This window comes from Coregonus lavaretus, assembly GCF_964263955.1.
Source record: "Coregonus lavaretus genome assembly, chromosome: 14".
Taxonomy (NCBI): domain Eukaryota; kingdom Metazoa; phylum Chordata; class Actinopteri; order Salmoniformes; family Salmonidae; genus Coregonus; species Coregonus lavaretus.
The window spans coordinates 36968968-37036009 of NC_140001.1; the positions used below are offsets into that span (position 1 = coordinate 36968968).

Below are 67042 nucleotides of genomic sequence, written 5' to 3' on the forward strand. Positions count from 1 at the left end.
GCTGGCTATGTCCCTTCCATCTTCAAGAAAGCGAGAGTTGCACCCCTCCTCAAAAAACCTACACTCGATCCCTCCGATGTCAACAACTACAGACCAGTATCCCTTCTTTCTTTTCTCTCCAAAACTCTTGAGCGTGCCGTCTTTAGCCAACTCTCCTGCTATCTCTCTCAGAATGACCTTCTTGATCCAAACCAGTCAGATTTCAAGACTGATCATTCAACTGAGACTGCTCTTCTCTGTGTCACGGAGGCTCTCCGCACTGCTAAAGCTAACTCTCTCTCCTCTGCTCTCCTCCTTCTAGACCTATCTGCTGCCTTTGATACTGTGAACCATCAGATCCTCCTCTCCACCCTCTCCGAGTTGGGCATCTCCGGCGTGGCTCACTCTTGGATTGCGTCCTACCTGACAGGTCGCTCCTACCAGGTGGCGTGGCGAGAATCTGTCTCCGCACCACGTGCTCTCACCACTGGTGTTGCCCAGGGCTCAGTTCTAGGCCCTCTCCTATTCTCACTATACACCAAGTCACTTGGCTCTGTCATATCCTCACATGGTCTCTCCTATGATTGACAGGGATGTAGCTCAGTTGGTAGAGCATGGTGTTTGCAACGCCAGGGTTGTGGGTTCGATTCCCACGGGGGGCCAGTATGCACTCACTAACTGTAAGTCGCTCTGGATAAGAGCGTCTGCTAAATGACGTAAATGTAAATGATTGCTACGCAGACGACACACAATTAATCTTCTCCTTTCCCCCTTCTGATAACCAAGTGGCGAATCGCATCTCTGCATGTCTGGCAGACATATCAGTGTGGATGTCGGATCACCACCTCGGCAAGACGGAGCTGCTCTTCCTCCTGGGGAAGGACTGCCCGCTCCATGATCTTGCCATCACGGTTGACAACTCTGTTGTGTCCTCCTCCCAGAGTGCAAATAACCTTGGCGTGACCCTGGACAACACCCTGTCGTTCTCCGCTAACATCAAAGCGGTGACCCGATCCTGTAGGTTCATGCTCTACAAGAGCAAGACGGAGCTGCTCTTCCTCCCGGGGAAGGACTGCCCGTTCCATGATCTCGCCATCACGGTTGACAACTCCGCTGTGTCCTCCTCCCAGAGTGCGAAGAGCCTAGGCGTGACCCTGGACAACACCCTGTCGTTCTCCGCCAACATCAAGGCGGTGACCCGCTCCTGCAGGTTCATGCTCTACAACATTCGGAGAGTACGACCCTGCCTTACACAGGAAGCGGCACAGGTCCTAATCCAGGCACTTGTCATCTCCCGGCTGGACTACTGCAACTCGCTGTTGGCTGGCCTCCCTGCCTGTGCCATTAAACCCCTACAACTCATCCAGAATGCCGCAGCCCGTCTGGTGTTCAACCTTCCCAAGTTCTCTCACGTCACCCCCCTCCTCCGCACACTCCACTGGCTTCCAGTTGAAGCTCGCATCCGCTACAAGACCATGGTGCTTGCCTATGGAGCTGTGAGGGGAACGGCACCTCCGTACCTTCAGGCTCTGATCAGTCCCTACACCCAAACGAGGGCATTGCGTTCATCCACCTCTGGCCTGCTGGCTCCCCTTCCTCTGCGGAAGCATAGTTCCCGCTCAGCCCAGTCAAAACTGTTCGCTGCTCTGGCACCCCAATGGTGGAACAAGCTCCCTCACGACGCCAGGACAGCGGAGTCACTCACCACCTTCCGGAGACATTTGAAACCCCACCTCTTTAAGGAATACCTGGGATAGGATAAAGTAATCCTTCTACCCCCCCCCCAAATTGTAAAGTGGTTATCCCACTGGCTATAGGGTGAACGCACCAATTTGTGAGTCGCTCTGGCTAAGAGCGTCTGCTAAATGACGTTAATGTGCCCTTGAGCAAGGCACTTAACCGTAATTGCTCCTGTAAGTCGCTCTGGATAAGAGCGTCTGCTAAATGACTAAAATGTAAAATGTAAATGTAATTCGCAGAGTACGACCCTACCTTACACAGGAAGCGGCACAGGTCCTAATCCAGGCACTTGTCATCTCCCGTCTGGATTACTGCAACTCGCTGTTGGCTGGGCTCCCTGCCTGTGCCATTAAACCCCTACAACTCATCCAGAACGCTGCAGCCCGTCTGGTGTTCAACCTTCCCAAGTTCTCTCACGTCACCCCGCTCCACCGCACACTCCACTGGCTTCCAGTTGAAGCTCGCATCTGCTACAAGACCATGGTGCTTGCCTACGGAGCTGTGAGGGAAACGGCACCTCCTTACCTTCAGGCTCTGATCAGTCCCTACACCCAAACGAGGGCATTGCGTTCTTCCACCTCTGGCCTGCTGGTCCCCCTACCTCTGCGGAAGCACAGTTCCCGCTCAGCCCAGTCAAAACTGTTCGCTGCTCTGGCATCCCAATGGTGGAACAAGCTCCCTCACGACGCCAGGACAGCGGACTCACTGACCACCTTCCGGAGACACTTGAAACCTTACCTCTTTAAGGAATACCTGGAATAGTATAAAAGTAATCCTTCTACCCCCCCCACCACCCCACCCCCACATTTTTTTTTTTAAAATAATAATAATAATAATAATAATTAATAATAATAATAATAATAATAAAAAAAATTAAACACATAAATAAATAAAAAATACAAATAAAATACAAATATATATATATAAAAGAAATGAACATTAAAAACATACTCTAAAAAAAATATATATATATAAAAAAAATTGGAAAGTGCTTGTCCCACTGGCTATCATAAGGTGAATGCACCAATTTGTAAGTCGCTCTGGATAAGAGCGTCTGCTAAATGACGTAAATGTAAATGTAATAATCAGGACATTCAGAGAAGAGAACAGGTAATTGTGTCACGATCGTCAGGGAGAGAAGTAGACCAATGCGCAGCGTGTTGAACGAACATGTTTAGACTTTATTTAATTAAAGCACGAACAAAACAATAAACGACTCGTAACGTCCAACGGTAACAAAGACCGACACGGAACAAAAACCCACAAACACAAAGGGAAAACAGACAGTTTAAATATGGCTCCCAATCAGAGACAACTAGCCAACAGCTGACACTCATTGCCTCTGATTGGGAGTCACTCAGGCAAAACATAGAAATAGACGAACTAGAACCCCCAACATAGAAACACACCACATAGAACAAACACACCCTGGCTCAACAACTAGAGTCCCATAGCCAGGGTGTGACAGTACCCCCCCCTAAAGGCGCGGACTGCGACCGCGCCTCAAAAAGAGCAAAACAGGGGAGGGCTGGGTGGGCATACCTCCTCGGCGGCGGTTCTGGCTCCGGGCTTGACCCCCACTCCTTCTCTAACCCCCCAAAGTACCCCTGGTCCGGTCTGGCCCTGCTGACCAGAGCTGAACTGAACACTGGTGGAGCGGATTGCTCTAGCTCCGGCGTGACGCAGCACCTGACCGGTGCCGGACCCGCCACCGGTGGAACAGGCACGGGCCGTGCCGGACTGACGACGCACACCACTGGCTTGGTGTGGGGAGCAGGAGCGGGCCGAGCCGGGCTGACGAAACGCACCACTGACTTGGTGCGGGGAGCAGGAGCGGGCCGAACCGGGCTGACGAAGCGCACCACTGACTTGGTGCGGGGAGCAGGAACGGGCCGTGCCGGGCTGACGACGCGCACCACTGACTTGGTGCGGGGAGCAGGAACGGGCCGGACAGGACTGACGAAACGCACCACTGACTTGGTGCGGGGAGCAGGAATGGGCCGGACTGGGCTGGCGACGCGCACCACAGACTTGGTGCGGAGAGCAGGAACGGGCCGCACAGGGCTGACGAAACGCACCACAGACTTGGTGCGGGGAGCAGGAATGGGCCGGACTGGGCTGGCGACGCGCACCACAGACTTGGTGCGGAGAGCAGGAACGGGCCGGACAGGGCTGACGAAACGCACCACAGACTTGGTGCGGGGAGCAGGAACGGGCCGGGCCGAGCTGGCGATGCGCACCGTAGACTTGGTGCGAGTGGCAGGAACAGGCCGGACCGTACTGGGAACACACACCACTGGCCCTACGTGGGGATCAGGAACAGGCCGGACCGGACTGGCAACACACGCCAGTACCTCTCGCCGTGCCTCTACATCTTCCACCCCCTCTTCGACCAGTGGCCCCCGTAACCTGGCGGCCTCCTCTGCCAATCCGCTGGGCCGCTCTGCCGCGGTCTCCTGCTGGCCCGTCGTCCACGGCGTTAGCCCCCCCCTAAAAATTTTCTGGGGGTCTCTCTTCCCCGTGGGCCAGGCCTCTATATTTCTCGCCCAACTCTCGCTCTCCTGCTTCCAACTCCAGCCATTCTGCTCCTCCTTTGGCTTGACCCAGTCGAGACTCTTCCTCCACTGTTCCCAAGTCCACCCTCTCTGCTCCTCACTAGGCTTGACCCAGTCGAGGTTGCCACGGAGATCTGCTAGCGATCTCCCTGGTGATGGCTCCTGGACACGCTGCTTGGTCCAGTCTTGGTGGGTTTTTCTGTCACGATCGTCAGGGAGAGAAGTAGACCAATGCACAGCGTGTTGAACGAACATGTTTAGACTTTATTTAATTAAAGCACGAACAAAACAATAAACGACTCGTAACGTCCAACGGTAACAAAGACCGACACGGAACAAAAACCCACAAACACAAAGGGAAAACAGACAGTTTAAATATGGCTCCCAATCAGAGACAACCAGCCAACAGCTGACACTCGTTGCCTCTGATTGGGAGTCACTCAGGCAAAACATAGAAATAGACGAACTAGAACCCCCAACATAGAAACACACCACATAGAACAAACACACCCTGGCTCAACAACTAGAGTCCCATAGCCAGGGTGTGACAAATTGTTTCTTTTTATTTTGGTCATTGAATGTTTACTGTATACATTTGATTCAGTACATCACTTTTTCAATAGAAAGGGGACTGGGGAAAAAAAGAATAATATTCTTACCATACAATATTTTACGTATAGAAGTAATGTCCATTCCTATTTTTACTGTATGTATACGTTTGTAAGTGCATTTTTACATTTTGTAGAATTGCAAGACTACCACATGAGGGTGGAAGGCCTGCTATGTTCTCCCAACAGCAAGAGGCTCTCATTGTTGATATGGTCCTTCAAAACAATGCCATCCGACTGCGTGAAATACAGCAAAGAGTTGTTGAACACAATGTAAACTTAGAAGGAATCAACAGTGTCAGCCTTTCTACCATTGACCGTGTCCTCCAGTGCAACAGGGTACGCATGAAGCAAGTGTACAGAATACCCTTTGAGCGCAACTCAGAAAGGGTCAAAGATCTATGATTTCAATATGTGCAAGTAAGTGAACACTCAGACACTTTCAGTGCTGATGCTTACAGTACAATGCTATGCTACTAGCCTACTGTTACTGTAAACTGCACTATATTGTAGTGCATGTAAATCAGGAGTGCATACAAATGCACTATTGCAGAAGTCTGTCTTTCTGTATCACTTACTAAACTACTTATCTATCTATTCTTATATATAGAGAGTGTTTGAATTGGATTCCATGGAAAGGCCCCATGAATACATGTGTGTAGATGAAGCAGGGTTCAATCTGGCGAAGAGGAGAAGGAGAGACAGGAACATAATTGGCCAACGTGCCATTGTGGAAGTCCCTGGCCAGCGTGGTGGCAATGTCACCCTTTGTGCAGCCATAAGTAATCGTGGGGTTCTCCACCGTCATGCAACCCTGGGCCATATAACACTGAACATCTTCTTACATTTCTGGGATGTTTTGTTTGAGCGTGAGCAGCAGGATCATCAGCAGGCAGTGCATCCTGTCTATGTCGTGGTTTGGGACAAAGTCAGCTTTCACCGTGGTGTCCGGATACGCGAGTGGTTCAACATCAACCAGCGATTCATAAATGTTTGCCTTCCACCATACACCCCTTTCCTCAACCCAATAGAATAGTTTTTCTCTGCGTGGCGGTGGAAGGTCTATGACCGAAACCCATATACCAGGGAAAATATCTTACAGGCAATGGAATTGGCCTGTGGTGACATAGGTGTGGAGTGTTGTCAAGGCTGGATCCGGCACACCAGAGGTTTTTTTCCCCCGTTGCCTGGCAAGGGACAACGTTGCCTGTGATGTGGACGAAGTCCTCTGGCCGGAACCAGCACGAAGACGTGATGCTGAGGCAGAATGAATCTCTCATTGACTTTGATTTCGCAGTTGCACAACATTTTTTAATGTACTGTAATGTGCTTTTCATTTAGAGTTTTCTTTGTTCTTTGGGCTTTTGCAGTTGGACTACTGTATTTTTATGCAAGTGCTGAATATACAGACATTCAATACTGTATTACTTGCAGTACTTACAGTATACAATATATTCACTGTACTAAGTTGTGATTACTATACTTTTTGTTTTAATTGCAAAATGTATTTACTATATACAATAAATAAATAAAATCTGTAACTACATGCCCTGGACGCTGTGTTCTCCATTCTTTGATGTAGTGTCTAATGAACGCTCTGTAGTGTTTATATATTGACTGGCTGTGTGTATGATCTGAAAGCATTGTTTGATTTTGAGCACAGATTAAATGGTGTTGAGGCAATTGTATGATTTGCCAGAAGAGTCAGGGGTTTTGTGAATGTTGTTTGAAGATTTGGTTTAGTGTTTAAAGTTTTGAGAATATGGGTGAAGGTTTCAAGAAATGTGTCTTAGCAATCGAGAAAAACTGTAATACCGGGTGTTACAGCTAGGGCTGTGACTATTATGGAATTTTGGGTAACGATTAATTGTCATGCAAAAAGCTTTGGTTATAATTGTCATTTTTGTTGAAAAATGTTTTGCGCTTGTAATGCATCTTTGAAAATGAGCTATTACATACCTAATGAATACAACACAGCTTTGGTGACAACCCTGTCTCAAAAACGAATGGTTCTGACCATTTGGAAATGACGCGTCTCCTCCCGACCATGCTGTTCTGCTTGTAAAATTGTTACCAACTTTAACCACTTCATGTAAAAATGAAAAACTGCTATTGGGTAAACTATATCTACTTGAATATAAAGTTGGATCCCCCTACTCCTAAAATGTGTATTAAGGCTATTATGATTATGCATTTTTTTGTTTGCGGTTATTGTCCATAATTGTAGATTACGCAATAATTGTGCGAGCCCTAATCATGGTGAGAGAGAGAGAGAGAGAGAGAGAGAGAGAGAGAACAACATGGACTACTTCTGCACTCTACTGGTGACTGGTAGCTTGAGACAACAATTTACCTGATGAGCCAGAGGGGTGAGCAGATTCTATGAGTTAGGCAGATAACTTTGATAAACACCCCAAAATAACTACTGATTTTCAGGTTAATTAAGAAAGCTAAAGTTCGATATGTGTTTTTGGTTGTTGAGTCAATTAGACCATACCCATTTCAAGATTATCTTTCGAAAAAATAAAACGTTATTTCAGAATATTTACGCAAGTTAACTGGCTAAATCATTGATGTTACTTTGTAGTATACCCCTCTGGGCTGAGTCTGAAGCAATGGCAACAACACAGGATAATCAAATAGGGCCAACAGGATGCAGCTATGTATTAAACATATTATTCTGGGAAAAAGGCTTGCATGATAACTGTACAGCAGAGCTGTGTAACATACCAAATGCATTATGAAAAAGGTTTTGTAACTGACAACCATGGACCCCAGGAAGAGTAGCTGCTGCTTCTGCAAAAGATGATGGGGATCCAAATAAACAAATAATTAACAAATAAACCGGCTACTCAAAGTCACTTTAAAAGTCAAAGTACTTCAGCAGAAGAAAGATAAAAACTTATTTCAAACTGTTCTTGACTTTTAAAACTAGGCCACATTTGATCAGGAAATTGCATTTCAAAGGCCTCTTACAACTTTTAATTCACAACCTCCGTAATGAGCTTATGAATTATGAGTTTCCAGAGGAAATAATGGATTTGTATGCAGAACGAGCAGGCGCAATGACAGCAGCTATAAATGAAAAAAATGACTTATGCAGTCACACTCAACCATTATGGAAATGTCAGGTCATTTCTTTCCTCTCAGACGTTAATGTTCTTAACTGTAAGATGTTAAATGGGTCGTTCCACCAATTTGAGAAGTGTAACTTGGTTAAAAAAATATATTATGATTTCACATAATTTTGACGTTCTGTCATAAAGAGCACATGTTTAACTTAATAAATAACACGTTTTCTCATCCCAAGAGGTTACATTTAAAAAAAAGACTATAGTAAGTGCCTATTTATTGTGAACTCTGAGCAGTTGTTTTGGACCCAGTTCCGGGTCTGGCGAGTTTTGGGGGTACATATCAGCTACAGACCCTGTCTTTTTGGAAATCAAACTAAAATCTTACTGCTGGCAATGTCATAAGAATCTCCCCACCCTGATGGTCATTGTAAAGCAATGGATATCCTTATCCATCCACATTACCTTGTATGCATTCTCCTCATGTGCCGTTGATATATCTCACTCGTTTACAATAGGAAAAGTGAATGGAAAAAGACGTTTGAAGTTTCCTCACCTGTTTGTGTCATATTTCATTTTAAGATGTCAGGCTTGAAAAACCCAAACCAGACCAAGTGTCCAAGAGATGTCATGTGATCTCCTACTGCTGTCTAGTGGACCAACTGGGAATCAGACAGGGGATATATTTACATCAATGGATAGGTGGAGACGTCAGCTTTCTCCTCATATTTCTATTATTCCTGTAAGACAAAAAAAATATTCCTGTAAGACGAAAAATGACATTGCACAAGACCTGTGCTTTTAAAATGGCTGTGTTCCCATGGGAATTTTCACATGTTTAGAGTGACACCATTATGTAAAATATGGCTTTTGTTCCTTAAGAAAAATAAAATAATTTGGGAACAGTAATTGTTGGCATATTTTATGTAAAACCTAGATTTTCAAATCTATTATTCCCCAACACTTGACAATTTATACTTAAAATATCAATAGGACACAAAAGGCACTCTTCGTGGAACGATCCAAATGCAATCCATTTCCGGTGTGGGCATACACTAGTTATAATAATAACAAAATAATCATTACATTTTACTTAAGCAGTATGCTTTTTGGCTTTCCAATAAGCATAAGGATAATGTGCAGTATAAGCTTTCAAACCCGTGTTAGTTTGTATTTATAAACCGTGGATGTAGAACAGTGAAATTACTCGGCTATAGTGCACCTGACTACATCCATGGATGTATTTAAGTGCATAGAAAATCATCCAGTCAGGTCACACTGACTTTAAATAAAGTACAATCTGTCAACTCCATTCCATTCAATTCAAACTACTTTATTTGTCCCCTTGGGGCGATTCCATTAGGGGTATAGTGGTTCTTCAGACGCATACAAAAGAGACAGTGTCTGTTGCATTTAATATTTCATGGACTTATTTAGTATTCACTTCCTTAGCCAATGCAGGCCTATCTCAGTGTTTTGCCCAACAGTCTATTTTTGAGATGCAAAGTGAGAGCACTCAACAAGACCACAATCAAAGGACTCTCCTGTTAGACGAATTAGAACCGGAGGAAGATAAGACTGTTCTGTTCTGTCCATCTGGTGTTGCCTAATAAAGAGGATATCTAAGTTCTCAATAGAGGACGTTGGAAGCCTTTTAGCACATCAATGTCATTAAAAACTAGCTCAGAATAAAACTCTTCCTGCCAGAATCACTATCAGCTACCTGTGTAGTCTATAGCTTTCATCAAACAACAATATGTTTCACCATAAATTGTCTTAGGTCACTATTGTAAAAGCGAATGTGTTCTCAATGACTTTCCTTGTTAAATAAAGGCAATATGTTTTTTTTCTTAACGTTAATTATACCAGGATTTCAACAATATAATGTCAAATATAATGCATACAAACATGCAATTTCCAATGAACTGATATACTAACAACAAACCTTTTTCAAAGGTAAACACAAAGGTCAATGTGAAATTGACCAAAAGCAAGCAAAGACATGAGAAACATTGAAGCATATTTTACGCTAATGGGTTCACTGTCTGCACAGTACATGCCAGTGCTTCTATGAAAAATAGACTGTGTTCGTCAAATAACACTCCTCAAAGTTTGAGGGACAAGGACAAAGCTTGCAGACATTAGTCTGGTGCAGTGTTATGGAAGTGTTAAGGGTGCCATATTTAGGCTGCATAAAGTCTGAGAACTGGGTAAAAAATATTGAGGTTGTGTTATAATGAGTAATTTCTTTTTAAAAGACGTGGGAAGGTCTGAAATGAACAGAGAGGTGGAGGACAATGATGGGTAACTAACTATACAAATGGACATTCCATGTCTTTTTCAATCAGACAAATAATCTGATCATTGAAAACCATTGTGTGATTGCTTTCTGTTGTTAAATCACATGCCTGCCATCACACATATCATATATTATGCTGACTTTAAAAGTTGAGTAGCAACTTTCTGAGGTGAAATTCAACTTTAGCTTCTGTACTTCAAAGGTGTACCTGGAATAGTATAAAGTAATCCTTCTAACCCCCCTCCCCCACCCTCCCACCACATAAAAATAAAAACAAAAGGTGGTTGTCCCACTGGCTATCATAAGTTGAATGCACCAATTTGTAAGTCGCTCTGGATAAGAGCGTCTGCTAAATGATGTAAATGTAAATGTACTGCTGAAGTAAAGCATATCATAATCAGTGGCGACCCGTCATTCAGGGCAGGTGGGATAGAGCCCCATCTGTTTTGAGCCCCACTTTCTAGCCTGTTTTGCATGTTCTTTGGGCAATAATACGTGTCCAATATAAGTTTGCAAACAATGTAAAAAAAAATCATTTGAGTTACTAAAGCCGCATACAAACTTGGTGTCTTTTTTGCTTTCTTGAGTAAGCGGCTCCAAAATGCAGGTGTTTCAGCCTAGCTCAGTGCTTTCTGTGGTGGTGGGGCAGCCAGTGGAAAATACGGAGCGTAGTGGTTGGTAATGTTCTATAGTTGGGCCGTGATTGGCTCAGTGTTCTGTCACTCATGGGGACACTACGTCACCGCCAAATCTAAGGGTAGAGCTCGAAAATTAAAGCCCCTTGGGTGCTGCCATAGAGTTACATTAGAAGTGCCCATCCAAGAAGGCTCAAGGACATTGTCCACAGATAAAATGACGTCAAATCACGTTATATCTACAGCAGCTTTGATTGGACTGATCATGTCAACATCATACTTTCAAAATCTTAGCTAGCAAGCTAGCAGTCATCATCATGAATCAAGTCGACAATCTACTGGCAAATCCTTTTTAATCCTTGTCATATGAAGTGAAATAATGAAGAGAAATTATAGATAAAACATATAGGTGCTCATGGCCATTGGACATAAACATTACACAAGAAGTTGGAAATCGCAAATTCAACAATGACTGGTTTGGAAGGAATCAGTGGCTAACTGCAAGCATTGCAAAGCAATCACTTGCCTGCTATTCAGTGGAGTGGGTGTGTGGTCCCAAGTCTGGGTTTAAGGGTCTCTTTTCAAAGCTTAAAAGGATAAACATTCAACATTGGCCATGACTTTTGCCGCGCTCAAAACAACTGGAAACTCAGAACTGGGAAATCTGATTTCAGCGAGTTCAAGACAACTGGGAACTCGGGAATAAACGAGCTCCGACTGGGAAAATATGTTTTGAACGGTCATCCAACTCGGAATTGCAAGTCGGGAACTCTGGCCTCTTTCTAGAGCTCCGACCTGAAGATCACCGACGTTATCATGATTCGACGTTGTTTTTTTCCGAGTTCCCAGTTGTCTTGAAAGCACTATAAATCCAGAGAATGCCAGACTTTGATTTACATGTACATTTTTAAAAAACATTTTAGTCATTTAGCAGACGCTCTTATCCAGAGCGACTTACAGTTAGTGAGTGCATACATTTTCACATTTTGATGACAAAGTTTGATGACAAAATTTGCCCACGAAGGACCGCCGCGCCACCTTTCTGTTCAAGTGAGCACAGCACAACAAGGTGAGTCCAAAAATGTATTGTATGCTGCTGCATAAATGATGTAATATTGTAACTGTAGCTAAGAAAGTAATGCTAAGTGTATGTTGTGTAGTAAGCTGTTAGTAGCTCATGTCCTCACTCTAATAATTTGGTCCCATTTCCCCTCCTAATTTTGCCTACTGTTCTGACTTGGTGGTGCACATGTAGCCTATAGCCTGTTTTAGAGAAATGTAATCATTGAATATTGTAAGAGCTTTCATTGTCTGCTTATATACCCCATTTATTTATCCTATGGTTCTGAATTGGTGTACAGGGAAAATACTGTAAGAACGGCCCATGTTCTGAATTCTGTCGCTGTACATTTCAAAAGTGCTGAACAAATCGTTATATTGACTACATCTGTCCTAGCTCGCTCATTAATATCTTAATCGAAATTATGGATTGCCTCTTATCCGCCGTTATCCCCTTATGCCATAGTTTGTACATCTCAATTGTCAGTAGAAACCACATTTGTTTAAGCAAGTCAGCCATATCAGCTATGTTCTTTTTAAAGACATTAAATGAGACTGAATTAACTGTTTCGCTGCCAGATAAGGCTCCGCTGATAGCCAGGTGTAGCAGTGGTAAGGTGTTGGGACTGCTGTTGGGACTCTGCTGTTGGGACAGCTTTATGTAGGCCCTAACAGTTTGTGGGCACCGTTTGTCACCGTTATAGTGTAATTAATGTGTTGTTTAGTGTTGTGTTGTGTTGTGTAGTGGGTTTGCTGGCATGCATCAAAGAAAATAAAAAATGTGTTTGCCCCACCAAGATTTACATGCTAAAATCACCACTGATAAGGATTGTCCACAATATCAAAGATGGTTCTCAACAAATACTGAATCTTTCATATAAAAAGGACTTATTTGATCTTAGTTGTAATTGATTTATCCGAGATTTGAAGATGATATTCATTATTTTGATATCTTGCTAGCCAGGAAAATTAAAATCAAGTCCAATGAGTGAGTGCACTGTAGCAGTGTATTTAGGAACTGTATGACTCACACACACAATTGTAAGGTGAATTGAGAAATTCACTCAATAAACATGACAAAGAATGAATGAACTGTACAATGTATTTTCTTACGTAATGCATCCACCGCTTACTGTTGTACATACAAGTTAGAGGATTCTAAATTAGTTGTGGCAAAGTGAATTTGAAGGGCATTGTGACAGGTTGTGTTGCCCCATGTCTCAAACACAGGAGGCTGCTGAGGGGAGGACGGCGCAAATGGAATGACATCAAACACCTGGAAACCATGTGTTTGATGTATTTGATACCATTCCACTGATTCTGTTCCAGCCATCACTACGAGCCTGTCCTCCCCAATTAAGGTGCCACCAAACTCCTGTGGTCTCAATAGAACCTTTTCATGTTCTTAGCTTTACATGTCTCCCCTTTTAACCACCATCAGGGCACGTTTGGCCCTTTAAAGTGGAGCTCCTCAAAGATCATGGGGATTTGACTGTCCATATTAGTGTCAACATACTTTTTTTTTTAAAGTAAGTTAACATTGTTTAATCTTTCGTCATCATTGCTGACGAAGTAAGTAAGCCTACTTTGTGTACTACATCACTTGATTCAGAGCTAGCTAAACCTGGCTGATGGTAACTGTCTGTTTTGGCTTCATTTGTTGACAAAGCAGGCCCTGCTATGGTGTATTGCCACTGAAACAATTTAATTAAACTATCCCTATGTGAGCGCTCAGCCTTGAACATGACCAACGTGCCAGTGCCATGACTAAGCCATTTATCTCCTGCTCACAGCACAGTCACTGTAGATAGTAATAGGAGCCAAATTCACCTCAGATCAGCTCTGTCTGGGCCCTCATATCTCTCACTCACACACACACCTATAATTATGCTATTGCATAATCATACCTACACTATCAGAAAAAAAGGTTCCTTGTAGAACCAAAAGGGCTCCATCGCCTGCTTCATATACAGTGTGGGAAAAAAGTATTTGATCCCCTGCTGATTTTGTACGTTTGCCCACTGACAAAGAAATGATCAGTCTATAATTTTAATGGTAGGTTTATTTGAACAGTGAGAGACAGAATAACAACCAAAAATCCAGAAAAACGAATGTCAAAAATGTTATAAATTGATTTGCATTTTAATGAGGGAAATAAGTATTTGACCCCCTCTCAATCAGAAAGATTTCTGGCTCCCAGTTGTCTTTTATACAGGTAACGAGCTGAGATTAGGAGCACACTCTTAAAGGGAGTGCTCCTAATCTCAGTTTGTTACCTGTATAAAAGACACCTGTCCACAGAAGCAATCAATCAATCAGATTCCAAACTCTCCACCATGGCCAAGACCAAAGAGCTCTCCAAGGATGTCAAGGACAAGATTGTAGACCTACACATTTTACATTTTTGTCATTTAGCAGACGCTCTTATCCAGAGCGACTTACATGAGCAATTAGGGTTAAGTGCCTTGCTTAAGGGTACATCAACAGATTTTTCACCTAGTCAGCTCTGGGATTAGAACCAGTGACCTTTCGGTTACTGGCACAACGCTCTTACCCACTAAGCTACCTGACGCCCAGGCTGGAATGGGCTACAAGACCATCGCCAAGCAGCTTGGTGAGAAGGTGACATTCGGAAACGGAAGAAACACAAAAGAACTGTCAATCTTCCTCGGCCTGGGGCTCCATGCAAGATCTCACCTCGTGGAGTTGCAATGATCATGAGAACGGTGAGGAATCAGCCCAGAACTACACGGGAGGATCTTGTCAATGATCTCAAGGCAGCTGGGACCATAGTCACCAAGAAAACAATTGGTAACACACTACGCCGTGAAGGACTGAAATCCTGCAGCGCCCGCAAGGTCCTCCTGCTCAAGAAAGCACATATACATGCCCGTCTGATGTTTGCCAATGAACATCTGAATGATTCAGAGGAGAACTGGGTGAAAGTGTTGAGGTCAGATGAGACCAAAATTGAGCTCTTTGGCATCAACTCAACTCGCGATGTTTGGAGGAGGAGGAATGCTGCCTATGACCCCAAGAACACCATCCCCACCGTCAAACATGGAGGTGGAAACATTATGCTTTGGGGGTGTTTTTCTGCTAAGGGGACAAGACAACTTCACCGCATCAAAGGGACGATGGAAGGGGCCATGTACTGTCAAATCTTGGGTGAGAACCTCCTTCCCTCAGCCAGGGCATTGAAAATGGGTCGTGGATGGGTATTCCAGCATGACAATGACCCAAAACACACGACCAAGGCAACAAAGGAGTGGCTCAAGAAGAAGCACATTAAGGTCCTGGAGTGGCCTAGCCAGTCTCCAGACCTTAATCCCATAGAACATCTGTGGAGGGAGCTGAAGGTTCGAGTTGCCAAACGTCAGCCTCGAAACCTTAATGACTTGGAGAAGATCTGCAAAGAGGAGTGGGACAAAATTCCTCCTGAGATGTGTGCAAACCTGGTGGCCAACTACAAGAAACGTCTGACCTCTGTGATTGCCAACAAGGGTTTTGCCACCAAGTACTAAGTCATGTTTTGCAGAGGGGTCAAATACTTTTTTCCTTATTAAAATGCAAATCAATTTATAACATTTTTGACATGCGTTTTTCTGGATTTTGTTGTTGTTATTCTGTCTCTCACTGTTCAAATAAACCTATCATTAAAATTATAGACTGATCATTTCTTTGTCAGTGGGCAAACGTACAAAATCAGCAGGGGATTTCCCTCACTGTATAGAATCCTTTTACAGGGTTATTTAACCAGAACCCTAGAGGTTCTTCTTCACTGAACCAAAATGGTTCCATATAGAACCCTGCATGGTGCCATTTATGAATTATGGCTACTACTAAATAGTAATATTTTTTGCTAAGAAAATGTAGTGTATTGAGATTATGAAGGTGTTCAATGTTTTTAAATGGAACTGAAAGAATGTTGATTTTAGTATCAAGAGGGAATGTTTTAGTGTAACGCCACATACAACAGACAGGAAGTGTGTTGCAGACAGGGGATTGGACCGTAGAGGGAGCCACCCACATCTTGGGAATTTATATATATTAGGGGAAAAACGAAGGAGGGTCAGAAAGCATTGACATTCATTTGGGACTGCTTCTCCAGACTTCGCGTGTCTGTAACTTATGTTGTAACCTCGTGATTTTAATAAAAGCCTTTGAACACGGTGCAGCTTAAGCAGACTCTTTGGTTGACAGCAATAGCCACCAGCAGCCGACGCGACACGACAAATATAATTTAATAAACAATTAAATAATGGCCAAAATAATACTAGCATCGTTTTTTGAATTTGTTATTATATGCAAACATAGTTTGGAAATGTGCACTGGTGTCCAGGGAGGTTTCTCTTTGTTTGAATGATGGCCCACATCAACTCTTGCTGACTTCTTTGTCCATTAGTTACAGCGATAACAAACATGTGGCTTCTGCTCTGTTCTCAACCCCTCCCCTCCTCCAAACACCAGTACTCACACATACAGTTGGGAAGAGCACAAGTTCAAGCTAAAGTGCAGCGCCCCTGGATGGAGAGCATGTTGTAGGATTAAGGGCCTTGCACAAGGGCCCATTGATAGGGGAATGTTTTCAAGATGTGAACCCAGCAGCCCTCCAGTTGGCAGATCAATTTTGCCTGTTTTTTCCAGCGCCCGGCCCATGATTCGAACCGGCCACAGGTCCAACTCCTGCCAAAGGTCCAACTCCTTAGCCGCTGGGCTACCTAGCGCCAGCACAGTATGGGTTGTTGCCTGACTGGTTCCAGAGAAGAAAAAACATGAGTTAATCTTTAGAAATAAGCATGAGTTAATCTGCCAAAATTAAGACAAAATACTATGCAGACATATAATTATTATGATGTAGAATAACAACTTACATTCAGTTATTGTCAGCAGCAGCCCAAAGAGATATCCTCTGCCTCTGATAGTTCTGGGTTACTGCCAGACTGAGCAAAACATAGAGATAGTGTGTTAAAAGTCATGTAATGATTAACTACGCTATTGAATCACCAATATTTATTATACATAATTTATTATAAAGAATTTATACATACCTCCTCTTAGTCAGCAATAGTCATCTAATGGCTTCATGAAACATATCCCCCTCAATTGACTCCACACTGAAATACTGAAATAAAAGTAACAATGAGCTAATTGCTAGGCTGGGTCTGTAGCTCTATTTGGCATATCCCATAATAATAATAACAAATGTTTCATTAAAAGAGTTCACTGGCTAGCTTGTAAAGTGGCAAATTAAAGTAGCCTAGCTTTTTCTGTTTAACATTAGCTATCTAACTTACAAACATACTAAAATTCTAATAACATTTCTACTTTATTTATGTAGCCTGTAGTTTATCATATGACTTTGGCTTTATATATGGTTTGGGATGAGTCAAACCGCAGAGCGAAGGAAAAGCAGCCAACAAGTGCTTAGCATATGTGGGAACTCCTTCAAGACTGTTGGAAAAGCATTCCAGATGAAGCTGGTTGAGAGAATGGCAAGAATGTGCAAAGCTGTCATCAAGGCAAAGGGTGGCTATTTGAAGAATCTCAAATATAAAATATATTTTGATTTGTTTAACACTTTTCTGGTTACTACATGATTCCATATGTCTTATTTCATAGTTTTGATGTCTTCACTATTATTCTACAATGTAAAATAAAGAAAAACCCTTGAATGAGTAGATGTGTCCAAACTTTTGACTGGTACTGTAAGTATTCAGACCCATTACTCAGTACTTTGTTGAAGCACCTTTGGCAGCAATTACAGCCACGAGTCTTCTTGGGTATGACGCTACAAGCTTGGCACACCTGTATTTGGGGAGTTTCTCCCATTCTTCTCTGCAGATCCTCTCAAGCTCTGTCAGGTTGGATGGGGAGAGTCACTGCAAAGCTATTTTCAGGTCTCTCCAGAGATGTTCGATCGGGTTCACGTCCAGGCTCTGGTTGGGCCACTCAAGGACATTCAGAGACTTGTCCTGAAGCCACTCCTGCATTGTCTTGGCTGTGTGCTTAGGGTCGCTGTACTGTTGGAAGGTGAACCTTCGCTCCAGTCTGAGGTCCTGAGCGCTCTGGAGCAGGTTTTCATCAAGGATCTCTCTGTACTTTACTCCGTTCATCTTTCCCTCGATCCTGACTAGTCTGCCATTGACTCTGAAAAACATCCCCACAGCATGATGTGGCGGCAGGTAGCTTAGTGGTTAAGAGCGTTGTGCCAGTAACCGAAAGGTCGCTGGTTCTAATCCCCGAGCCGACTAGGTGAAAAATCTGTCGATGTGCCCTTGAGCAAGGCACTTAACCCTAATTGCTCATGTAAGTCGCTCTGGATAAGAGCGTCTGCTAAATGATTAAAATATAAAATATAAAATATATGATGCTACCACCACCATGCTTCACCTTAGGGATGGTTCCTGGTTTCTTCCAGATGTGACGCTTGGCATTCAGGCCAAAGAGTTCAATCTTGGATTCATCAGACCAGAGAATCTTGTTTCTCATGGTCTGAGAGTCCTTTAGGTGCCTTTTGGCAAACTCCAAGCGGGCTGTCATGTGCCTTTTACTGAGGAGTGGCTTCCGTCTGACCACTACCATAAAGGTTTGATTGGTGGAGTGCTGCAGAGATGGTTCTCCCATCTCCACAGAGGAACTCTGGAGCTCTGTCAGAGTGACCATCGGGTTCTTGGTCACCTCCCTGACCAAGGTCCTTCTCCCCCGATTGCTCAGTTTTGCCGGGCGGCCAGCTCTACAAAGAGTGATGGTGGTTCCAAACTTCTTCCATTTAAGAATGCTGCAGAAATAATTTGTACCCTTTCCCAGGTCTCTGCCTCGACACAATCCTGTCTCGGAGCTCTACGGACAATTCCTTTGACCTCATGTCTTGGTTTTTGCTCTGACATGCACTGTCAACTGTGGGACCTTATATAGATAGTTGTGTGCCTTTCCAAATCATGTCCAATCAATAGAATTTACCACAGGTTTGTGCAAACAGTTCTAAAAACCAGTTTTCACTTCATCATTATGGGGTATTGTGTGTAGATTGATTAGAACAATTTTTTATTTGATCCATTTTAGAATAAGGCTGTAACATAAATAAATGTGGAAAAAGTCAAGGGGTCTGAATACTTTCCGAATGCTATGTAGAACCCCAAAGAACCCTGTTTTCTGAGAGTGTACAGTATATGGTCACCATGTGGAAATGCAAAACCTCTACTCATCCATAAGCCAAATTGTAAGACGGAAAACTGTGATGTTTCTATGTTGAAATAAGCTTCACTCTATTTGTCAACATTTTACATTATCTGCCAATGCACACATGGAATTTATACAGAACGTTATGTATGAGAAATGCAAAAATAATCACCCAGATCATAAAAAGTTTAAGGAAAGGTTCACCCATTTTGAATGTTATAGTGTTTTTGTGTATCTGTGAATTATGTTCTATCGATTCCCTGGGTCATTTCATGCTTTCATGTGTATCAGAGTTATTGGCATTCAAGCAGGCAAAAATCCAGCCGGTATGACATAGCACTGTGATAAAGTCACTCTCACTACACTGGAAATTAATAGGAATACAACTTTTAGATCACAAAAACGTCTATCATACATGTCAGATTTCAATAGTGGCTGATGCCATAACTCGGGAAGATGTCTTCTCTCAAATGAGCCATTGATCATATTTTTGCGATATTCCTATCTCAAGAAATGTGTAATTTAACGGATGGTCTAGCACATTTTTCCTATTTGTCTGCCTCTTCAGTCCAGGGTGCGTTGCATGGTGCCGTTGCCAGAGATCTTAGAGAAAGGAGATAGGAATCCAATGAATGAAGGAACGAATAACGCCCCACCCAGCAGACTGTCGACCAATCACGTTGATGTTGTCATGCTGTGTCACGCAGATGCTAAGCTAATCGTCACGCAATCCCTTCTCGAAGTCAGTGTATATTTTACATTTACATTTTAGTCATTTAGCAGACGCTCTTATCCAGAGCGACTTACATTATCAAAAAAATTTTTTCATACTGGCCCCCCGTGGGAATCGAACCCACAACCCTGGCGTTGCAAACGCCATGCTCTACATCCCTGCCGGCCATTCCCTCCCCTACCCTGGACGACTCTGGGCCAATTGTGCGCCGCCCCAATATATGTCGAGAAACGTGCATATTTTCCTCAAAAGTACGTAATGTCACAAATCCAAAGCTATACGATATTACAGATAGCAAGTTAATTATCTCACATCTCAGAAAATATTTGTAATGTTGTACTTCTTGTTGACAAAATGTGTGCTAATGTTGAGTATTTCAGCTAGCGCACAAAATAATCACATTCACTCCTTGAAGGAGAGCGTTCTTTGTCCCAGAATCGCCAGAATGCACCACGCGGCCCATTGACGTAGCATGGGTAACGTTTCCCATCTCCTCAAAAGAATATCTGCCGTTGCGAATGTCAGACTCCACTCTGTGAGGCACATCGATCTGGAGGTTGAACATGGTGAGATTGTAGACTCCTACATTGATAGTGCAGTTTGTTTAGGCGATTTTACAGCTAAGTAGCTACTTCACATGCTGATATTGTCTTTGGTATTGTTATGTGTAGCTACGTTTGCTAGCTAGCTACCTAGCTAGATAGCTATCCAGCCAGCCCATTGAGAGAGCATTGCATTGTGGATTTTGTAGTAGACTTCATCTGCAACAGATTTCCACAATGATTTTCCATGTTGCTACCAACCTTATTATGATACCAAATTGAAGCATTTATTCACACTGTAAATTAAAGGAATTAGTGGTTTTGGGTGGATTTTTCCTTTTAATGTATAATTTTTTCAAATAAAATATGCACATTCTGTTGATGTGCAGAAAGATACAGTAGCCTACTGTACATGGTGTGTGTAATTGAGGGCCATAAATCCAGGTCACCTCTGACTCGTCCCAATCCTAAATCAATCTTCAACAGTTTATGTACATATGGGAATAGCATCACATGTTTGGAAACATTCTGGACCAAGCTGGCCATTTCCCTACAGTGCCATTTGGGTCAGCATGATTTCTAGCAAATCACAGATCTGTTTGATGGAAGCCAGGCACAGTAAACGCAGCATATGACTCACATCACCCCTTTCTCTGTTACAAGCAAACTGTCTTACCTATACAGTTGTATAGAGATTGCAACGTTGTATCTGTCCCATTATGGTATCTGTGAGCACACGGGCAGCGCCATTGAGGCCATCTCCATTTTGAAGTATTACATTTTCTTCTTCTACTACTTCTATAAGTTGGTAAACAAACTGAATGGGTGCATACTGCCACAAGGAGTGTGTTGTTTGAACAGGTATAAAGCAGAGGTTAGCGACTTGTTAGAATGGCGCTGGAGGGAAGAATGTAGCAGTCGTTTTACGGGCTCCTGACCAGACGGATTACCAGGACGCGTACACAGAGCATGCGCTCACCAGCCGGAAAGTGTCTTCACTGCCATTTTCAACCTCTCCCTGAACCAGTCTGTCATAAATACATGTTTCAAGCAGACCACCATAGTCCCTGTGCCCAAGAACGCCAAGATAACCTATCTAAATGACTATCACCCCATAGCACATCTGTAGCCATGAAATGCTTTAAAAGGCTGGTCAATGCGCACATCAACACCATCATCCCAGACACCCTGGACCCACTCCAATTCGCATACCCAACTGATTCACAGACACAATCTCTATTGCACTCCACACTGCCCTTTCCCACCTGGACAAAAGGAACATCTACGTGAGAATGCTGTTCATTGACTACAGCTCAGTGTTCAACATCATAGTGCCCTCCAAGCGCATCACTAAGCTAAGGATCCTGGGATTAAACACCTCCCTCTGCAACTGGATCATGGACTTCCTGACGGGTCGCCCCCAGGTGATGAGGGTACAACAACACATCTGCCACGCTGACCCTCAACACAGGGGTCCCTCAGAAGTGCGTGCTTGGTCCCCTCCTGAAATCCCTGTTCACCAACGACTGAATGGCCTCGCACGACTCCAACACTATCATTAAGTTTGCCGACGATGCGATGGTGGTAGGCCTGATCACAGACGATGATGAGACAGTGTACAGGGAGGAGGTCAGAGACCTGGCAGTGTGGTGCCAGGACAACAACCTCTCCCTCAAGGTGGTGAGTATGGCCCAGTGCATCACTAGGGCCGAGCTCCCTGCCATCCAGGACCTCTATACCAGGTGGTGTCGTCAGAGGAAGGCCCTAGAAATTGTCAAAGTCTCCAGCCACCCAAGTCATAGACTGTTCTCTCTGCTACCGCATGGCAAGCAGTACCGGAGCGCCAAGTCTGGGACCAAAAGGCTCCTGAACAGCTTATACCCCCAAGCCATAAGAATGCTGAACGGTTAATCAAATGACTACCCAGACTATTTGAATTGACCCCCTTTTCGTTTGCACTCACATTCTTGCATTGGCTCTATGCACACTCACTGGACTCTACCGACACACTCACACATACTACACTGACACTCCAACAAACACACTCACACACTGCATACGCTCACACACACACACACATGCATATTGACGCCACACACACACAGACACACTATCAGACTCTACATACGCTGCTGCTACTCTGTTTATCATCTATCCTAATTGCCTAGTCACTTTTACTCCTACCTACATGTACATATTACTTGAATTACCTCAACTACCTCATACCCCTGCACAGGGCGGCAGGTAGCTTAGTGGGTAAGAGCGTTGTGCCAGTAACCGAAAGGTTGCTGGTTCTAATCCTCGAGCCGACTAGGTGAAAAATCTGTCGATGTGCCCTTGAGCAAGGCACTTAACCCTAATTGCTCCTGTAAGTCGCTCTGGATAAGAGCGTCTGCTAAATGACCAAAAACAAAACAAAACACATTGACTCGGTACCGGTACTCCTTGTATATAGCCTCATTATTGTTATTTTATTGTGTTACTATTACCTATTTGTTTCTTATTAGCTAATGGTTAATTTGGATTTTTCTTACTTTTTAACTCTGCATTGTTGGGAAAGGGCTCGTGAGTAAGCATTTCATGGTAAAGTCTACACCTGTTCTATTGTGACAAATACAAATTGAATTGATTTACTGCCACCTGCAATTATGGAATGTTTGATCACGAGTATAATGCATTGGCTGATCCCTCCTAATGACCTGGATGGAATTATGTGATCCTTCCTTAACCCATAGGACGTCCCATCCAGTTGATTACTTAAAAATTGTGAAAGTCCTCAATGGTGCTGCCAATGCTAAAACTGGCTTTTGGGCACTAGAGTCGTCTGTACAACTCTATGGTCTTACCTCATGTAAAACTAGTGGATCAGTCTGTCTGTAACAGCTCTTTTGTATTACTGGATGAATTTCCGCTTCTGGTGCAACCGCCCGAACTTGTCTGTCCTTTGCAGCAAGAACACAAAACTAATGTCAAAAATAATATGCAGAACAGTTGAAAGTTGAACCCTCAATCTACCAACATATTTTACATACAGTGCTTTCGGAAAGTATTCAGACCCCTTCCCTTTTTCCACATTTTGTTACATTACAACATTATTCTAAAACGAAAATAATAATTATCATCAATCTACACCCAATACCCTATAATTGCAAAATGAAAACAGGTTTTTAGAAAAGTTTGCAAATGTATTAAAAATAAAAAACAGAAATATCTTATTTACATAAGTATTCAGACCCTTTGCTATGAGACTCGAAATTGAGCTCAGGTGCATCCTGTTTCCATTGATCATCCTTCAGATGTTTCTACAACTTGATTGGAGTCCACCTGTGGTAAATTCAATTGATTGAAGTACCCACAGTTGACAGTGCATGTCAGAGCAAAAACCAAGCCATGAGGTCAAAGGAATTGTCCGTAGAGCTACGAGACAGGATTGTGTCGAGGCACAGATCTGGGGAAGGGTACCAAAAAATGTCTGCAGCATTGAAGGGCCCCAAGAACACAGTGGCCTGCATCATTCTTAAATGGAAGAAGTTTGGAACCACCTGGCCAAACTGAGCAATCGGGGGAGAAGGGCCTTGGTCAGGGAGGTGACCAAGAACCCGATGGTCACTCTGACAGAGCCTCTGTGGAGATGGGAGAACCTTCCAGAAGGACAACCATCTCTGCAGCACTCCACCAATCAGGCCTTTATGGTAGAGTGGCCAGATGGAAGCCATACCCACAGTAAAGGGCACATGAGAAACTTTGTCTAATTACTGTTAGCGCAATGACTGGAAGTCTATGGGTATCTGCTAGCATGCTAAAGGGCCTCATTGCCAAAATCCCAAAGTATCCCTTTAAATACATAATCCTTGCTCATAACAAGAATATGAATGTGGATGTGTGTGATGGATTGTATTGTTTCGGTTGGTGACATTTGGTAGATGGATAAGCCATTAGTGGTAAAGTGAGAGCTTTATGTGGTAAAGAATCAGATCACTTATATAAAGTTACCAACATTGTTACTTTACTTTATCTTTACTTTTTGTATGTGTTTGCCTTTTTAAAGTCCAGATAACAGGCAGCTCATATCTTGCCTTAATCATTCAAACTTAATCTGAAATGCAGGCCAATGCTGGAACCTGGTCTCCGAGCAAAACGTTTTATATTTTACTAAAATCCGTGCCACTCCATTTAGTATATGTTATTTTATGTTAGGTTACATAACATTGGCTTACCAATGTAATAGCGGTCATACACTGAGTGTACAAAACATTAAGAAAACCTGTTCTTTCAATGACATAGACTGACCAGGTGAATCCAGGTGAAAGCTATGACGCCTTATTGATGTCACTTATTAAATCCTCTTCAATCAGTGTAGATAAAGGGGAGGAGACAGCTGAAAGAAGGATTTTTTATCCTTGTGACAATTGAGACATGGATTGTGTATGTGTGCCATTCAGAGGGTGAATGGGCAAATACAAAATATTTAAGTGCCTTTTGAACGGGGTATGGTAGTAGATTCCAGGCGCACCAGTTTTTGTGAAGAACTGCAATGCTGCTGGGTTTTTCACGCTCAATAGTTTCCTGTGTGTAGATCGCATTTGATCCGTTTAGTATGATATATTACATTCGATTGCTTTAGTATGATATGCTACGTTAGGTTAGGGATTAAGGTTATGGTTAAATGTAGAAGTTATGTTAAAGGACGATGGTTAGCTAGCATGCTAAGTAGTTGCAAAGTAGCTAAAAAGTAGTAAGTAGTTGCAAAGTTGCTAGTTAGCAAAAATTCTAAAGTTGTCCATGTTGAGATTCGAACACTCAACCTTTAGGTTGCTAGACGTTTGCGTTATATGTAACATACTGTCCATTCCAAACATAAAATATCATACTACACTGAACGAAAATATAAACACAGCATGTAAAGGGTTGGTCCCATGTTTCATGAATTTAAATAAAAGATCCCAGAAATTTTTCATATGCACAAAAACGTATTTCTCTCAAATGTTGTGCACAAATTTGTTTACATCCCTGTTAGTGAGCATTTTACCTTTGCCAAGATAATCCATCCACCTGACAAGTGTGGCATATCAAGAAGCTGATTAAACAGCATGATTATTACACAGGAGGACCTTGTGCTGAGGACAATAAAAGGCCACTCTAAAATGTGCAGTTTTGTTGGACAACACAATGCCACAGACGTCTCAAGTTTTGAAGGAGCGTGCAATTGGCATGCTGACTGCAGGAATGTCCACCAGAGCTGTTGCGAGATAATTTAATGTTAATTTCTCTACCATAAGCTGCCTCCAACGTCGTTTTAGAGAATTTGTCAGTACGTCCAACCGGCCTCACAACTGCAGACCACACGTAACCACGCCAGCCCAGGACCTCCACATCCGGCTTCTTCACCTGCGGGATCGTCTGAGACCAGTCACCCAGACAGCTGATGAAACTGTGGGTTTGCACAACCAAAGAATTTCTGCACAAACTGTCAGAAAGCGTCTCTGGGAAGCTCATTGGCGTGCTCGTCATCCTCATCAGGGTCTTGACCTGACTGCAGTTCGGCGTCATAACTGACTTCAGTGGGCAAATGCTTACCTTCGATGGAGAAGTGTGCTCTTCACGGATGAATATCGATTTCAACTGTACCGGGCAGATGGCAGACAGCGTGTATGGCATCGTGTGGGCGAACGGTTTGCTAATGTCAACGTTGTGAACCCATGGTGGCGGTGGGGTTATGGTATGGGCAGGCATAAGCTACGGACACCGAACACAATTGCATTTTATTGATGGCAATTTGAATGCATTGAGATACCGTGATGAGATCCTGAGGCCCATTGTCGTGCCATTCACCGCCACCATTAACTCATGTTTCAGCATGATAATGCACGGTTCCATGCCACAAGGACCTGTACACAATTCCTGGAAGCTGAAAATGTCCCAATTCTTCCATGGCCTGCATACTCACCAGACATGTCACCCATTGAGCATGTTTGGGGTGCTCTGGATCGACTTGTACGACAGTGTGTTCCAGTTTCCGCCAATATCCAGCAACTTCGCACAGCCATTGAAGAGGAGTGGGACAACATTCCACAGGTCACAATCAATAGCCTGATCAACTCTATGTGCTGCATAAGGCAACTGGTGGTCACACCAGATACTGACTGGTTTTCTTATCCACGCCCCTACTTAATTTTTTAAGGTATCTGTAACCAACAGATTTATATCTGTATTCCCAGTCGTGAAATCCATAGTTTTAGGGCCTAATGAATTTATTTCATTTGACTGTAACTCAGTAAAATCTTTGAAATTGTTGCATGTTGCGTTTTTATATTTTTGTTCAGTGTAATTTGAGTGTCCTGGATTTACATTTACTATGTTACATCTAATCAATGTAATGTAACCTAACGTCAAGTAACATCAAGCATACTAAATAGACCAGGCTTGTATATTATGCAGAAATGTTTAACCAACCCACTGAAATTATAATTTATAAATCCTCAAAATGGTTTAGGCTGTCAAATGTCATCAAGTGAGTTACAGTAATGTGAGTGTTGTTGATCATTCACACAGGAGACAGCTGTGCTGAAAGTGAAAGGGTGCTCCTTCCTTGTGGGTATCTTCAAATCCTCTACATAAAGTCACACAGCTGCATTCCAGAGAGCTTACTTGGGGGACTTAAAGGATTGAGCAACACAGAGTAGAGCTCAAAATCAGACTGCTGCTACCGGAAACATAGTTACAAGACATTTAGACTAAACTGCAAACTAGACGAACCTGAAGCTGTGGATTCTGAATGCACATTTTGCATATGCATTTTATTTTCAAAGAAGGCAGAATTATTCAAATTAGATACAATTGGAGGTGATATAGACAGGTATAAGCAACACGGGAAAGAGGACTTGAACTTTTTCATTGTTTGTTACGAATTTACAAGGGTTATCACCTGTTTTTGGACCATGATAAAGTTTGTGGCTTGCATTCTCTTCGCCACTGTGGTTCATGCGCGTTTACTTCGCAAGAGACAAACTCCGTGTCCGGAAGACTGTGATGCCTCCCGCTGCCCTGCCGCACCTGAATCACAGTGTTACTACGGTGTAGTGAAGGACAGCTGCGGATGCTGTACAGTATGCGCGTCTGGAGAAGGTGACATTTGCGGGGAGCGCGGTATTGGCATTTGTGGCGAGGGGATGACATGCGAATATCCAGCTGGAATGCGCAGAGTTCGCGGTTCATGCGTTTGCACCCTTGCAGAGCCCGTGTGCGGAAGTGATGGAAGGACTTACCCCAGTATGTGCCGCTTGAGAGCCGAGAACAAAATAGCAGAATTCAGTATAAATCCGCCGGTCATCTTGATTCAGAAAGGCCACTGTGATTCGGGTGAGTATCCTAGTGGTGGTTGAGGGCCAAAGGAAGAAAAGTTTCATAGCCTACATTTATTCTTCTCCAGTCAATCGTGTAAAGTAGCCTACTGTTATCAAGACATTAGTTTGTGTTTGTGTATTTTCTTTGTTGAATAACTGGATTGTACAATCCTAATCGTTGAATAACTGGATTGTACAGTCCTAACTGCTTGTCAAATTGACCCAACATGGGTATTTGTGCTCTGCTGCAATGTGTAAGCCAGGCTGCATGTAGCCTACATCCTGTCTGTCAGGGATTTGATTTAACCTATTAAGTAGGAAGGCTAAACTGCTGCTTCTCTCTAAGGTCAAGCCATCATCTTATTTTACAGCCTACTGAAGAATGCTTCACCTTTCATTCTCTCTCTGATCCAATTATGTAAGGGAAAACTTGATTAAATTGCTTTCTCCATCTGAGAAAAAACACCCCGGCCAGAGCCTTGGCAGAACTTTACAACATTACTGCAAACCAAGCCCACCAATAAAATGTTATTTCATTGAAAAAGGATAGAGAGATCAACTTTATTTGATAAAGGTTGATCCTGTTAATATACCATACAATGATAAAATGCCCTGGTCAAAAGCAGTGCACTATTTAAGGAATAGGGAGGCATTTGAGACGAGGCATTTGAGACGCAGCATATTACTTTCTAGCACTGTTTGAGATGGTGAATTGTACACAGTCATAGAAGTCAAAGAGAGCAGGAGGGAATGATCTGGTATGGGGCCTCCATATTTGCTCCATGATCAAGCTGTTGAGATCTTGATGGATCTGAGATTATAATAAATGCCAGTTTGACAGTCTGCTGTTCAATGTTGTGCCAGCCAGAAATAGTGTTAAACATGGTAATGGTTTCATTATTATTGACAAAACTGTTGTTATGCCTAAATGGAAATGTGTCCATAGCAACACAATCTAGGCCTATTACTCATAACAAGTGGTTACTTATTGTTGCTATACCCACAGTAGAATGTGGATGGAGAAAATAAGACATGTATTATGCATTAGATCCCCTCCTGGTTTCTGAGAAAAGCAGGTGTGTAAACCACATGGCTTCCAATTACTGTGTGCTTTGGAGGGTGTCACATAATGTTTAACGGACTGGCAAAAGAATGAGGTGATTGGACTGAGTAATCACCTGAATGAGAAGCAGCCTATAAGAGGCTTTGAGCATGTGGAGGGGTTAAGAGAGCAATCGTAGAGAGAACAGTAACTTCACATTTCACTGCATGACAGGATTCTTCCACATGGGAGCCAGAGTTGCGTACAAAACAGAGCTGTGTCGGCTACCTTTGCAGCAATATTCAACACTTTACTCAGTTACAGAGCCTGTATTCATAAAGTGTGTCTGTGTAGTGATGAGAGTGCTGATCTTGGATCAGTCTTGCCTTTTAGATCACAATTAATTAGAATTACATGGACAGGGGGGACCTGATCCTAGATCAACATTCCTACTCTAAGAAGCTTGATACATACGGCCTCAGATGTACACTACAGGCAGGAAAGGTGTTAACACATTATTTCATCACCTCCCTTTAGCGTTTCTTAGTAATAACACCAGCCTGAATAAGCAGCCACACTGAATGTGTTGACAGCTTTTTCTTTGCTCATTGTATAAAAGTTGTTGGTGGTGTGTTTTTTATGCTTTATGTCTCTGTGGGGTTGTTACAGAGGTTCTAGTTGATTCTTAGCCTAACATACAGGAGTATAACAGTCTAATATGGCCAGAAATATAGGGCTGGGGCCTCGCAATATGATATTATCGCGATGCTTAAGTGCCGATTACAGTATGTATTGCGATTCTATATGTATCGATAATGTGATTTTATTGCGATTCGATGTTCCAAACATATTGCTCACCATGTCTGCTGCAGAGGGACAAGAGAGTGCCATGAGAAAACTAGTTTTGATCAGTCATGGAAATAAAAGTGCTGAAAACAAATTGGTTCCCTATTTAAAAAGATGGAGTACAAGCTATAAAAGAAAAATACTGGAGTTTTAGTGCAGGTACAGCCAATTAGCGCAATAAATTATATTGCAATAGTCAAAACAATATGATACGATATAGAGTCAAAAAGAATATCCCGATATATCACATAAATAGATAGTTACGTATCACAGTGATGGATGGCACGTTCACCAAAGTTATTCTAGTATTGCTAATGAATTGAATCACAATTTTAAATAGAATGATATCTCAAAATGAGAAAATAAACAAGCTGAAAACCTTTTCCAAATAATATCCAGAGGAATCCAAGTGCATGTTATCTGAAATGCTCCATTTGTGATGTGTGCAGTGCACCCAGTATTTTCATATTGTTCATGGTATTCCAAGCTCTGACCATCCATCAGGGTTTGGCAGTGCAGCCTAGGCAGACAGTATCCATGAACAGATGCAGTGCACTCCATGGCCTCCCTCAAGTCAGTCTCTCAGGCTATGTCCCAAATGGTCAAAAGTAGTGCACTATACTCTTTTCATGACATAAACTGACCAGGTGAATCCAGGTGAAAGCTATGATCCCTTATTGATGTCACTTGTTAAATCCACTTAAATCAGTGTAGATGAAGGGGAGGAGACAGGTTAAAGAAGGATTTTGAAGCCTTGAGACAATTGAGACATGGATTGTGGATGTGTGCCATTCAGAGGGTGAATGTGCAAGACAAAAGCTTTAAGTGCCTTTGAACAGGGTATGGTAGTAGGTGCCAGGCACACCGGTTTGAGTGTGTCAAGAACTGCAACGCTGCTGGGGTTTTCACGTTCAACAGTTTCCCGTGTGTATCAAGAATGGTCCACCATCCAAAGGACATCCAGCCAACTTGACATAACTGTGGGAAGCATTGGAGTCAACATGGGCCAGCATCCCTGTGGAACACTTTTGATACCTTGTAGTCCATGCCCCGACAAATTGAGGCTGTTCTGAGGGCAAAAGGGGGGATGTAACTCAATATTAGGGGGGATGTAACTAAATATTAGTAAGGTGTTCCTAATGTTTGGTATACTCACTGTATAGAGAATAGGGTACTATTTTGGGCACAACCTCAGACTCCCAACAGGCCCATGTTTCTGACAGCACCAGGGGAATGCACCAAGTTCAGGGGAATGCACCAAGTTCTGATAATCATCTTATGAAGAAAGTGTTGATCTGGTAGTAAAATGACATAGAGTTTAAAGAGTGTGCACTTGTAGCTTATAAGAAGTTGTTTTGGGGGGATGAAGAAGCCCTGTCGCAGGCAAAAATATTTGGTGTGCTGCCAAGGATATGTCTTGGCAAAAGGAGTACCATTGTTTGCCATGCTCAAATTTGCATTTAAGGATGTTTCCGCAGAGATTAGTTCATTGTACCGCTATGCAAATATCAATCTCAAAACCATGTGTCTGAATGCATTAAGGAAAATGTGTAGTGCACAGGAGCTTTAGGAAAAGTACATGTGATAATGTGCGTGTGAAAGCAACTTGCCGTAGCCTACATGTGAGAACAAATGCCCTATAATGGGAAGAGGAGATACTGCAGGGGAATAGCTTTGGGGGGCAAAATTTCCAGTAACAGAGAGTCATAAATAACCCTTAAGTAGAAGAGGAGGGCTAGGTGGCTTATTAAGGTAGCTCCACCTGCTGCCAGCCAATCAGGTGGGCTTACAGTCTAGGTGTTCGCTGCATTCAGATCTTGACTTGCCTTGTGGGCAAACAAGGCCATGAGCTCAGCTGGCACAAGCTTGCTGATATCAGTTTGGACCCTGAAAACCAACCTGACAATCTATCCAAGCAAACAGGTAGCAGAATAAGGGGCCAAAGGCTCAAGGGGTCTCTAGCATCGCTGCGGAAAGTAGGGGTTCTGCAGCACCCCGTGAAAAATCATTTTTTTTAAACTATAATACAAATACAAAAATAGCCGTCAGCAGCAGGGAGAAAAAATTATGTCGGCAAGTTTTGCATATAAGATATATCCTACCTTTTTAGGAAGAAAATGAAAAAGCCTTTTCCTTTTCAATGATGATCACATTTTTTGATAGCACCTCGACACACGTTGGTTGAGCACCCTCCACTTTCTTTTAATACAATAGTTAGGCTAATGCATACAAAGAAGAAAGACGAACGTTTCCAAATAATCTGCGGGACAACAAAAATATTTTCATCCCAAAGTTGTCTGTCTGATCGACCGCTCCCAACCGCAGCATGAAAAATGCAGACTGCGCTGCAATGATCTCTGTTGGGACCCGCAGGTCCTGTGGGCATCCCGCGGGAATGCAGCCCTCTACTGATCTAAGTTCCAACTGTAATGAAAACATTTTAAAAAATGCAAAGATATGCTACTACTTGCCTTAAGTGCTTCCCTGTATCATACATGTTTGTGTCATTGGGTTCAAAAGGAGACCATGCACCAAACCCAAAGCTCAGAATTTACATACCCATGTCAGGCTCAGAGAGGGCTTAATCCTACCACTTTGTCCTGCCACTACTTTTTAACTGGAAAAAGTCTGACAGATTCTATGCTTTTTCTATTTAAAAAAAAATCCATATACTAGTATCCCAATATATATGAAAATGTTTACAGCTCATGAACAACATATGAAATATATGCAATTTCTACCTCCAATATATGCATAAACTCTGTTTCACATGAATAAACCTTCATTTCTGTCTTTCTGTATTTTGTCCCCTCAGGTTCCCTGAACCCAGGAAGTATCCGCTACAAATTCAACTTCATTGCCGATGTGGTGGATAAGATAGCCCCAGCTGTGGTGCACCTAGAGCTTTTCAAGAGGTAGAAGCAGCAAGTACAGTATTGGAGCCCTTTACTCTTCCTGTCTGTAATATACTACACAATGCGTTTTGCAGCAACATATTGAAGTAGGCCTCTAACACAGTTGTTGTTTTGTTGACTGGGTGTTTTTGGCAAACCCTTCATTGGAACTGATTCCCTTATATTTTGGTATGATGATGAAAGCAACCTGATTGGTTGGTGTGTCTTTTCACTCAGGTTGCCATTTTCGAACCAGGAAGTCCCCGTCTCTAGTGGTTCGGGGTTCATCGTGTCAGAGGACGGCTGGATCGTCACCAACGCCCACGTTCTCTCCAACAAGCAGAGAGTCAAAGTGGAGATGAAGAACGGTGTCCAATACGATGCCTCCGTCAAGGATGTGGACACGAAGCTAGACATTGCACTCATCAAAATTGAGTCGGATGTGAGTCCACTTCCTTTTCCTTCTCCCTAAAATGAGGCTGTTCCAAGGGCCCTCTCTCATTCCACAGGTCCTCACACAAAATGTTGCTTGGTGTTTTCCACTGGCCTGCTGGATTGTCATCAGTGACTAACATCAAAAAGGCGACTGAGGGTCTTTCGCCTGAACAAAATTAGATTCCACTCCTTGACATGTCAATTTGTCGTCAAGTTTTCCTATAGAACTGCAACCATTGGTTCTGGTCTTACAAATTCACAGCTTCAGCCCTTTTTTCTTCAGTATTCGCAAGTGGTGCTGTTACTAAAACATTTGTCACCGCAACGACAGGCGCTTGGGTAAACAGCTCCTTTGTGTGGCATTATGGGATCCCTGGCCAAAACACAGTCCACTAAAACCCAATCCAGGCCAGGGCCAAACCATGCAGGCAATACAACTGATCATTTTGACTCAGCTCATCACTACACACTATACTATAGAAGACTAGAAACTTCCGTGTAGACTACAAACGCAGTAGAAAGGGAATAGAATGAGTTTGTGATGGTATACAGTAAGCGGTCATAGGCTGCAACAGACCCCAAAAGTTGCCTGCAAAGTGAAGCTGTGATGGAACAGGGCTTTACACCCTAGAGGTGCTAGCAATGGAAATAAACTGTAAGCGTCAGATTCCAGCAATAAAAATACTTCAACCAACGGCAAGAAAAGTCAGGTGGATACACGCTTAGGCTGGGTGTGAAGGTTAAAGTGAGAGTGCCTTGTTGGCTTTACTGATCTTTCAGTGCTATAGGGTCTTCTGTTGATAGGGGGTGTACTTTACATCAAACTGCCTCAAGCTTCAGAAACAGGAGATAGGCTGGCTGTTCTGGCTCGGACACGGCTTAAAGAAAAGCCTAAACATTTCTGGGTTCTGGAACAGTACTTCAGGTCTCAGGAAAGCAGTAGCTATGCTAACTCACTATCTTCACATAATTAAATAGAACACTAGAATGAACATTGATATCCTAGCAACATGAAACAGTGGATTTGTGATTTATATGATCTCTATGTTTGTTTTGTTCTGTAGAGTCCACTGCCGGTGCTTCTGCTGGGCCACTCGTCTGACCTGCGGCCGGGGGAGTTTGTGGTGGCCGTGGGCAGTCCCTTCTCCCTGCAGGTAAAGGGAGAGAACATGCTCAACTGTTATCCTCTTGCGTAAACAAATTAAAGGATTATTGGAACCACAAATAGATCACAACAAACATGAAAAAGGCCAGCACTCACTTGGATATAAGTTGTAATTGAAGCTTTGTTTGAATTTTCTTCCCCCCTGCAGAACACTGTCACTACAGGCATCATCAGCACGGCCCATAGGAACGGCCTGGAGTTGGGACTCAAAGACTCTGACATGGAGTACATCCAGACGGATGCCATCATCAACGTGAGTAATTGTCTGTGACTCAAATGGCACCCTATTCCCTGTTTAGTGCACTACTTTTGACCAGAGCCCTATAGGCCCTGCATGGTCAAAAGTAGTGCACTATATAGGGAATAGGGTGCCATTTAGGATGCAAACGTGAAACATGGCTGTCAAGCAGCAGTATTTGGAGAATTGTTTTACTGCATGTGCATCTCTTTACATATCATTACATACTGTATGTCTCCAGCTTCTCGTCTTGTCTCTGTTTTGGATTAAACATTGCACTGCAATACATTTGTCAATACATTTTGTTTATTGCTCTGTTCTTTTACAGTATGGCAACTCAGGGGGACCACTTGTTAACTTGGTAAGGGGATTTACTAGATATTGTATTTGAGAGGATTGTAATATGTAATCAGCACATTTGAAATGCAGGCAGGCTGTGTATCTTTCTTTTTTCATTTAGGAAAGAGATTTGCAAGGTCATAATTCTGTTTTCTATATAAGGCATACTGCTCAAGGTCCACATTCTGTGTTTTACTGTGACATCTGTTGTTTTAAAATCCGCCACGGGAAACATTCTTTATCTACAGACTCCTGTAATAGTGATGACGTACACTACCGGTCAAAAGTTTTACTACACCTACTCATTCAATGGTTTTTCTTAATTTGTACTATTTTCTACATTGTAGAATAATAGTGAAGACATTTAGATTCTTCAAATAGCCACCCTTTGCCTTGATGACAGCTTTGCACACTCTTGGCATTCTCTCAACCAGCTTCACCTGGAATGCTTTTCCAACAGTCTTGAAGGAGGTCCCACATATGCTGAGCACTTGTTGGCTGCTTTTCCTTCACTCTGCGGTCCGACTCATCCCAAACCATCTCAATTTCGTTGAGGTCCTGGGATTGTGGAGGCCAGGTCATCTGATGCAGCACTCCATCACTCTCCTCCTTGGTAAAATAGCCCTTACACAGCCTGGAGGTGTGTTGGGTCATTGTCCTGTTGAAAAACAAATGATAGTCCCACTAAGCCCAAACCAGATGGGAGGGCGTATCGCTGCAGAATGCTGTGGTAGCCATGCTGGTTAAGTGTGCCTTGAATTCTAAATAAATCACAGACAGTGTCACCAGCAAAGCACCCCCACACCATAACACCACCTCCTCCATGCTTCACAGTGGGAAATACACATGCGGAGATCATCCGTTCACCCACATCGCGTCTCACAAAGACACGGCGGTTGGAACCAAAAATCTCCAATTTGGACTCCAGACCAAAGGACACATTTCCACTGGTCTAATGTCCATTGCTCATGATTCTTGGCCCAAGCAAGTCTCTTCTTCGTATTGGTGTCCTTTAGTAGTGGTTTCTTTGCAGCAATTCGACCATGAAGGCCTGATTCACACAGTCTCCTCTGAACAGTTGATGTTGAGATGTGTCTGTTACTTGAACTCTGTGAAGCATTTAAAAGGGGCTGCAATTTCTGAGGCTGGTAAATCTAATTAACTTATCCTCTGCAGCAGAGGTAACTCTGGGTCTTCCATTCCTGTGGCGGTCCTCATGAGAGCCAGTTTCATCATAGCGCTTGATGGTTTTTGCGACTGCACTTGAAGAAACTTTCAAAGATCTTGAAATGTTCCGTATTGACTGACCTTCATGTCTTAAAGTAATAATGGACTGTCGTTTCTCTTTGCTTATTTGAGCTGTTCTTGCCATAATATGGACTTGGTCTTTTACCAAATAGGGCTATCCTCTGTATACCTCCCCTACCTTGTCACAAAACAACTGATTGGCTCAAACGCATTAAGGAAATAAATTCCACAAATTTACTTTTAACAAGGCACACCTGTTAATTGAAATGCATTCCAGGTGACTACCTCATGAAGCTGGTTGAGAGAATGCCAAGAGTGTACAAAGCTGTCATCAAGGCAAAGGGTGGCTATTTGAAGAATCTCAAATATAACATATATTTTGATTTGTTTAACACTTTTTTGGATACTACATGATTCCATTTGTGTTATTTCATAGTTTTGATGTCTTCACTATTATTCTACAATGTAAAAAACTGTAAAGATAAAGAAAAACCCTTGAATGAGTAGTTGTTCTAAAACTTTTGACCGGTTGTGTGTCTGCCTATTGATCTCAAAGCAGAAAAATCCTCCTACAGTCGCCCTTGACAAAGCTTAAGGCCTGTCTTCACCCGCTATATAATTTTTTCCATCTAAGTCTTATGCACAACATTGCATTTATATAAAACATAATTGTGCACACATACACAATTACATAGGATATAGCAAGGCAGTGGCCTCAAGCTACAGTGGGGGAGAACAAGTATTTGATACACTGCCGATTATGCAGGTTTTCCTACTTACAAAGCATGTAGAGGTCTGTAATTTTTATCATCGGTACACTTCAACTGTGAGAGACGGAATCTAAAACAAAAATCCAGAAAATCACATTGTATGATTTGTAAATAATTAATTTGCATTTTATTGCATGACATAAGTATTTGATCACCTACCAACCAGTAAGAATTCCGGCTCTCACAGACCTGTTAGTTTTTCTTTAAGAAGCCTTCCTGTTCTCCACTCATGTCCTGTATTAACTGCACCTGTTTGAACTCGTTACCTGTATAAAAGACACCTGTCCACACACTCAATCAAACAGACTCCAACCTCTCCACAATGGCCAAGACCAGAGAGCTGTGTAAGGACATCAGGGATAAAATTGTAGACCTGCACAAGGCTGGGATGGGCTACAGGACAATAGGCAAGCAGCTTGGTGAGAAGGCAACAACTGTTGGCGCAATTATTAGAAAATTGAAGAAGTTCAAGATGACGGTCAATCACCCTCGGTCTGGGGCTCCATGCAAGATCTCACCTTGTGGGGCATCAATGATCATGAGGAAGGTGAGGGATCAGCCCAGAACTACACGGCAGGACCTGGTCAATGACCTGAAGAGAGCTGGGACCACAGTCTCAAAGAAAACCAGTAGTAACACACTATGCCATCATGGATTAAAATCCTGCAGCGCATGCAAGGTCCCCCTGCTCAAGCCAGCGCATGTCCAGGCCCATCTGAAGTTTGCCAATGACCATCTGGATGATCCAGACGAGGAATGGGAGAAGGTCATGTGGTCCGATGAGACAAAAATAGAGCTTTTTGGTCTAAACTCCACTCGCCGTGTTTGGAGGAAGAAGAAGGATGAGTACAACCCCAAGAACACCATCCCAACCGTGAAGCATGGAGGTGGAAACATCATTCTTTGGGGATGCTTTTCTGCAAAGGGGACAGGACGACTGCACCGTATTGAGGGGAGGATGGATGGGGCCATGTATCGTGAGATCTTGGCCAACAACCTCCTTCCCTCAGTAAGAGCATTGAAGATGGGTCGTGGCTGGGTCTTCCAGCATGACAACGACCCGAAACACACAGCCAGGGCAACTAAGGAGTGGCTCCGTAAGAAGCATCTCAAGGTCCTGGAGTGGCCTAGCCAGTCTCCAGACCTGAACCCAATAGAAAATCTTTGGAGGGAGCTGAAAGTCCGTGTTGCCCAGCGACAGCCCCGAAACCTGAAGGATCTGGAGAAGGTCTGTATGGAGGAGTGGGCCAAAATCCCTGCTGCAGTGTGTGCAAACCTGGTCAAGACCTACAGGAAACGTATGATCTCTGTAATTGCAAACAAAGGTTTCTGTACCAAATATTAAGTTCTGCTTTTCTGATGTATCAAATGCTTATGTCATGCAATAAAATGCAAATTAATTACTTAAAAATCATACAATGTGATTTTCTGGATTTTTGTTTTAGTCTCTCACAGTTGAAGTGTACCTATGATAAAAATTACAGACCTCTACATGCTTTGTAAGTAGGAAAACCTGCAAAATCGGCAGTGTATCAAATACTTGTTCTCCTCACTGTATGTTGTAAAAAGACTGCTTTCCTTTCAGATAAACCTAAGGACACACGTACATTCTGTTCCTTCACTCAGTGAGAATTACCATGCTTAGCATCACACATGGAAACAACAGAAAATTATTGGAACAACAGGAAAGAACAGAATATAACATTACAAATGTTGACTGACATGTTTAAAGGAACTTTCATTAATGAAAGTACATATTCCATGCATGTATATCAGATGCATATTTCTGTTTATAATCAAAATGGTTTATGTTCAATTTGGACTTGTTTCAAGGATGGGGATGTCATTGGCATAAATACTCTGAAGGTCACAGCAGGAATATCCTTTGCAATTCCTGCTGACAGAATACGCCAATTCCTTGCGGATTCCTACGACAGACAAATCAAAGGTTTGTATGATTAATTCTTCACTACCGATTTCACTAATATATCACCTAATTTACATTTATTGACAGCTTTTCTGGTTCAGATTGCTGATGATTTGGCACAGTTCTATACAATAATTTGGTATTCTATAATTGTTCTTATTTTACTATATTGCTATCAGGAAAGACACTGCCAAAAAAGAAATACATGGGTGTCCGGATGCTTCAACTTTCAACTCAGTGAGTAAACATCTGCTTGTGGTCAGAAGGTATCACTTTTCCATGGTAAGTCCCAAATCACACCCTATTCCCAAAACAGTACACTACTTTTGACCAGGGAATAGGGTGACATTGGGGATGCAACCCTTGTCATTATTACTGGCATGTTTACTATGCTCCATAAATGCTGATCCCAATTAAACCACAATCTATATTAAGTGTACGGTCAAATTGTTGCCTTTCTCAGAATTTTGCTGGCTAAAACTTACGTGACCATTTCTAAGTCTTACCATACTGTGTTGATGTAATATCCTCTGTGTCCTCCTCCCAGTTTGATCCGAGATCTGAGGGAGCGGGAGAGCGACTTCCCAGATGTGAGCTCAGGAGTGTACGTTTATGAAGTGATCCCAGGAACAGCTGCCTCCAGGTAAGACTGAGTGTGCATCCCAAATAGCACCCTATTCTTAAAGTGCGCTACTTTTGACTGGAGACCTATCGGCCCTGGTCAAAAGTAGTACACTACTGTAAAACTTAAATTAATAGCCCAGACGTTTATTTGCTTCAATCACTGAACACAACCGGCTCTTATTAGACAGGCATCTATTTCCTTAATGCACACAGCTTTTGTTCAATAAAATGTTGAAAAGACTACTACACTGCTTATTGTGACCAGTATACACATTAGAATAACAAATAAATTACAGATCAGACTTGCAAAGGCTAGGCTGCCTATCATACACCCCTGATTTTGCGCTTTAGCACCAGTCTCTCACTCACACCTCGTTGCGCCGTGTATCCCCCGTAGTTGAGCTGACCATGTCAAACCCCACTGCTGTCTCATCCATGGCAATGATGATGCTCTCCTTTATCTTCTTGATGGTACTCACTGAAGTTCACTCCTAAACAATTCGTTTTGACCCAGCTTTTATTTGAAACAAGCGTTTATTTGCTGAAATGTGTGCCGATGCCCGGCTGGTAAGGGACAGGCGGCTATTTTAGGACACACAGAGTCAAGTTTAGACTTCTTCTCATTATTGGCATTGGTGGGAACACCCATTCCCACAGAAGGCCTGATAAAGGGACAATACCGCCATTACTATGTTATTCACAGATGATAGTTTGGTGTATTTGAGTGGTCTACAGACCTAAATCTGACAATTACCTGTTACATTGCGCTTTTTGAGGAACGTTATTAAATTCATATTAACAAAGCAGTTTCAATGGGATATAATAAGCATCCAGGACACAACTTGAAACAAGTCTATGATTTGTGCTGAGCAGTAGGATACTTGTCTGTTGTTTTTCCATTGGGTCTTGGTCAAATGGATGAGCAGACAGTGCTGTGCAAAAAGGGGTTTGGAGGCACCAGGATATTTTCAAAGGAATGGAATGACATCCCTGTGGTTATCAAGGCTATTAGACTAGACTCTGGTCCAGATCTCTACTACACTCCAGCTAGCAGCCACCCACAGGCAGGTTTCTGATTGCTTCCTCTTCCTGGCTACGCCCCAAATGGCACCCAATTCCCTTTATAGTGCACTACTTTTGACCAGATCCCATAGGAGGGCGCATCCCCTCTTACCCCATGCAGAAAAAGCTAGAAAAGTCAGGAGCTCACATCTGTCTCAATAGCTCCGTGTGCTATGTTGTACTTATGGGTAATAGCAGGAAGTAGCCCCCACAGCTATGGAACACAAACATGCATGCAGCAGCCCTCTCAAACAAAAGCTTCTGAATCTGAATGCCAATCAAAATGGCTAATAGATGTTCCAACGGTCCAATAATAAGCCAGCCTGGCTAACAATAAAAAAACGAGTGAATGGTACTGATTGGCCTATTATCTGTTGGATTTGAAGCCGCCTCTCGGATCAAGACACAGAATCTGCAACTTAGTCTAAAGGTCAATGCTTGTTCCTTTAGGGCATGAGATGAGAAGTCAGAGAAAGGTTGAGTTTCGTATAATAGCGAGGGTGTGTTATCCTGAGTGCCAGTCTGTCTGTGCCATCATGCCAACTCCTTGTCACGCCAAACATTGGCTTGACAATGATGGCAATCAATGGAGTTGGCAAGAGCACAAACAGATCTGGGCCCAGGCTAGGTGTGTGTAGTGTGTTAATTGTTGTCCAATGCATGTTCCCCATGCAGTGCTGGCATGATTAACCATGATGTTATAATCAGCATCAACGGGCAACCCATCCAGACCACAGATGAGGTGAGTGATGCTGTCCAGTCAGGCAGTCCGCTGTCCGTGGTAGTGCGGCGAGCTAACGAAGACATCATGATAAAGGTTGTCCCTGAGGAAATCGACTGAGTTGCCTGCCTGTCTCTCCACTCATTGTGTCCCGTACACACGGAGGTTTTGACACAATGGTTGTGATACAATGATGGCGATACAACAGATTTTTTGTGATACAACAGTTTGTCTGCACAAAAATGTTTACAATCATTGTGCGATGTTTCCACGACGATTGTGTTATTTTTGTATATAAAAACTCTTGTATCACAACAGTTGTGCCAAATGCATTGTACATCAGTTGTTTATGGTGCCTGTATGTCGCAAGTGAATTCAAGTAAATGTGGTTCATGCCATACGTGCACGTGTTAGAGCTGATGTACTCCCATAACAATATACGTAGTTACAATATGCAACATTCTGGTGATGGGAGTCCCTTATGAACTGTGCTGCACCTATTTCTCTGCCAGAACTATAGAATCCAATGTACTTAGGAGACGTTCAGCTCTAGTGGCATGGTTTAATCGTTTTTTTAGTCATGATATGTACAAAGCTGAAAGTGGAAGTGGTGAATATGATATGTGGACACTTGTAATAAAATCTTTATAGTACTTGGCTCTAAAACCTGTTTTCCTTTCCTCTAAGTGCTGGAGTACAGGTAACTGCCAAAATAATGGAAACACTTGAGTAAATGAGGAATACAAATATATTGAAAGCATGTGCTTCCACACAGGTGTGGTTCCAAAGTTAATTAAGCAATTAACATCCCATCATGCTTAGGGTCATGTATAAAAATGCTGGGCAGACCATTATTTTGGCTACCATTGCTATGCCCCCATAGGATGGCAATGGCCCCATCTACAGGGCACGAGTTGTCACTGAATGGTTTGATGAGCATGAAAACGATGTAAACCATATGCCATGGCCGTCTCAGTCACCAGATCTCAACTCGATTGAACACTTATGGGAGATTCTGGAGCGGCGCCTGAGACAGCGTTTTCCATCAACAAAACACCAAAATATTGAATTTCTCACGGAAGAATGATGTCGCATCCCTCCGATAGAGTTCGACTTGTAGAATCTATGTCAAGGTGCATTGAAGCTGTTCTGGCTCAATGCCCTATTAAAGACACTATGTTGGTGTTTCCTTTATTTTGGCAGTTACTTGTACGTGGTAAGAGTATCTGTGCTTTGAACAAGACTAAGTCATCAGGTGTACAGAAACACAATTAATCAAAATGTGCAGAACAAAGGACCCATTTCATACCTTGTTTCCACTTTGCATATCAAAACCTGAAGGTTCATTTTGAACAAATCATAGATTCAGAACAGGATTCAAATAGAAATACTTAACCAACCAGTACAATAAACATTTTATTGAACCACAAACACTTGAAGTGCAGGGATGGCAAACACATAGTGAGACAGTCTGCATTCTCTCACATTACACCTAGGAAGATGCATTTTTGCCAACCTTTTCCCCAAAATTTCACATTTTGGAAGACACATTCCATAAAATGTATCAATTTCGGCTTTCAGTCCATATTTACAGAAGGCAGTCATTTTACTCAGGTAGCCTATAACTTAAAAGACAATAGGGTAGGGCAAAAACACTGAACAAAAATATAAACACAACATGTAAAGAGTTGGTCCCATGTTTCATGAGCTGAAATAAAAAATCCCAGAAAGTTTTCATTATTACAAAAAGCTCTCAAATGTTGTGCACAAATTTGTTTACATCCCTGTTAGTGAGCATTTCTCCTTTGCCAAGATAATCCATCCACCTGACAGGTGTAGCATATCAAGAAGCTGATTAAACAGCATGATCATTACACAGGTGCACCTTGTGCTGGGGACAACAAAAGGCCACTAAAATATGCAGTTTTGTCACACAACATAATGCCACAGATGTCTCAAGTTTTGAGGGAGGGTGCAATTAACATGCTGACTGCAGGAATGTCCACCAGAGATGTTGCCAGAGAATGTAATGTTAATTTCTCTACCATAAGCTGCCTCCAACGTCGTTTTAGAGAATTTGTCAGTACGTCCAACAGGCCTCACAACAGCAGATCACACGTAACCACACCAGCCCAGGAACTCCACATCCGGCTTCTTCACCTGCGGGATCGTCTGAGGCGGGTGGGGGTGCTGAGGAGTATTTCTGTCCGTAATAAAGCCCTTTTGTGGGGAAAAACTCAATCTGATTGGCTGGGCCTGTCTCCCCAGTGGGTGGGCCTTGCTGCCAAGTGGGTGGGCCCATGTCCTCTAAGGCCCACCCATGGCTGCACCCTTGCCCAGTCATATGAAATCCATACATTAGGGCCTAATGAATTTATTTCAATTGACTGATTTCCTGATAGGAACTGTAACTCAACAGTCTTTTGTTGCACATTGTGTTTATATTTTTGTTCAGTATAAATAAAGCCAAACATTTCAATGCATAACAAAGGAATATAAAACAATCATTGAATTATTGAGAGTACATAAAAGTCTGGTAACAGAATGACTGTGTGTGCTGTTTGTGCAGTCATTCTGTTACCAAACTTTGCATCTGCACTGTTCTTCAAGTAAATGCATTGTAAAATTCCCCTCGGACATTGTAACATCTCAGATGTTGTGTAGTTTGTGCACGCATACAATCGCATAACGAAACGTATAGATTTAAGCTTTCATATAAACAACATAGCAAACCATTTCCTTTGCTTCAACAGTTCAGTGGTCTAACGTTTAGACCCAAGTCTTTCAAAACAAAGCAGAGAAACATATAGCAGCCTACTGAAGGCAAAAGATATCGAACATGCCAACCACTCAACCATGCCCCTGGTCCACACATCTTTTCCTCATACTCCTTGTTTTCCCATGGTGACAGACAAAAGACTGTGGGAATTGCGTTAACAGCTGACACGCTGTTTATAACGGTGCGATTAATGGTCATCTGTGGCGTGCGCAAATAATAATAATAATAATATGCCATTTAGCAGACGCTTTTATCCAAAGCGACTTACAGTCATGCGTGCATACATTTTTGTGTATGGCAAACAAAGTGATAGCATGTCAGGTGACAAGATTCTCTAGGAGAATCAGATAGAAAGGCATCCGACACGTGGTCAAACTGCTCTTAACTGTAATTCACAAATAAGATATATATATTCTGTCCGCATCTCTGCAATGTAAACCCACCTTAAAAAGGTCTTCAATCCATGCTCGCTGGTCTCAGTAAAAGGTGCACCAGTTGCTGTTGTCACTAGGCATCAGGCCTCCGGTGATGATGAGGATGAGGTCCACGAACCACCAGATGCCCAGGCCTCCTAGGGTCAGCAGCTTGCCCACGGCTGTGCCTGTGTGCCCCAGGCAGAACCGGTCCACTCCAAAGCACCCCAGGAAGAAGGAGTACAGCAGAGTGGTGATGAAATAGTGGCCAGTGTATCTGAAATCACAAGGCAGAGAAGAGGTGTCAATAACAGGAAGGAATGGCCAGGTGAGCCCATTAAAAGTGATGTAAAGGTCTCCTATTGGGCACATTAACTTTTCTAACAATACCCTTTTTATGTCTCAACTACTCAAATTGCGTGCAGAGCAGACACTACTAAAACGAGAGTATCAATTAACATTGATTCTGGAAAATGAATGCTCAGTTAGTCAGGCGCGGCATTGGGGTACCACATACCGCTAGCAGCATTTTAGCCAAAGACTGTTATACTAGCTGTCTAGTCTGTTTTATAAATTGGGCAATAAGCATAAAACACAATTATATAAGGAATTGGCAACTAGTTCTCATTCTGAGAAATAAGGTAGGCCACTTGATTTCAACATCTGAACAAAGTGGACAGGCTAACATGCTTTTCAAACAGTTGGAGACAGACAGAAGGGTGTGTTCAACCTTGTTAGCTAGCAATTATACAACAGGTGGTTCTAATCCTGAATGCGGATTGGTTAAAACCGTATTAAAGCCGGTGTCTATTCCACAAGTTACCACTGGCTAAATCTATGGCGTAAAAATGCCTATTTACTCTGTTCCATCGGACTACGTAATCCACTGTCATCAGCCCAGCCAGGCAATTTATAAACTTAATCTCCACTATAAAAAGCATCTAGACATTATCTCACATTTCTTTTAGACTAACATTTAGTTTTCAATAGCGGAGATTTGTATAAACCTTGCAGTCTGTCTCTCCGACATTTGCTACATTGTTTCAATATTCAAATTCGATCTACAGCTGTCCAATAGTAATGAACGTGTCGGGAGTCGGGACGAGACAGACAGGAAGCGTTTCTCAGCCTGTCGAAATCATGAATCACCTGGCATAATTTTTATGGATATATACAAAGAAATGTCAATTAAAAAAAGGTCAAACAAAACGAAGTGCAGCAAGTTTGAAGTGATTGTGTTAGCTGTGTTGCTGGCTAGCTCCTCTGAACAACAGTGTCCTGACGAGAGAGCACATTTTCTATGCCAGGCGAAATTGCGCCTCATTAGCTCATTGTTATGGATGTATCCAAATAAATGTCACTAGAAAACAGCTTAATCATATGCAAATGCAGCTAATGTTGTTATTCCGGCTGCACTGTTGGACGTGACTGTAAATTAGCCGTAGTCGGCTAGCTAGTAAGCAAGGGATAAGAACGTTGCCAGCCTGTATGGCAATGGGAAATTTAGAACGAACGACTGGGTTGCGTCCATAGATACAGAACAAAAAGACTGAACGACTGGGTCGCGTCTCTGGCAACCGAACCGATAGAACGAACAATCAACCGGCTTGGGTAGCAACCCTAGATTTGTCGGGATCATATCTTGTGGAAGGATGAAATAGTATGAATAAATTCATAAAAATAACATTAATGAAAATAGGTCAATCATTATTTGAATATGTTGGTAGCCCGTTGTATAAAAGTGATAATGCCCTCAAAGCCGGTGTTTGGAGGATATATTGGCACAGTTTGCTGGCTATATTGGCACAGTTTGCTAATAACACCCGTGCCAATATCTCCTCCAAACACCAGCTTCTCAGCTAGCTCAGTTGGTAGAGCATGGCGCTTGCAACGCCAGGGTTGTATGAAAATGAAAATGTATGCACTCACTAACTGTAAGTCGCTCTGGATAAGAGTGTCTGCTAAATGACTAAAATGTAATGTAAAATGTTATCACTTAAATAGATCCAAGTTGGCTAAACTTTAAATATAAAGATTAGCTGGCTAATCACTAGCACGTGGGCTTGAGAGATTATTGATGAGACCGGTGTTCACTTTCTATAGCCTAATGCCTGCTACAAGAAGTTAAGTCATCATTAGTGAATGTGCATTACGCATGGTTCTAGTTACATTTTCATACAGACTTGAAAGCCAGATCAGTGATTATTGCAACAACAACAGAAAAGCAGGTTAAACTATTTTGATAAAATAATTAAATTATTAGTGGGTCTTATGGTTGTGGATAGCTTATATTTAGCCTAGGTATAACTTCACAAGCCCTGAATCCATTCGATTATTGCTGACTGTTTGAAATGCAGTGCATTTGACCTTTAAATTGTACAACGCTTATTTAGAGAGAAAAAAAACAGATATCTCGTGAATTGGCCATAAGTTTGAAAAAAATGTTTCGGCCAGTAAAACAATATATATACAGTGGGGAGAACAAGTATTTGATACACTGCCGATTTTGCAGGTTTCCTACTTACAAAGCATGTAGAGGTCTGTATTTTTTATCATAGGTACACTTCAACTGTGAGAGACGGAATCTAAAACAAAAATCCAGAAAATCACATTGTATGATTTTTTAATAATTAATTTGCATTTTATTGCATGACATAAGTATTTGATCACCTACCAACCAGTAATAATTCCGGCTCTCACAGACCTGTTAGTTTTTCTTTAAGAAGCCTTCCTGTTCTCCACTCATGTCCTGTATTAACTGCACCTGTTTGAACTCGTTACCTGTATAAAAGACACCTGTCCACACACTCAATCAAACAGACTCCAACCTCTCCACAATGGCCAAGACCAGAGAGCTGTGTAAGGACATCAGGGATAAAATTGTAGACCTGCACAAGGCTGGGATGGGCTACAGGACAATAGGCAAGCAGCTTGGTGAGAAGGCAACAACTGTTGGCGCAATTATTAGAAAATGGAAGAAGTTCAAGATGACGGTCAATCACCCTCGGTCTGGGGCTCCATGCAAGATCTCACCTCGTGGGGCATCAATGATCATGAGGAAGGTGAGGGATCAGCCCAGAACTACACGGCAGGACCTGGTCAATGACCTGAAGAGAGCTGGGACCACAGTCTCAAAGAAAACCATTAGTAACACACTACGCCGTCATGGATTAAAATCCTGCAGCGCACGCAAGGTCCCCCTGCTCAAGCCAGCGCATGTCCAGGCCCGTCTGAAATTTGCCAATGACCATCTGGATGATCCAGAGGAGGAATGGGAGAAGGTCATGTGGTCTGATGAGACAAAAATAGAGCTTTTTGGTCTAAACTCCACTCGCCGTGTTTGGAGGAAGAAGAAGGATGAGTACAACCCCAAGAACACCATCCCAACCATGAAGCATGGAGGTGGAAACATCATTCTTTGGGGATGCTTTTCTGCAAAGGGGACAGGACGACTGCACCGTATTGAGGGGAGGATGGATGGGGCCATGTATCGCAACCTCTTTCCCTCAGTAAGAGCATTGAAGATGGGTCGTGGCTGGGTCTTCCAGCATGACAACGACCCGAAACACACAGCCAGGGCAACTAAGGAGTGGCTCCGTAAGAAGCATCTCAAGGTCCTGGAGAGCCTAGCCAGTCTCCAGACCTAAACCCAATAGAAAATCTTTGGAGGGGGCTGAAAGTCCGTATTGCCCAGCGACAGCTCCGAAACCTGAAGGATCTGGAGAAGGTCTGTATGGAGGAGTGGGCCAAAATCCCTGCTGCAGTGTGTGCAAACCTGGTCAAGACCTACAGGAAACTTATGATCTCTGTAATTGCAAACAAAGGTTTCTGTACCAAATATTAAGTTCTGCTTTTCTGATGTATCAAATACTTATGTCATGCAATAAAATGCAAATTAATTACTTAAAAATCATACAATGTGATTTTCTGGATTTTTGTTTTAGATTCCGTCTCTCACAGTTGAAGGGTACCTATGATAAAAACTACAGACCTCTACATGCTTTGTACATAGGAAAAACTGCAAAATCGGCAGTGTATCAAATACTTGTTCTCCCCACTGTATATATTATGCTCACTCAGCTGGGCCTCACAAGTAATACAACAAATGATCTATTACCAGTGTGATCATATACCTACATTTTTTTAATGGTCTAAGAACAACATTGGCAGGGCAATTCAAGCATAGCCAATATGCAGTGATAATTTATTGGGCTTATAGCCTACTGCACAAACGTCATTGCTACAGAACTGTTTTTAATTGGTTCATGTTGCATAGGTTTACGTTTAAGCCATGTTTAAGAAGATACATATCTGAGCAGTAGCTCAGCTTGCATTTTGACTCAGAAAGTGATCTTGACTCAGAAAAGGTTGGTGACCACTGGTTTAGAATGTTTTCATGCTCATCAAACCATTCAGTGACCACATCCTCTCCTTCTAATAAGGGACTAATTCATATCTGGGACACCAGGTGAGTGCAATTAACTACCAGGTAGACACAAAAAACAGAAGCGTGTCGGCCCTCCTGAACCAGAATTGAACAGCCCTGGTATATAGTATTGACCTCCAAGCAGGTATTTCAAATCTGTTGAATGATGAAGTCAGGCAGGGTGTCTATCTGTACCATAAACTGGGAATGACTATTATCATCATGTAACAACAAACAATGACTGATGAGCTTGTCTGAAACTGCAGAGTCAAGTACAGCAGCTAGATTCTCCCTTACTTGATGCATGGCTCATTCCCTCTCAGGAACTCCCTGGGTCCAGCACACTCAATGTCATCCAGTGCCGTGCAGATGACTGGTGTGTGATTCACGTCTTTGTGTACCTGCCCTCCAAACTAAACAAAAGTTGTGATTTAGTTGAATGACAGATGAGATCACACAAAGTTTACACATGGAAATTGATGGAATACCAAGAATCTAAACAGAATGTTCAACTGTGCCAGTTTGCCCATCTGTTTTTGACTGACTAGTCATCATACTAGCAGAATATAAGGCCACACACAGATTGAGCGAGAGAGAGAGGCCTATCCACTATGGTTTGACATACCTTCCAACAACCATGTCCCATCTCCAGAATGGCAGTGGAGTTCTGTGCATGGTCCACTGGATCTTGACAGTGTATGAACTCCTCGGGTCTTCACATGCCAACAGAAAAGGGAAAAATTAAATGTGTATTCTGTCTATTTTTGTGTAGCACATTAGAAAACGGGCTGGGCAAACAGGGCGCTAAGACACTCAAAAAAAGCAAGCGGTGACAGACATCAACTTAAGAGAGCAGTCTCTGAAAGCAATTTGTTGTGGTACTGGCACTGAACAAAAAACGCAACAATTTCTAAGATTTTACTGAGCTACAGTTCATATTGGGAAATCTGTCAATTGAAATAAATTCCTTAATCTATGGATTTCACATGACTGGGAATACAGATATGCATCTGTTGGTCAACGATACCTTATAAAAAATGGTAAGGTCGTGGATCAGAAAACCAGTCAGTATCTGGTGTGACCACCATTTGACTCATGCAGCGCAACATCTCCTTCGCATAGAGTTGATCAGGCTGTTGATTGTGGCCTGTGGAATGTTGGACAACTTCTCTTCAATGGCTGTGCAAAGTTGCTGGAACTGGAACACGCTGTCTATATACGTAGATCCAGTGCATCCCAAACATGCTCAATGGGTGACATGTCTGGGAGTATGCAGGCCATTGAAGAACTGGGACAAGGAATTGCAGCTTCAAGGAATTGTATACAGATCCTTGCAACATGGGGCCGTGCATTATCCTGCTTAAACATGAGGTAATGGCGGCGGATGAATGGCACGACAATTTACATTTACATTTTAGTCATTTAGCAGACGCTCTTATCCAGAGTGACTTACAGGAGCAATTAGGGTTAAGTGCCTTGCTCAAGGGCATAGACAGATTTTTCACCTAGTCGGCTCGGGGATTAGAACCAGCGACCTTTCGGTTACTGGCACAACGCTCTTAACCACTAAGCTATCTGCCTCAGGATCTTGTCAAGCATTCTCTGTGCATTAAAATGCAATTGTGTTCGTAGCTTATGCCTACCCATACCCCCACCGCCACTATGGGGCACATGAGCAAACTGCTCACCCACACAACTACATACATGTGGTCTGCGGTTGAGGCCGGTTGGACATACTGCCAAATTCTCTAAAAAAACGTTGGAGACGGCTTATGGTAGAAAAATGTACATTAAATTATCTGGCAACAGCTCTAGTGGAAGTCGGTTATGGCACCGAACTGCAGTCAAGTCAAGACCCTGGTGAGGACGACGAGCACACAGATGAGCTTCCCTGAGACGCTTTCTGACAGTTTGTGCAGAACTTCTTCGATTGTGCAAACCCACAGTTTCATCAGCTGTCCAGGTGGCTGGTCTCAGACAATCCCGTTGGTGAAGAAGCCGGATGTGGAGGTCCTAGGCTGGCGTGGTTACACGTGGCCTGCGGTTGTGAGGCCGGTTGGATGTACTGCTAAATTCTCTAAAACGACATTGGAGGCAGCTTATGGTAGAGAAATGAACATTAAATTATCTGGCAACAGCTCTGGTGGACATTCCTGCAGTCAGCATGCCAATTGCACGCTCCCTCTGGCATTGTGTTATGTGACAAAATGGCACATGTTAGAGTGGCCTTTTATTGTCCCCAACACAACGTGCATCTGTGTAATGATCATACTGTTCAATCAGCTTCTTGATATGCCACACCTGTCAGGTGGATGGATTATCTTGGCAAAGGAAAAATGCTTACTATCACGGAAGTAAAATGTGTTCACAAAATTTAAGAGAAACAAACTTTTTGCATATGGAACATTTGTTTTCTTTTATTTCAGCTCATGAAACATGGGACCAACACTTTACATGTTGCGTTTATATTTGTTCAGTGTATAAACACATACAATACTTACAGATAGTTGCAGAGGACAACTGGCGACGGGGGCCTGTATTCATATTGTTCAGTATAATTCACGCGTTCAACCGCTTGATACGACGTGACGTTCTCCTGTGGCTGCTCACTGAATGCAGCTGTTGTTGCTCTCTGTCCGGATGAGTCTGATGAATTCTGGGAGCGTATTCCTTCCAAACATTGCAAAAGCAACACTGTCAGTAGCAAGAGAACTTGCCCGCAAAGAAGAATGTAGCTGACCGAAATCCTAGCCATCTTTTCAACCTTGGTTAAACTGCGGCTGTTATTAGCTATAGCTTGCTTGTTGGCTCCATTGGATTGGAGAAACGTCCGTCATATTAGCAAGCAATGGCTAACTATCAGTTAGCTAGCTAGCTCTGACGTTAGAACTAGCTAAGAACTGATCATATTGTATTGCTATCTACCAGTATCCCGTCGAATAGGTTGGCTAATATGGCTAGATTACATTGATTGTTTCATACCATCTTATTTCGTAGTTTATTCGAAGATGAGAACAAGGACAGATGTCGTTGTTTTGTTATTTCATCCAGCTGGGAAGAAACTGGATGTGACGAAAGCGCTGATTTTCTTCTTCTGTTTATTTATTGAAGTAAATTGAACTCAATGCAACGCCGCCACCAGTACTGAAGTGAGACATACAGAAGTGTGTGCGCTCCGAACATAGATTTAAGAATTAGAATGCTAAACTAATAATTAGTAATTTAATAGGATCTCTATAGCTCCGCTCATCACTTTTGCCTAATCTCAAATCGCCCCCTATAGAGAGCAATAGTAATGGAGTCTTTTTGTAGGCACTAACGGAGACTAACTCCGCCATGGTTCCTTGGACAAAGCCTATGGGGAAATTAATGTTTTGGGGGGATAAACGCTGAAAATAAACTCGGTGGTAAACACAGGTTTAGGAGACGTTTTGTTCTATGAGATAATCTCATCCGCTAACCTAACTTTTTGTGAATTTTTAAGCATTTATGTCATAAAAACAAGTATAAAGCTAACGATATGCTAAAATATACAAAATAAAACTACACCTCAGTTCGCATTATTTTCCACATTAATTTCCCCTATAGGAATGCCCAACGAGCCAGAGGTAGAAAATGGTAACTCATTTACGTTTTTTAGGACTACAAGCTGGCGAGCTCTATAGGCCACCGCCACTAAGTGTTTTGTTCACAAAATATAACACATGGTTTTCATCAAAAGATAAATGTGTGCAATTGTGTTCACTGTATCCAGCAATCAGTAAATACTAGTGCACAAAAGTCCCATCAGTGTCATACCACAATATAGGGATAGGTAATGAGGACTAATTTATGATTTTTCACAATATTGCGGACATGCAGAGACGCAGATAATGAAGTTGGGTTACCTCTAAGCAGGAGCATCATGCAGCCATTATTTTAGAGGGGGCGCGAAGTACAAGAGGATGGTTGGCCTGGAAGTTAGAGAATTTTGCATTTTTCAAACACCCGAAACAGCTTTCCCTGCAATCTAGAGCCATAATCATTAAGCCTAATTCTATTAAAAAATATGTTTATTATTCTGCATAGGTTATCTAAGCATACCTCTACCTGTTCAATTGTCATTTTAATGAGGGTGTCATTCTGACTGTTGTAAATCACATCTCAATACATTGCACTAACATGCCTAGGATATTACATCCAAATTTCAACACATTACATGGGATCATAACACACATAATCAATACAGGCACATATCATGGCATCATGAATACAGTTTTGTCCAAACAGAATTCACTTTTTCAAAACAATTAACACGTAGCCCCAAACTGAAACGTGTTGGCCAAATGACACATTTCATTTGCAAAATGCATTAACATTCAAAACATGAAATACATGACTCAAAATCAACTACATCCCATCAAAACATACAACTTGTTATCTAATGAAAAGTTATTTCTATCAAGCGTTACACAATGACCCAATAAATACTAACTACAACTATCAATATACTCTAACATGGCTAACCCTCTTGCATATGTCTGTGCCATTTGTTGATACTAGCTAGAATTATAGTATGCACCATAAAAGGCAAGTAAACATATTATCACAGCATGGGCTGTATTATTTTTTTCCGAAAATGATTTTACCAAAGACGACCAATGCAGAAAGTATGTCACTCAAGAGTACGGGATAATGGAGAGTGAATAAAATGATTTCTTCATCATCTTGCTAGCTTGGTTAAGCATTTAGTGTTGTGTGCATTGTGCTGCACTTACATCCCCATTAGTTGCATATGAAGTGTGAAGTGTGTGTGACTGTCTGGCTCAGTTAGCAAGCAAACGTTAACTAGCTAGCTAACTAATGAGCAGGTGCACATTATTAAACAGAACCTAACAACAACAAAAAACTCCTTAGCTAGATGTGAAAGATGTAAATACTTGCTCTACTTGCTTTATTGTTTTAGTTACAGTAGCTAGAACAATTCTGATGAAAAGTGGGTGGATTACACCAGGAAACATTTGGTTGTCACTAGTTACCACATCCACAAGGTCAAGGCTATATCGTTAAAATTAATGAAAACTAAAATTAGCCTTTTGGCCTTCATTTAAGGTTAGGGTTAGTCATACGGTTAGCAGTGTGGTTAAGGTTTGGGTTAGGTTTAAAATCAGATTTTAATAATATGTATTTTAAATAGGCGGGGTTTAGCCATAATTATGACTTTGTGGCGGTGGTAACTAGTGACAACAGAAAAGTTCCCTCTTTTCCTTTTTCTTGTCACTTCCTGTCGGCTCCCCCAGCTGGATGTTTGTGCTCTTTGATTGGCTCAAAGTCAAGTTCTCGCCACTGACGAGCATTGCGATTCTATAAGTAAAAACGTGAGGTTTGTTGGTATCAGGTAAGTACATGGCAGGGATGTATTTTGTTCTAGCTAAAGAAGGAACAGCCTCCTACTGTGCTAAGTACCTATCGGCAGTCATATTTCTCGGTGTGTCTGTACCATTAGTCACTCTCACTCAGATATCATTAACATGGCATAACTCATGGCAAAATGTGTAGAATTGCACGAAATTAACTTTAAAAATGCTAAAATGTCTCTCCAAGGTAAAATGGGTAGAATTGCAGGATTTTTTTAAATAAATAGCAACATCTTATCTCTGCCCCATTGCAATATGGGTAGAACAGCTTAGGGCCCCCAAAAGGCTAGAGCCGGCCCTGCTGTGTATGCATGTCTCACATTGAGTCAATGCTGAAACATCAATCCATGGGGGAGTGACAAGTCAGTGCCACATTTTCATTTGTGCCAAAATCAAACTGAAAGAAATGTTACCTTGCAAATTCAGCAGGCTATGGTGTGAAATAGGCTTTTAGAAGTGCCATCATTGTTTTATTACTTATCGTTAAGGTTAAGGTTAGGCATATGGTTAAGAGTAGGGTTAGCTTTAAAGTCAGATTTTAAGACCCATGGGGCGGCGCACAATTGGCCCAGCGTCGTCCAGGGTAGGGTAGGGAATGGCCAAATAAAAAAAAGAATGTATGTACTCACTAACTGTAAGTCGCTCTGAATAAGAGTGAATGACTAAAATGACTAAAATTTTAAATTTTAAGAAGAGAAATTTGACAAATAGGTGGGGTTTATTACTTTGTGGCAACTAGTGATGACCCGTTAACCAGGAGAAACACATCTTAAAAGCCAACTAATGCTTGATCCGATATATTTTAACCTTTATTTATCTAGGCAAGTCAGTTAAGAACAAATTTTTATTTACAATGACGGCCTACACCGGCCAAACCCGGACGTATATAGGCTTATGCAATAAAGAACAATAACTTATGTTTATAATATAAATGTTTTGTAATCATTTGTTCATATAGGTCATCATATGAAACTTACTGGATAATTTGCACACAAAAAATACATATTTTTGCAAAGTAGTAGTTATAAGCGCAATGATAGTAAACGATTACCGTAATAGTAGGCTAGCCTAATAATGTATTTTATATACTTTTAGGCTACAAATGTTAAAAACGCACACAGTAGGGAGGTAGCCAATTAATGTATACTTTTTTTCGTTTTAAATCAACTGAAACTTTTCAAACATAAAATCTATTCAAGAACCTCCTCGACCATTAGAACATAATACTTTTATTTCGTTTAACATTATTTTGTTGAGTTCATAAAACGCATTCAAGTGCAGTTATTGAAATGAACAAACATGTCATAACAAAGAGCTATGGAGGCATATAATGGGTTGTAATAAATTATAGGCGTACAAGTTTTTCCCCAAATATATTGTGACAATTTCTTTGGATCTACAACGCACATAATTACAGCAAATTAAAATAGCTAAATGAAATGGTTATTTTGAGAATATTGTCTTATTGAAACTGCAAATGATATTGGTTAATTGACAGAAGCCACGCCATTGACGTTTCAATGTTTAACAAGTCAGAAAAAACATTCCTCCATAAAAAATGTAATGGATATAAAACGAATTTCTAAAATGTCCTGAACTATTTTGTCAACAAGACAAAATAAATCGTATTTGAACTACACACGTACTTTGGTTGAAAAATAATGTGGTTTATAGGGGTTCATAGCATGGCTGAGTGATATATAAAAACATTGGGGATTTATTGCAAATAAACTTCAGTGCCATCAGTGAACAAATTACAGTATCATCAACACACAAGCGCAACCATATTCCACAGACTCAAACAATGTTGTTATCTATTATGCATACATTCCGCATTAGAAATGTTAAAATGCCATTTGGGTTGATAGCAAACACTTCAATCTTAATTAATCAGGCTATGAAAAAAAATCTCATCATTCTAATCAGCGTTAGATTTATGACCTAGGAATATGAGTCTCTGTCTTGATAGGAGTCTATACCGCTGACCAACTGTTGCATACATTGAAGCTGATCCATGCAATCTTTGATGGATACGCGTTTTGCCGCTGGCGCACGAGAACCCTGTGGCGAGGAATCGCTGTTTACCTCTGACATAGGCCTACAGTCCAATGGAGCAGCAATAGGACTATTTGCAATGCTGTGACAATTCACGTCTCTATCAGTCATAAGATGAATAGATGTCGGGGGCGTCGAACAGTTGTCTGGTGCGCTATTGGGAATGGAGTAGGGTCTGAACCGGGTACGAAGGCGCACTGGGGTTGATGCTTTGGTGGAGAGAGCAGCCGTTGCGGCCAAATAGGAGTAGGGATAGGGGAAAATACCACCAAATGGAGAAACCGTGAGACCCTATATGGGAAACAAAGAAAGAGCGGTTAGGGCTGCAAAGTTTGCTGTTATTTTAATAATTAAGGACTTAAATTAGCCTAATTATTTAATATACGACGTCATAGGCTTAAAGGCCGCCTATTGAGTGAGTATTGTTGCTGAATTAATAGATGATAGGCATACCTGCGATGCCATAGCATGCTGCTGAAAGTTCAAGGGTAATCCTGACGTTCCTGACACTCCTTGTACAGAAGATACTGGGATACCAGCCGTGCCCATGGTGCACACTCCGCCAGATGACACAGCCGCCAGCATGTGCCCCATTGCTGTCGCTGCTTCACTGGACAAAGTTGCTCCCTGCATGTTGACTTGGGCATTGTGTAGGAGACGGTGAGCGACACCCAAGGGGTTGAGAATATATCTTGTCCAATCCGGGGGATAAGAATAGCAGTGTGAAAAACTGTTGCGTCCTAAGCCTGCGATGTGAGCGCTTTGGTCCGTTTCCACGGTTATAGGCTGGAAGTGCCCTCTTGCCCTCGGATCCTCTGCTCCAAAGCAACTTGTCATACCGCCAGTTATGGAATTTATATGGTCCTGTTTTGGATCCTCCGAGTCTGTTTCGGTCCTGAGTGAGTCCGTTGAAGCCCTGTCCGCTTTGTCGTGGACTGTGGTAACATTTGGCTCAGGTTTCAGTTCCTCGGTGGTGGTTGAAATTTTTCGCAAGTCTTGTCCAACATTATGCCCATTTTTGCTTTCTTGACCACTTTCGTTGTCACTTTCGCAGCCCTCTAACATGATTTGGTTAAAATACAATGTTGTTTGTAAACTGAGAACAAGCTGAGGCTAAACATTTTACCATTACAAGATATTATGGTACGAAGGCTACAAATGTATTAATTTCGTTATCATACAAACTCACCGGTTGATTTTGCGTTTCCTGCGCCTCTCAGTGGAGCCTCATCCAAAGAGTCACCAGAGGTTTCACTGAACTTTTGTGTATTTATCCCCAATTGTTTCCTAATAAAAAAAGAACATTTTAGTAGGCCTATTGACAATTAAGAGTTTCTACAAGTATTTAGTATATTTATTTACATTTGTCGTTTTTTGTCTCACTTTTTTTCTCTTCTACCATTGCCAGTGTCACGGAATCCTTTTGCGAAAGGATTGTTATCAATTTTCAGTTGTGTAATCTGAAAATAGAAATCACTGTTAAAGACGGTAATGTTTCTAAACATTAGACCAGTAACTACATTTTAACACTAATAATCAGTCTCATAGGCTATAGGCTAGTGATAAGGCAGGAGATTCAAACAAAATATTTGTCCCCAAGAAGTTTGTAAATGGTTTATAAGCAGTTAATAAACGTTGTGCAAATATATTGCACATTAGAACAAAATATTTGAAAACACAAACATCAACATTTCATTACTTGCCAAATATTGAGCCTTGGGCATAATATCTATAAAGTATAGCTATGACTATATGTCAGTAATTCATTTAGACCTGGATTTAAGTCTATATCAATGCAATAATTGTTCATCATCATCTATAAACTCTTTATGCAATATATAGTACCAGTCAAAAGTTTGGACACACCTACTCATTTAAGGGTTTTTCTTTATTTTTACTATTTTCTACATTGTAGAATAATAGTGAAGATATCAAAACTATGAAATAACACATATGGAATCATTTAGTAACCAAAAAAGTGTTAAACAAATCAAAATATATTTAACATTCTTTAAAGTAACCACCGTTTGCCTTGATGACAGCTTTGCACACTCTTGGCATTCTCTCAACCAGCTTCATGAGGTAGTCACCTGGAATGCATTTCAATTAACAGGTGTGCCTTGTTAAAAGTTAATTTGTGGAATTTCTTCCCTTCTTAATGCGTTTGAGCCAATCAGTTGTGTTGTGACAAGGTAGGCTTGGTATACAGAAGATAGCCCTATTCGGTAAAAGACCAAGTCCATATTATGGCAAGAAAAAGCTCAAATAAGCAAAGAGAAATTACAGTCCAGAACTTTGAAAGTTTCTTCAAGTGCAGTCGCAAAAATCATCAAGCGCTATGATGAAACTGGCTCTCATGAGGACCGCCACAGGAATGGAAGACCCAGAGTTCTGCTGTAGAGGATAAGTTCATTAGAGTTAACTGCAGCTCAGATTGCAGCCCAAATAAATGCTTCACAGAGTTCAAGTAACAGACACATCTCAAAATCAACTGTTCAGAGGAGACTGCGTGAATCAGGCCTTCATGGTCGAATTGCTGCAAAGAAGCCACTACTAAAGGACACCAATAAGAAGAAGAGACTTGCTTGGGCCAAGAAACACAATCAATGGACATTCGACCAGTGGAAATCTGTCCTTTGGTCCAAATTTGAGATTTTTGGTTCCAACCGCCGTGTCTTTGTGAGATGCAGAGTAGGTGAACGGATGATCTCTGCATGTGTGGTTCCCACCGTGAAGCATGAAGGGGGAGGTGTGATGGTGTGGGGGTGCTGACACTGTCAGTGATTTATTTAGAATTCAAGGCACACTTAACCAGCATGGCTACCACAGCATTCTGCAGTGATACGCCATCCCATCTGGTTTGCGCTTAGTGGGAATCTCTTTTGTTTTTCAACAGGATAATGACCCAACACACCTCCAGGCTGTGTAAGTGCCATTTGACCAAGAAGGAGAGTGATGGAGTGCTGCATCAGATGACCTGGCCTCCACAATCACCCGACCTCAACCCAATTGAGATGGTTTAGGATGAGTCGCAGGGTGAAGGAAAAGCAGCCAACAAGTGCTAAGCATATGTGGGAACTCCTTCAAGACTGTTGAAAAGCATTCCAGGTGAAGCTGGTTGAGAGAATGCCAAGAGTGTGCAAAGCTGTCATCAAGGCAAAGGGGGGTTACTTTGAAGAATATAAAGTATATTTTAATTTGCTTAACACTTTCTTGGTTACTACATGATTCCATATGTGTTATTTCATAGTTTTGATGTCTTCACTATTATTCTACAATGTAGAAATTAGTAAAAATAAAGAAAAACCCTTGAATGAGTAGGTGTGTCCAAACTTTTGACTGGTACTGTATATATAATTTATATTTTCCAGAGTGTTACCAATACGAAAAATACATTGTTATTCTGAAACTTGCTTTATGAAATTATGAAGGGCCTACCTTATCGTTTTGATATGCAGTTACAGCAATGAATTCGGTCTCAGAAAAGACATAGGTCTTGAACGTGCTATAAGGTAGTTTGAGGATATCGTTGGCCCTCACAACGTGAAACCTGGGCTGGTATTTGTGCATGGAGTTAAGAATCGTCTGTAATTGGAGACAACATACATTTTAAATAATAAATTAGGCCTAGTCATCAACTCGAACTTTACGCAGTTTAAGAAAAACTAGTCTTTCAGTTATATTGCAATATGAAAATACATTAGATGAGTCAAACTGCACTGTAAATAGCCTACATTATTAACACTAGTATTTTTGGAACTTACAAACCCATGCTTGTCCGAGATGTTGTTTGTCAATTTTAGTTTGTGAAAATTGACCACTTTTGACATCCATTGCTCGCCAGAAGCGGGACTGTCTGGGTGTATGTACATCCTTTTAGGCATTTCAGGATCTGCCTTTCCTGACACCATCCAGCCGGAGTTGTGAAACTTGTACCTGAAGTCGTCGGCTGCCACAATGTCCATCAGCAAAATATATTTTGCCTTTTGGTTCAAGCCAGTACATCTTGCTTTGAACGGTGGAAACATGCGCCTGGAGAAAAGGTAAAACATATCGATTCTAAATCACAGACGTATAGAATAAAAACGAATAACTTTATAGGCTATGGTTATTTATGATATTTTATAACATTTACCTTCCTGATTTTGTTATGACCATTTCAGTGCCGAATTTGTGGAATTGTGTCCAAAGGTCCCTCGCCTCCAAGTTAACTTTTGGATCATCCTCGTTGGCTTCGGTCTCCAGCGTTTTAGGAGGCCTGAGCTTGGCAGACTGGGTTGCAGCATGCTGTTCCAGCGAGGCTTTGCGGAGGATCGTTTCAGCATTGGCCGGATCCAGCATGGGATGCCTTTGCGCAACGGGCAAGTGAAGAGACCTGTGGGAAGTTAACGCAATGGTAGGAAAAAACTGAGGTTGTCGGGCCAGCATTGCGTCGAGGGTGAAATCCGAAGCAGTGTTTGGTAAAAACGTTTGGAATGCCATATCTCCTGGTAAAACTGGATCTCTCATTCAAAAGTGAATCCTCTTCATGTCAAGGTAGGACAACCGATGTCTTCATTAATTTCTTAAATGCACACGTTTTGATATTTGGGATAGGTTATATTCAGTCTAACTGTCACATTTCCTCAAGTGTATTTCAAGCTGGTATTTTGTTGCCATTTCATCGTAATTAAATTTAAAATGTAGTTTACCCTTTTCAGAAGAGAAAAGTAGGCCTACCCATATGCCACCTATTTCGATTAGTCTAGTTTGTGTCGAAATTAAATCCAAACAAACCGGTTGCATTCGATAAGTGCATCTCCATCTCATTCCAAGGAATTATCTTCTATTCTTAGCATTATATTAGGCTTCCAGGGGAAAAAGAAAACCAGGATAGAGGCAATAGCCTATCCCATCAAAGACCTAGCGTGCATCTAGCACATGTTCTTCCTTCTGAACTGCGCGAATATGTTACGAAGTCGGAGCCGGAGTTGATTGGCACTTTGACACTTTGGACCTTGTATATTCCATTATGGGTGTGGTTTCACGGGTCAGGTGGGTAGAGTTCAGTAAGCAGTATTGTAACATTGGGTGTTGGGTTCATATGCAATTCGGTCTCTGCCACTTCACTGGTGATCGAAAGACAACTTTGCAAGAGCCATATAGTCGGAGTGTTCGTGAGCATTCAAGGATTAGTACGCACCATTGCAACTAGGAGCTGTCCACGTGCGTCTGATGCTGAATTCCACATCTCATCAATAATTTGACTGAGTAGGCATAATATTGTCCTATTTACATTGCCTTGCTGACATTAAAAATAACATAGGCTACACCCGAGAAAGTCAGTGATTGAAGAGATTCAATGTGGTATGGAAACATACTGTAGTAGACAGTAGCCTATGTTTCACATCACAATGAATGAGCACAAAATAATGGGCTTACACATTTATCATAAATAAGTGTGGTTATCCAAACTACCAGCTAAAAGGCTGGAGAATGTCTAATTATTAAAAGTGTAAGGTCTTTAGGCTAATCTATTAACTATAAGCATGACTTACGTTTTGAATTATTAGAATCCTAAAGATATTTAATTATGAAAGTTTAGGGCATATTTGACAACTATTATCCACTATAGGCTAATTTTAAATAATTAATTCAAGAGGATTGACAATTAAAGTAAATTCCTCTGGCTATAATTCAAATCCGGTCATCAAGTAGGCTATGTTTATTAACCTCTCAAATCATAAACATGTTCAGACAGTGATAATTTCAACAAATATGTCTGACCCCCAGACAACAATTTCAAAGTCAATCACTCTGTCTACCTCCTCCTCTGTTGTCACTCTATCTGAAGTGTTTTAATAGTCAATCTTGAGTCCGTATTACATACATATATTTTTTTTAATAGACCAATACCACTTTCAACTGCTGCATCATCAAGGAAATACCAGTGACCATCCTAAATGCTAGTATGCCTATTAAAACACATTCACTTGTGCCTCAGTCTTCCCACACCATTCCTGTGTCCCATGGATTCCTGGACCCACACTGTGACAGCCTTGTGACATGAGAACAGTGCTGCATGGGTGCAGTCTACAGTCAGTGCCTCTGCACTGCACAGCTACTATACAGTTGAAGTCGGAAGTTTACATACACCTTAGCCAAATACATTTAAGTTTTTCACAATTCCTGACATTTAATCCTAGTAAAAATTCCCTGTCTTAGGTCAGTTAGGATCACCACTTTATTTTAAGAATGTGAAATGTCAGAATAATAGTACAGAGAATTATTTATTTCAGCTTGTATTTCTTTCATCACATTCCCAGTGGGTCAGAAGTTTACATACACTCAATTAGTATTTGGTAGCATTGCCTTTAAATTGTTTAACTTGGGTCAAACGTTTCGGGTAGCCTTCCACAAGCTTCCCACAATAAGTTGGGTGAATTTTGGCCCATTCCTCCTGACAGAGCTGGTATAACTGAGTCAGGTTTGTAGGCCTCCTTGCTCGCACACACGTTTTCAGTTCTGCCCACAAATTTTCTATAGGATTGAGGTCAGGGCTTTGTGATGGCCACTCCAATACCTTGACTTTGTTGTCCTTAAGCCATTTTGCCACAACTTTGGAAGTATGCTTGGGGTCATTGTCCATTTGGAAGACCCATTTGCGACCAAGCTTTAACTTCCTGACTGATGTCTTGAGATGTTGCTTCAATATATCCACATAATTTTCCATCCTCATGATGCCATCTATTTTGTGAAGTGCACCAGTCCCTCATCCAGCAAAGCACCCCCACAGCATGATGCTGCCACCCCCGTGCTTCATGGTTGGGATGGTGTTCTTCGGCTTGCAAGCTGTCCCCTTTTTCCTCCAAACATAACGATGGTCATTATGGCCAAACAGTTCTATTTTTGTTTCATCAGACCAGAGGACATTTCTCCAAAAAGTATGATCTTTGTCCCCATGTGCAGTTGCAAACCATAGTCTGGCTTTTTTATGGCGGTTTTGGAGCAGTGGCTTCTTCCTTGCTGAGTGGACTTTCAGGTTATGTCGATATAGGACTAGTTTTACTGTGGATATAGATACTTTTGTACCTGTTTCCTCCAGCATCTTCACAAGGTCCTTTGCTGTTGTTCTGGGATTGATTTGCACTTTTCGCACCAAAGTACGTTCATCTCTAGGAGACAGAACGCGCCTCCTTCCTGAGCGGTATGACGGCTGCGTGGTCCCATGGTGTTTATACTTGCGTACTATTGTTTGTACAGATGAACGTGGTACCTTCAGGCGTTTGGAAATTGCTCCCAAGGATGAACCAGACTTGTAGAGGTCTACAATTTTTTTTTCTGAGGTCTTGGCTGATTTCTTTTGATTTTCCCATGATGACAAGCAAAGAGGCACTGAGTTTGAAGTTAGGCCTTGAAATACAATCACAAGTACACCTCCAATTGACTCAAATGATGTCAATTAGCCTATCAGAAGCTTCTAAAGCCATGACATAATTTTCCTGAATTTTCCAAGCTGTGTAAAGGCACAGTCAACTTAGTGTATGTACATTTCTGACCCACTGGAATTGTGATACAGTGAATTATAAGTGAAATAATCTATCTGTAAACAATTGTTGGAAAAATTACTTGTGTCATGCACAAAGTAGATGTCCTAACCGACAAGTGGTAGGCCACACAAGCTCACAGAACGGGATTGCCGAGTACTGAAGTGCTCAGCAAATTGTCTGTCCTCGGTTGCAACACTCACTACCGAGTTCCAAACTGCCTCTGGAAGCAAAGTCAGCACAATAACTGTTCGTCGGGAGCTTCATGAAATGGGTTTCCATGGTCGCGCGGCCACACACAAGCTTAAGATCACCATGTGCAATGCCAAGCGTCGGTTGGAGTGGTGTCTGGGACTATTTTTCTTGGTTCGGGCTAGGCCCCTTAGTTCCAGTGAAGGGAAATCTTAACGTTACAGCATACAATGACATTCTAGACGATTCTGTGCTTCCAACTTTTTGGCAAGGGAAGGCCCTTACCTGTTTCAGCATGACAATGCCCCCGTGCACAAAGTGGGGTCCATACAGAAATGGTTTGTCGAGATCGGTGTGGAAGAACTTGACTGGCCTGCACAGAGCCCTGACCTCAACCCCATCGGACACCTTTGGGATGAATTGGAACGCCGACTGCGAGCCAGGCCTAATTGTCCAACAGCAATGTAGTGTGTATATATATATATATATATATATATATATATATATATATATATATAGTAGCTGTGCAGAGTGGAGGCCCTGACTGTAGACTGCACCCATGCAGCACTGTTCTCATGTCACAAGGCTGTCACAGTGTGGGTCCAGCAACATCTAGTGGAAAGCCTTCCCAGAAGAGTGGAGGGTGTTAGAGCATCAAAGGGGGCACCAACTCCATATTAATGCCCAAGATTTTGGAATGAGATGTTTGACGAGCAGGTGTCCACATACTTTTGGTCATGTAGTGTAGAAGGTCTGCCAGCGATTGTCCAGGATGGATTAGACTCTGGATTTAGTTACAGAGCTTTTTATTGCTCAATGGTCCATGGCAGGCTAGGAACGTACTAGTGAAACCCCTTACTGAGTGAGAGCGGCAGGTTCGGGACAACAAAGTGTCCGACAGGCATTCAACCTCCAGTGTCATTGGTTTACTTTCACCAAAGCTGGCGATGTTCATTTCCTTTCTGCGATTGTTGAGAACCGGATCTGTGTGAGTTGATAAAAGGAATCACTACTATGCCATAGGTTTCTTTTATCTTCTAATACAATGCAAGCAAGGCAGTCACTGTATACAGTACAGTGCTGCAGAGCTGACCCAGTGACCAAAAACAAGGGATCACTATGACAACCCTTACTGTGAATTTAGGGGATACCTCAACATGGAACCTTTGTTATAGGTTCCCTATGTGTCTCTGATCAAATCCTGAGCTAAGTATGCGTCATATTCTGGGGTTACACTAGATATACAGCAGCGAATGGGAATGATGATGACCCAATCTTTTTCTGGCAGGAGAGGAAGGGGAAAACCCTGCCTGTCCATCAGCCAACTTCAAAAAGGCCCAGTGAGTAATCTGAAACAGGCCGGAGAATGAGAGCAAACAAGATGCCTGGCTGTTATTTGTGGGCTTGGCCACAATCTGCATGTGAAACCTGTCACAGGGGATATTTGGTCACTGCCCAGTGACATCCTCTCCCTGCAAAACGTCTATATTATGCCCCTGTTAGGACATGAAGGACATAAGGGGTCCAGACTCTGGGACAACACTTTCTGAGGGACCTTGGGAGAGCTTGCCAGCAGTAGATTTCAGCCTTGTTGTTGTCACCCAACGCTAACTGTTATCAACAAAGACAGCACTGGTATCACCCTATAGTGGAAACAGTGTACACACTAGACATGTTGTACACCCCTGGGTCAATCCGTGCCAACCAATCTTTTGTTGCCAGGGTTCAATGTACCCCCCTCCACTGTAGGTTCCCTGACCTCTTGGGCACTGAGAGCTTGAAGCGCATCCTTATCTCAGTCCAAATAACAGGAAGTAAAGGTGTTATGGTGACAGGCATTGTCCCTTTCCTTCTATGCACCAAAGTGACTTTAAATTAATCTGATGTCTTAGTCATAAGGTAGAGTGAGAGGGCCAGAGGAGTGTGTTGGTTACTAGGTGACAAACCACAGCACACTAAAAGTCTGAAAAAATAGTACCACAGTCTACGCTGGCACTGAAAGTCTATAGATTCATAATTGCATTCTATACAATGCAAATCAATCATCTTGCCAAATAATTTTATTAACTGATTGTTCAGGTAGGTATATGTTTCCTTGACAAATATAAACAACTCTGATCAATGTCTCTCTGCAGCACTCATATAGCCATGTTTTCTAGCCTAGCCATGGAATCCCAGCTCACAGCTAGGGCCAGGGTCATTGGAAGCTCTCCAAACCTCCATGGCCATGCTGTCTCCCTAACACCTCTGATGTTTCGGCAGGTGAACGCTGATGAATGGTCTAATGGTAGCATGTCAGTGTGACTGAACACATTTGGACTTTGCAGGTACAAGGAATGTAGTTAAACAGAGGAGCAGAGGTGCTAAAGGAGCAAGTCCTGAGTTACGTCCCAAATGGTACCCTATTCCCTATATACCCCACTACTTTTGACCAGAGCCCTATGTAGTGAATACGGTGCCATTTGGGGGGATGCCCTGGAGTAGATGGGTATCAAACACACAGCAGCAGCCAAGTGGCAAGGTGATGGAGCAGACTATGAAGACTAAAGTGAAGGCTAGTGGTTATATAAGGGTCTGATGATCATCTTACTGGTCAGCAGAATATCTGGCCTGGGAATGGGGGAAGATAGGGGACAATCCATTCCATAGAGATTTACAGTATGTTCTAATACTATTTCTATGATTCAGACACTGTCCTTTTACCTCACACAAGGGACTGTCGTTCCTCTTTATCATTCACAATTCATCACCTCATCTTCCATTCCATCACAACCATCACGGAGAACAGTAGATACCACTATTATCTGTTTTTTACAGAATCAACATCAAAAGCTATAAAGCTATTATCACTAAATTATACAGTAACTAAATAAAGTGAAACATGATGTTTCAACAAAGCATTAGAAAGGGAACTTTTAGCATGGCTGCCTGTCACCATTCCCTGTGGACTACTGGCACAGATAGACTGGGTCTGTGACCCAAATGGCACCCTATCCCCTATGTAGTGCACTAGGGCCCATAGGGTTCTGGTCAAAAGTAGTGCACTCTATATGGAATAGGGTGCCATTTGGGAGGCGGACTGGGATGTCAGACTACACTAGAGGCAGCTGGCGATCAGCGTGATTAATGTGACATCTGAGTGCCGTGAAGGGAGAGCAGAGCATGGTGGCTCTACAGGAACACAATTCTCACACTGTT

At 42.2% G+C, this 67042-nt stretch overlaps 3 protein-coding genes across 3 annotated transcripts; 1 reads left to right on the top strand and 2 right to left on the bottom strand.

Moving 5' to 3' along the window:
• Nucleotides 1-26949: 26949 nt before the first annotated feature.
• Nucleotides 26950-41718, top strand: htra4 (HtrA serine peptidase 4). The gene is made up of 10 exons (XM_084177034.1): nucleotides 26950-27762; nucleotides 32450-32549; nucleotides 32766-32970; nucleotides 34028-34117; nucleotides 34277-34381; nucleotides 34695-34727; nucleotides 38557-38671; nucleotides 38830-38887; nucleotides 39198-39293; nucleotides 41012-41718. The coding sequence occupies exons 1-10, from the start codon at nucleotides 27342-27344 to the stop codon at nucleotides 41175-41177; spliced, it is 1389 nt and encodes a 462-aa protein (XP_084033160.1). The 5' UTR covers nucleotides 26950-27341; the 3' UTR covers nucleotides 41178-41718.
• Nucleotides 41719-42460: 742 nt separating this feature from the next.
• On the bottom strand, nucleotides 42461-51748 carry tm2d2 (TM2 domain containing 2). The gene is made up of 5 exons (XM_084177035.1): nucleotides 51177-51748; nucleotides 49301-49388; nucleotides 48973-49088; nucleotides 44280-44526; nucleotides 42461-43277 (listed from the first exon to the last, which is right to left on the bottom strand). The coding sequence occupies exons 1-4, from the start codon at nucleotides 51428-51430 to the stop codon at nucleotides 44313-44315; spliced, it is 672 nt and encodes a 223-aa protein (XP_084033161.1). The 5' UTR covers nucleotides 51431-51748; the 3' UTR covers nucleotides 42461-43277; nucleotides 44280-44312.
• A 4264-nt stretch (nucleotides 51749-56012) lies between these two features.
• Nucleotides 56013-60635, bottom strand: LOC311141211 (T-box transcription factor TBX3-like; the record flags this gene model as incomplete). Its single annotated transcript, XM_084176470.1, has 7 exons — nucleotides 56013-56417; nucleotides 56580-57184; nucleotides 57316-57413; nucleotides 57510-57586; nucleotides 59565-59711; nucleotides 59891-60158; nucleotides 60262-60635. The coding sequence occupies 7 exons, from the start codon at nucleotides 60633-60635 to the stop codon at nucleotides 56013-56015; spliced, it is 1974 nt and encodes a 657-aa protein (XP_084032596.1).
• Nucleotides 60636-67042: the final 6407 nt, after the last annotated feature.

What these genes read in the sequence shown, in the direction of transcription:
- tm2d2 (XM_084177035.1), bottom strand. Translation starts at nt 51,430, where the DNA reads ATGGCTAGGATTTCGGTCAGCTACATTCTTCTTTGCGGGCAAGTTCTC. An exon ending in GTTGTCCTCTGCAACTATCT is followed by an intron (nt 49,389 to 51,176) that starts GTAAGTATTGTA and finishes TGGCATGTGAAG; the next exon opens with ACCCGAGGAGTTCATACACT. An exon ending in GGGAATGAGCCATGCATCAA is followed by an intron (nt 44,527 to 48,972) that starts GTAAGGGAGAAT and finishes TTGTGATTTCAG; the next exon opens with ATACACTGGCCACTATTTCA.
- htra4 (XM_084177034.1), top strand. Translation starts at nt 27,342, where the DNA reads ATGATAAAGTTTGTGGCTTGCATTCTCTTCGCCACTGTGGTTCATGCG. An exon ending in CACCTAGAGCTTTTCAAGAG is followed by an intron (nt 32,550 to 32,765) that starts GTAGAAGCAGCA and finishes CTTTTCACTCAG; the next exon opens with GTTGCCATTTTCGAACCAGG. An exon ending in ATGCTTCAACTTTCAACTCA is followed by an intron (nt 38,888 to 39,197) that starts GTGAGTAAACAT and finishes TCCTCCTCCCAG; the next exon opens with TTTGATCCGAGATCTGAGGG.